The 72,089-nt window shown below is 43.7% G+C and overlaps 2 non-coding genes across 2 annotated transcripts; both read left to right on the top strand.

Annotated features, from left to right (window-relative positions):
* Positions 1-1,275: 1,275 nt before the first annotated feature.
* trnas-uga (transfer RNA serine (anticodon UGA)) lies at positions 1,276-1,357 on the top strand. The gene has a single exon. It is a non-coding gene; the product is annotated as a tRNA-Ser (tRNA).
* Positions 1,358-32,109: 30,752 nt separating this feature from the next.
* Positions 32,110-32,190, top strand: trnas-uga (transfer RNA serine (anticodon UGA)). The gene has a single exon. It is a non-coding gene; the product is annotated as a tRNA-Ser (tRNA).
* The last annotated feature ends 39,899 nt before the right edge of the window (positions 32,191-72,089 follow it).

The following is a 72,089-nucleotide window of genomic DNA, read 5'->3' as shown; positions in this document are numbered from 1 at the left end:
CATCCATGATATCAAGGCTAATCACCATTCATGGTATTCCTCATATGGCATTAATATCTTTCCTAAATTGAGGATTATAATTCCTCATAGTGTACTCCAAGTGCGGTCGAACTGAGCCACCATACATTGGAAATAATGCTTCTTTCTCGTGCCCTGAAACCCTTCTGCAGCTTTCACAACAGATTTCTATAACTGCTACTAGACTTCAATGACTTATTAAAAACGTCTCCAAGGTGCATTTCTAAAATCTGTACATCAGACTTTCTACATCAATCAGATTTCAAACTGTTACCTTCGACAAATAATCTCCACACATTGCCCACCTGACAAATATGATAAAGTCAAATTGTTGCTCTCTATTAAATCATGAGGAACATGGATAGGTTGACTAGTCAAGGTGTTTTCCCGCTGGTGAGGGAGTCAAAATTTAGAAAGCATAAGTTTAAAATTAGAGGGTAAGGATTAAAAGGGACGTCAGGGGCAACTTTTTCAGTCATGTCCAGAATGAGCTGCCGGAGAAATTGATGGAGACTGATGCAACTGTAACATTTAATGAAATTTGGATGGATATATGAGTAACAAGGTTTAGAGGGATGTGGGCTAAACGTTGGCAAATGGGACCTATTATTTTAGGATATCTGTCCACCATGCTCAAGTTGGAGAGAAGGGCCACTTTTCATGCTGTATTGCGCTAGGACTTGATGACTCTAGAACTGACGCAAAAACATTGCAAATGATTCCGTCAAGACGATTTCAAGTTCCAAATCTTTGGTCAATCTTCCTCTCTTGTGCTCACAAGGTCATTACCTGATGTCAGAACTTACGGATTGATTGCTGGATCCATTCCTGTAAATCGGTTCTGCATTCTTTCTAATTCCGATAGCTTTTTTTCCGAATGTAGCCAGTGTTTATGGACTTAGCATCAATATTTCTAATATCGTATTTCGATGAATATTAAAACTCAACATCATATCTACATTGGCACCAGATGCTGAGCAATTGAGTCAAAATCGATCGGACGCAGTGAGACAATGATCCTCTCTTCGTGTGGTGTACATCCGTGACTCTGTACCTCGATGAAGAATCATTCCCACACGTTCAGCTGTGTCAGAATCTAGGCTGCGGTGAAAGCCTGTCAATCTGCTAAGGTAACGTTTGTCTGGGTCTCTGCAAAGGATTTGGCGAAGTCTTGGGTCTTTAGAATTTGTTCTTCCAACAACTTCCGTATTTCATGAATTCAGTTGTTTTACTATGAAAAATGGCAACGTTGCTGCGGCTGTGATGGCCGAGAGGTTAAGGCGTTGGATTTGAAATCTAATGGGGTCTCCCTGCGCAGGTGCGACTCCCGCTCACAGCATGCAGCCTTTCCAAAGTCACTAATTCCTTTGCAGGATTTGGATTTCGTGGAGCTTGAGCTTTACATGCAATTGAAAGCAAATTTTCAACTGTGAAGAATCCGAAGTAATTTCAAGACTGCCCAGTCATCTAACTGAATAAGTTATATGTCGAGACACAAAAAGCCACCAACTTCCAACACCAATAGGTTTCAACACATTTGTCGAACTATCGTGAAATTTGGATTTTCGGGGCGGATGGGGGGAGAATTAAGCAATTAAGCAAAGCAGGAAGCAAAGCAATACATTTACCTGCAGGTGATGATTTTTTTTTTAGGATCAGTTGGAAGTAAAGCTGAGATAATGTTTCAGACACACAATTTGTGATTATTCTAGATTATAGAGTCACAGAATCAAACAGATGTAGAGCGAAGGAAACAGACCACTCAGTCCAATTCGCCAGGCAGACAGATACCCTAGCCTGTTCTCTTCCCGTTTGTCAGCACTCAGTCGATATCCCGCTGAATACTCCTTACTCTTTGAAACGTCCAGGAGGCTCTTAAATGCTTAATTGTTCCAGTTTCCACCACTTCCTCTGCCAGCTCATTGCATGCAATTAACACCCTCTGCGTGAAAGTGTTATCACTTAGGATCCTTGTAGAGCTTTCAAATCTAATCATAGACCGATGCCTTCTAGTTTTGTACGCCACTACCAGAGGGGAAATACCTGTTCTATTTATCTTATTCGTGTCCGTCATCATTTCATAAACCTCTATAAAGGCACCCCTCAGCCTTCAATGCATACAGGCATATTCAGACTCTCCCTATAGCTCAAATCTTCCAACCCTGGGAAAATCCCTGGCAATCTTTTGTGAACCTGGTCAAGTTTCACAACATCCTTCTGATAGGAAGGAGACCAGAATTGCACACAATATTCCAAAAGTGGCCTACGCAATGTCCTGTATTGTCGCAACATGACATGATCTCCCATCTCCTACATTCAATGTTTTGACCAATAAAGGAAAGAATACCAAGGAGCGTCTTCACTATCCTATCTACATGCGGCTCTACTTCCAAGGAATTATGAATCTGCACTCCAAGGTCTCTTTGTTCAGCAGCACTTCCCAGAAATTTGCCATGAAGTCTCGACTGTAAAAAGCAGAGTAGACCATAGATGTTCCCAGAAATGTCTCTCTGATCCACGAACAACGATGCAGTAAGTCAGGTTCGAGGAAATCCAGGTAAATATTTCGTGCATTGTAACAATTCTTTGAGACCTTGCACGGTGACAAGAGAGAGTAGAGTAGAGTAGAGAGAGCGTATAGTAGCTTTATTTGTCATTTCTACCACATACAACTGGTGCAATAAAAATCGAAACAGCTTTGCTCCAGGACCAAGGTGCTATTTGAACACACAGAATACGCAACAGTACAGTCATACACAAGGCAGCATAAAATGTATAAAAAGTGCATATTCTGTAAGGTTGAGCAGTAATTCCTCACAAGGCAAGATAATACACACAATGGTGGACAAAGAACAACGCAACAGTGAATGATCATGAATAAAACATTGTTTTTTGCAGCCATTCAAAAAGTTGCCCAAAAATTGCAAATGGAAGCGAATGTGATCATACAGTGTAGAGACGCTTGAAAGCTTGGGGGAAGAAACAATTATACAGACTGGCTGTGGGAGACTAAAGTTTCTTGTATTTTCTGCCAGATGACAAAAGTGTCAAGAATTTGAATCAAAGATGTGTGTGGTCATCCAAAATGCTGTTACCTTAGGGATGCAGTTTGGGTTGTAAATTTATTTGATGGAAGGAAAAAGACCCCGATGATCATCTTAGCTATTTTCACTATCTCTTGTAGGTTCTTACGATCCGAACTGCTGCAATTCCGAAACCATGCAGTGATGCAGCTGTTCAGGATATTCTCAATGAACTCTCTCGAGAGTGTCTGGAGGACAGCATGTGTGAGATGGGCTTTCCTCAACCTACTCAGAAAATAGAGACGCTGCTGGGCTTTCTTGACAATATAGCTGGCGTTGTGGGACCAAGTGAGACTACCCACCTGATGCACTCAAAGAAATCTGTGGCTCTTCACAATCTCCATTGGGGAGCCATCAATGTCCAGCAATGCATGATGGCTCTGTGACGTCTTTAAGTCAACAGCGATCTCTTTCGTTTTCTCCACGATTCGAGGCAGGATGTTGGCTCAGCAGCAGTCCTTTAGCTGTTGCACGTCCTCTCTGTATGCTGACTCATCAGTCCTGCTAATGAGATCCACTACCGTCATGTTAACAGCGAACTTAGTTATATAATATGAACTGGACATTGTTGCACAGCCGCTTGAAAGCAGGGGAAACAGCAGTGGACGAAGCACACATCCCTGGAGAGCACCGTGCAGAGTGTGATGCTGTTGGAGATGCTATTTACAATCTGGACTAACTGTGGGATCCAAGTCAGTAAGTTCAGGATCCAGTTAAAGAGGGAGGCATTGAAGCCCAACAGACCCGGCTTTGCAGTCAGAGGATGAGCAATGACAGTATTAAATGTAGAAATGAATTTAATGAACAGTAATCTGACGAAGGTGTTCTTCTCCAGGTGGATGAGGCCAGATGGAGAGTTGGAGAGACAGCATCACCTGTTCAGCCATTGGGGTGATAGACAAACTCCAGAGCATCTTTAAGGGGGGAGGGGAGTGCAACAAGGTCATAATATGTCACATCAAGAGCCTCTCGGAACAATTCATGATGGTGAGTGATAACGCAACGGGGCAGCAGTCATTGAGGGCAGTGAAGACGTCTTCGGCACAGGGACAATCATAGTGACTTGGAGCTCGTTGGAGCGATGGCGCAACTCAGGGATATGTTAAAGGTGTCCGTGAGAACATCAGAGGACATCAGTTCGTCAGAGGATCCTCTGAGCAGTCTGCCACGAATGTATGTGGTCCAGAAGTCTGCCGTGGATTAACTCTGCATTACGTTTTCCCCATGTCCGTCGTGGTAAGAGACAACACCTGGTTCTTGGACTGGTCTTGATCACTGCAACATCTTTTCATGGCGCAAACATGCATAGATTTGTTAAACTCATCCGGGATGGAGGAATCACCAACACCAGCAGGCGATGCCGTGCTGTGTTTGATGATGGCTTTAATAGTCTTGCATATGGTCTCCATCTCACTGTCCTGAAAAAGGCTGCATATTCTTTGCACGTGTGCGTGCTTTGCCTCTTCGATGGCCTGGCACAGATTGGTCCTCGCTGTTGTTAATGCCACCTTGTCACGTGCTCAGAATTTGGAATCACGGGTCCTCAGCAGTGCACGCACTTTTGTGGTCATCGAGGCTCCTGGTTGAAGAGAGCCTTAGACAGAGTGACGTCTTCAGTGCACTTGTGAATGAAGCAAATCACTGATATTGTGTACTCCTCTAATTTGATGGAGTCACAATCGGTCGCTGCCTCATCAAACAGGTATCAGTTAGTGTGATCAAAGCAATCTTGAAGAGCAGAAACTGCTCGTGCTGGCCAGGTTTTCATCTGCTTCAGAACATGTTTGACGCGGCCGTATGATAGAATTAGCATAACAGTGATGTCGTCTGAGGAGCCAAAGTGCAGGCAGGCTCTGCCCTGTTTGCATTGTGGAATTTTGCACAAACAATATACGGCATGCTCCCCGCTCCCAACACAATGTCCATTTGCTGATAGAATTTAAATGAAATTAGATTCCCTCTGGTGTGTAAATAGGCTCTTCGGCCACACCAAAAGTCCGAAGAGCAACGCACCCCATCCCATTCATCCCTGACAAATGCACCTAACACTACAGGTAATTTCGCATGGCCAATTTACCTAACCTGCACATCTTTGTAACGTGTGAGGAAACCGGAGGAGCTCGAGGAAACCCACGCCGAAACAACGAACGTGCAAATGCCCGAGGCGGGAATTGAAGCTAGGTCTTTAGCGCTGTGAGGCAGTAGTACTAACCACTGAACCACGGAGCCACCCAGGAAGCACAGCTTTGAGATTTGCATGGTTAAAATCTTCAGTAACAATAAAGAGTCACATCAGGGTGTGCACTATGCAGTCTGCTAATACCTTCATGCAGTTGACAGAATGCCTCCTGAGCATTAACACTGCAAGTAATATAGAGGTGCACCCCAACTATAAGGACAGCAGTGAATTCTCATGACAAATAAAATGGTCTACATCCAATAATCACCAACTGCACCAGTGATGAGCAGTAACTGTAGACTTGCACAGAATCTTTGCACCATTTCGTGTTGATGTAGACACGCAGACTCCCACCTCGAGCCTTCCTGCACAGAGCTGCATTATGGACGGCAAGAAACAAGGCAAGACGATCTAGCTGGATGTAAATGTCTGGACCTCTGTCGCGAAGCTATATTTCCATGAAAGCAAAGACGCAGCAGTCTCTGCCACAGTAGGATGAAGTCCAACTTTTTGTCCAGGGAGGAGACATTGCAGAGTCCAATGGTCGAGACAGCTGACTAGCTTGGGTTTGTTTTTAGTCCAGCACAAACTCCTGGTCAGGTTCGTTTTCGGCCAGAACCTGGACTGCAGCAGTGTTTGCATAATGTAACAGAACTTGTAAATACTGGGTTTCCTGTTTCCCCCATGCCTAACAAAACTGAAATTAAGTCGGCCTAGGTCAGGTAAGGCCACTGCAAGGTGAGCTGTGGCAGTAGGTGTTGCACCCTGAAAGGCCGAGCACAACTTGGTGACTGTTTCAGAAGCATCCATGTTATGCGCGCCCATACCAATTCAAATACCCGGTTGCCAGCCATGACAAATGCCTTTCCCACACCCCCAATGGCGGATTTAACCTGGAACTCCTCCTCTGTCAAAATAAGGCCACACCTCAACTGTAGGTAAAAACACCTCGTTTTCCGCCAGAAACTTACAAACTTAAGGTTTCAACATAGAAATCACCAGGTTACCAATCTCCCCCTCCGCCCTATCTCCTGGAACTGACCTAACGTGTCAATCTTCTTTCCAACTGACACGTTCCACAGCCCCCACTGTCCAATCTTATGCTCCTCCTACATGCACCCACTAAAAACCATCCTACCTACCTGTCCGCGAAGCCGAACCCTATTCTGTAATTATTTCTCAGCTCCCTTCCCGCTTTCCAGTGCTGACGATGGGTCCTGTTCGAAACGTCGACTCTACCGCTGTTCAGATACTGCATGAACTGCTGTGGATTTTCTTTCCAGCTCTAACTGTTTTTTTTGTCGATTATGACTTTCCAGTATCTTCTGTCCTCATTTTCTTCAATTTGTGTTCCTAATCCTTTTCAGGAGTTGAAGCCCCCTCGTCTCCAGAATCTACAAGCATGTTTTCTTGTTGCTTTCAAAATATAGATATATTTCACTACATGAAATCACTAAGCAAAATGGTCAAAAGTATTCATTTAGAAATAACAATAAATTGGTGACTGCCCTCCGAGAAGATTAGATGTAACATTATTCGTGGAATAGTGGTTGCTTGCGTCCAGAAATTCTACATCTACTGGGACCACTTGAACGGTAGTTCATACATTGTTCAGCGAAAATGTCATTCTAAGCCGATCAGATAAACTGTCAGATAGCCACGACAAAACCAAAAGACAAGAATTATTCGACAGCTCTGACAACACGGGAGAAGGGATAAACAGGATAGAACCTGTTGACGATTTCGAAACCAAGAAGATTTGAAACACTGTTTCATTCAGAGGCTGGTCTACAAAAGAGCTCAAGAGAAGAGTGAATGTAAGTTTTAAATCAGAGAATGTTTAGCGAGTACAATCATAACAGTTGTTTTCTCCTGTCAATCCGAGCTGCCTGGAAGAATAATGGCTCCGCGGAGTAGAATTTTCTGGAATATTAGCAATGGAATGTTAACGGTCTTCTGCTGTCCACATTCGTAAGAAACTGTGCATTAAGAACTAAAATTGAAAATAAACGATGAAAAGCAGACTTAGCCCTCTGCTTTGTGGTGTAGCATTGTTCAGAACAATAGGTTGTTGCTGAGGCTAAAATTGACCAAAATAATCGATGGGGACGTTATCCACGGCCTTCGTTGGAGCAGTTGGTGTGGAAAGGTCAGGTTGAAGAACCAAATGCCAATTATTCATCTTGGCTGTCTGAATTGCTTAGTAAAACATACTCCCAGTTTAATGAAAACACCTTTGCTATCAGAGCTGGATGTTTTCATGTCAGCATGTTCAAATATGAGAAGACACTCCATGGAGTAGATGTGACTTAAATATTGACTCTAGCGTCATAGATATTAACACGTTTCTGCACCAAAACAGCACTACCATTGGTATCAAATCAAACTGAACAGTCACTTAGACATTTCCTGTCTGTAGACTCTGCCAATGGACCGCTTTAGGCTCGATGTAGGAATGGGGCGTGGTGACATCTGTTCGCCAGTGGTCACTTTATTCTTGCTCACGATCCATAAACCGTAATTCATTTTGAAATTCTTAGCCATCAGCATGATAAGTTTTACATAATGCATAGGTTTGCTTCTCGAAAGAAAGAGCGAAATCTTATTCAATGCAGACGCAAATTCAAGTTCTCCCTGGTTGAACAGAAGACAGATACCATGAAACAAAGCGAATATAGAAAACAATCAATGTTTTCTGGGAGTCAAAAAGATGTACTGGAAGAACGGAAACATATATTTGGAACTAAGGTCACATACCACTTCCACAGACTAAATGTTCTTGAACCGTTGTCTTAATTTGACCTTCTTGTCCACCAGTGCTGCAAAAATTATCTTAACAACCCAGTACTTTGTGTTCTTTGATATTCTCTCTTTCATGTTTCTCTTGATTTTGAAACTAAAATCGAGCAATAGTAATGCACCCTATTTCACTTGCAAAGATCAGAAGAAGTTCAATTTATAAGAGAACAGAAATAAACCTACGTCTGTCTTTCGAGAGAAAACACAGTTACCATTTCGACTCCAAGAAGTCTTCTTCAGAAGTCTTCACAATGAACTCGAAGTAGTAGATCGAAAATGAAAAAAAGAAGCCAAAATGCCACAAATACACAACCCTCAAGCGCAGCAAGTCCTACTCGAATATGTCGTATTACAACTATCAACATCAATGGAGAACGTAACAAAGCTCATTCTGCAGTTGTCAACCTGTTATGACGTAGTTTGTAAAGTCAGAAATATGATCAGGTAAAAAGGCGGGATGAAAGCGGAATGTGGGAATTTTGAAAACAGAAAGTGCGTGATTTGATTTGAAGAAGGTTAGCAGTGATGGAAATTAACTACAGTAAGGCAGGGGCTTAATTAATACTCAATATAGTTGCAACACACAGGGACGCTATTCTTTTTGCTAGGTTTCTGTTCATCCATTTTATAATCACGACTGGTTTCGGGTTTGGTTTCCATTCCAGGCTTAGGTGACTGCCTGATGGAATTTTGCACATTCGCCCAATTTCTTTGTGGTTGCTCTGGTTTGATGCCACATTCTAAACAATTGCAGGTTATTTGGAATCTCCAATGAACGCACACGGTTACAGAGACAGGGATATGGAGAGTGTCTGGATAGGACGTACTTCAGAGGAGTTTTGTGAACTTAAATAGACAGAGTGGGGTTAGTCTGCTGTTTCCTTGGTGAGCTACATGGACAGAGAGGGGTCAGGGTATTCTTCCCTGAGGGAGATACATTAACAGAGTTGGGTTAGTTGCTCTTACCTGTGTCAGTCACGCAGATACAGTAGGGTCGGTCTGCCCATCCCTGGGCGAATTTCTTTCACAGAGTAATGACAGTCTGCTCTTCCCTGCCTGAGTGAAACAGAAAGAGCGGGGTGAGTATTCTCTTCCCTCGATAATTTATGTTGACAGTCTGGCTTCCGTCTGCTCTTCCCTGGCAAGTTACTTTGGTAGAGTGGGGTTAGTGTTCCTTCATTGGTTGAGTGACACAGACAAAATGGGATCAGTCTGCTCTTTGCTGAGTGAATTTCATTTATAGAGTGGGGTCAGACTGTTCTGCAGTGAACGACTTATATTGACTATGTGGGATCAGTCTGCTGAGTTACACTGAGAGTGTGGGGTCAGTCTGCTCTTCCCTGGGTGAGTAACACTGACTGAGTGGCGTCTGTCTGCTCTTCCCTCAGTGAGTTACATTGACAGGGTGGCGTCAGTATACTCTTTCCTGTACGAATTACATTGACAGAGTGGCGTCAGTCTGCTATTCACGGATTGAGTTATTTGGACAATGTGGGATCAGTCTGCTCTTCCTTGGGTGAGATGCATTGACAGAGTGGCGTCAGTCCACTCTTTCCTGGGTGAATTTCATTGACAGAATGTGGTCAGTCTGCAATTTCCTAGTTGTGTTAAAGTGATGGCGTGAAGTCAGAGTGCTCTTCCCTGGTAGATTCACATTGACAGATTGGGCTTCATCTGCTCTTCCCTGGGAGAGTCATATTAACAGAATGGGGTCAGTCTGCTCCTTTCTGAGTGAGTAATATCACAGAGTGCACTCAGTCTGTTCTTCCCTGGGTGAGCTACGTTAAGAGAGTGGTGTCAGTCTGCTCCTCCACGAGCGTGTTACTTTCTCAGAGACGTGGCAGCATGCTCTTCTCTGTCTGAGTTTAACAGAAAGTATGGTTTCATTACTGTCTTCGCTGGATGATTCAGATAGACAGAATGGAATAAGTCTGCTCTTCTCTGAGTGTGTTACGTTGAGAGAGTGGCATCTGTCTGTTCTTTCTTGGGTAAATTATACTGACTGAGTGGTGTCCGTCTGCCATTTGCTGTGTGAGTTACATATGAAGTGTTGGGTCAGTCTGCTCTTCCCTGGATGACTAACATTGACAGAGTGGCGTCAGTCTACTCTTCCCTGGTGAGTTACATGAACAGAGTGCTGTCAGGCCATAATTCCGTGGTTGAGTTACATTGATCGAGTGATGTCAGACTTCTCTTCCTGGTTGTGTTACATTGACAGAGTGGGGTCCATCTGCTCTTCCCTGGGTGAGTTACGTTAGCAGATTGGAATCGGTCTAGATAACGCGTCTGACTTCAGATCCGCAGATTCGAGTCCTACCTGGCCGTGGGAAATGTCTCGCTTTTACGCTGGTCCACGTTGGCGCTCCCTTGTGAAATCCTGTCGGGACGTCGCCTCTGTGATTTCGCATTTAAAACTTGCGTTTGTTCTATTGTCCATTTCAAAATCCAGCTCACCACATCTGGCACCTTTGCCAGTTTGAGGGTATCTTCCTGTGTGTCTCCCTCTGTGGGTGGAAATGAGCATGATTTTCTCAAAAGAGTTCCAATTCGTTGAGAAAGTGTTATACTTCTGCCCCGTTATTGTGCCATTTAAGAACACAGGATAACCTCATTGACATTTGCCTTGGAAACATTAGAACACGCAAGACTTTGTGGCAAAGTTGGAAACTGCGACTAGAATAGATGGCTCTCTGATTAACCGCAATGCACAATGGGCAGAATGGCCTTTTCCCACTTTGTAAATCTTCGAAGACAAGTTCAAAATAATCTGCAACGAAAATGTTCAGAAAGGGTGTTTTATTTACAACAAGTACGATGTTATCTATCACCTTATCTTGTTTTTTTACTTGTGAGGATTCGGTACTCTCAGCACCGTGGCCCGAATCCTATTCCCGCTCATGGAATGATTGTATTGTTCAGCAAACATATCGGTGTACTAGTACATCTGCGGATTTTCCGATACTAGCAGGTCATTGGTTTTGTCCAAAACATTATGAAGGTTAACATAATACAAATAGCTGCAGTTGCTGGAAATCTGAGCCAAAAACGAAAATTGTTTGCGGAACGCAGCAAGCCTGGCAACAGAAACGTCGACTTTCCTGCTCCTCGGATGCTGCCTGACTGCTGTGCTTTTCCAGCATCACTCTGATCTAAAATCTGGTTTCCAGCATCTGCAGTCCTCACTTTTGCCTAGTTCCTTCAGTGTCGCTGGTTCCCAATTCAAGAACTCCATCTCTAGATGTTTCATGTCTGTACCTCCATGCTGAGGAGTTGAAGAGTGAAGAAAAGTAACTCACCCCCTCCATCTCTGAGGTAATGAGGGACTGAAAGTGAATCCTATCACATTGAAATATATCTACATGCGACTTAATCTCTGTTTTTTATTGGGAACCATCTCTTTTATTGTAACCATCAGGAAAGACCATTTCGTTCGCCAGAAAAAGAAATGAATATGTCACTAACATTTGTTTGTTTCATGTCCAAGAACACTCAGATCAATAGCGACCTTGATTAGCTCTGCTGGTCATGTTCGTAAAGAGATCTAGCAAATTGTCAAGTGTGATTTTCCTTTCAATAAATAATTTTGAATCAGTTTGGCTGCAAATATCTTTTTCTAACTTTGTGCTTTTCTTCTTTTACATTGGTGTCTCGCACCTTACAAATGACATCAAATGAATGAAAGGAGATGGAAGCATTTCGGCCGTCAAGTCAGCGACAGCTTTCAATGAGATCACGGCTGATTTGGTCAATGCTCAAATGGGCAGCTCAGTCGGTAGTCATGGCCGTATGGTTAAGGCGATGGATTAAAAATCCATTGCAGTTCCCCACATCGGTTCGAGTCCAGCTGACTACGTTCTGCATGCTTTCTGGCTGGAATACGTTTCGTTCATAAAACCTCTTTTGCAAACCTAGCCAGAAATTTGATTAGACTTGGGAAACTCGAGTTCTTCATCATAAATGTTCCATATTTAAAACATTATCACTGTTTCTCTTTCCAGATACACTGCTCGACACATCGGGTTTCTGCAGTTGTTATTGAACGTCCTGAGCGGAAGTGCTGCTTTTCATTAGATTCCTTTAATCCCTGTGCTCTGTTCTTTGACTCTGGTCAGTGGCAACACGTCCTCCTGCTCGTCAAAGTTCTCATTCCCCACTGCTCTCTCTCCCATCATTACAAACAACCGCAGGAAATTGCCACTTAACCATCTTTGTTTCAAAGTGAAACTCACCAGCCTCGAGAATCTCTCCACCAAACGGGACTTCTCGTCACTGGGCATGTTGCAAGCCAGAAGATTGTGAAGAGATACTGCGAAAATGTTGTCAGTTGGCGTTGGAACAAATGTTTAGGTCGCAAACCATATAATCTAGGCTCCAGCTTTGGAAATCTTGAGAAACTCTTTGGGAAATGGAATCAGAGGAGAATGAAGAAGTGTGAACTGTCGGACCGAGTAGAGGACGGGACATTGACTCTGATGTTCTCCGGTCCGGAACTGATCTGAGACATTGAAAGAATTCTCGCTCCGGTACGTGAGGAATACAAACTTCATCTGGCCTCTGGGACAATGAAAAGCTCTGGAAAACTCTGGATCTCTGTATTCCTGATGAAGGGATTTTGCCTGAAACGTCGATTTTACTGTTCCTCGGATGCTGCCTGAACTGCTGTGTTCTTCCAGCACCAATAATCCAGAGAGGTCTAATGTGTTGCGTTTAAAGTCCAGTCTCTATTGCGTCGTGGGTTTGAAACCAAACTTTGCAGGCAGCTTTTTATGACAGAACTACACAGGTCCTGATATTGCTTTATGGGTGTGTTTGTTACTCCTCGGGTCTCTCACCCTCTCTGCGATAAACACGGGAACATGGGAAACTGATTCTGAAAATAATGAGAATTACTGCTGTCCACATCCTCTCGAGCATTGTGCGTTTGGATGTGTACATGCACAATTTTGGTGCCAGTTGCTGTGTCTCAAATGGTTAGCGCATTTGGCTGAAATGTTGGTTGTCCTATCCCAAAAAGAGCACAGAGCCTCAAATATTTCACATCAAGTATTGAGACCGTATATGGACTGACAATACAACTACGAGAACTCATTCATGATTGACCCTGAGTCTGCAGTGAGTGAGACGGTCACGTGCAGCAGAATGTGACACCACTCTCTACAAGCCCCGCTGCCAACAGGAAGGGGCCACTGCAACTTCAATCAGCGGCTTCCTGCCCAGCCTTGGGACACAGCTCATGGAAACTCTTTCCTCAGGAACGGCTGTTACTGTGTGAAAGGGTAAAAAATTCTAATTCAAATTGGAAATGGCTTCAGAAGATTGAATCCTGTCTCGATTATTAGAGGTGGTCAGCCTTTTAGGCAGATAGAACAAATGAAGTGTTGATTGTGAGGACTCTGTCTCTTCAGCAGATGGGATTCCCTACACGCTAATCAGAAATGATTTCGTTTCCTGAGGTATTTTCCCGATTGATTTGCAGTCTGCCAGAGTGTCTGGGAATCACTTCGGCGACCTAAGGATCAGGGTCAAAATATGAAAATATTAACAGAGAATCGTAAATCCCGGGGCATTGCCTAAATGGATTGTAATGGTCTGAAGGAATAAATCTGAGAATGGAAAGACTTGAATAATGTTATTTACAATGGGGAGGAATGAACGAGATTTTTGAAAATTGCCGTATCAGCTGAATTAAACTCAGTATGAAATGATAAATTAAACAACGACAATCCTGTCCTGGATCCCTCAGTCGGTATAGCTTGAGACCTTTAATCTCAATGGTGTGGGATCGAGACCCACGCAGTGCGCTGTTGTTTGTTAATAGGTTGGCCGCTCTCCATTAATGTTCCAAGAGCGAATTTGCTCGCTGAGGCAGGCTTTGTTGACACATTTTTTCCACCGTTTTTGATTATCTCTTGGTTTCTGAGTGAAAACTGTCTCCACTGTACTGCAGGTGCAAGAGACAAGGTTATGAGTTCAGCCGAATATGCTATAAACGATGTCCCTTCCAAAACGTAAGGTTCCATTCCAAACGTGCCACAACCAAAGTGTCCAGAGACTTCGAATGCGAATGGCCACTTCCTGGGGGGACTGGCAGTGACAGCTGCATGTCAAATGGTGCTGAAATAGAATTAACTGAATGAGAATGCGATGGAAACCGAATGGAACTCTTCTTGGAATTTTCCCAATTCACTCTTTAAATGGTGCTGTTGTGTACCCATATGGGTTTACGTAATGAACAACTTATTGTTCGTAACAGAGGTGGGGGTGATACAGGATAGTGAGGTTTCCGTGTGGGTCAGAAATCATCAGGTCGAACAGGGAATTCAAACGTCAACAGAGCAGACAAAGCTGATTGGTCCAGGATCACACTTCTCCCTTCTGTTTCACTACCAACAAAAGAAATTGCGGGAAAATCTCAGCAGGTCTGGTAGAATCTTGGAATGAAAAACCGAGTTAAGTCTTCAAGACCAGTGACATTTATTTCTCCATGTCCATCTCCATCTACCTTACCGCACCCTTTCTTTTTATTGAATATCTCCTGACTCTCAACTTTATACTCAGTTTGTCTTTTATTACTTATAGAGTCAGAGATGTACTGGATGAAAACAGACCCTTCGGTCAAGCCTGTCCACGCTGACCGGAAATCCCAACCCAATTTGTTCCCTCTTGCCAGCACACGGCCCATATCCCTCCAAAACCTTCCTATTCATATTCCATTTCTGATGCCTCTTAAATGTTGCAATTGTACGAGCCTCCACCACATCCCCCGGCAGCCATGGCAGCCCGTACACGAATAAATTGTCACTGCAAATCCCCTCTAAGGATCTCGCCTTTCTGAGCTGAAACTATTTCGCTGTTCATTCAATGTCGCTGGGTCTATTTCTTCGAACTCCCTCCCTATCGACATCATGGCTGTATCACTGTGTTGAGTACTTCGAGGAAGAAGTAAAGTAACTTACCATCTCAATCTCTGGAGTAATTATGGTTGGGCAGTGAAGCCTATCCCAAAGAGTGACGTGCATTCTCCATAATTTCGTTTGGAGAAGATGTAGTTTCCAAGTGGACACCCGAAAGTGGTCAAGAACAAGTGTAAAGTTTCGAAGGGAAAGTAGGATAAACTGACAGTCTATGATGACTGGGATGAATGAGGCAGGAAGTGAGTGAGGAGCTGTTGCTACAAGGATCAATGTCAGTGCTAATGGTTTAGCCCTTACTGCCCACTGTTAACACCGACTCACACACCTCTCATGGTAAATTCACCACAATTACCCTGGTCTCTTGGTATGAGTTTCCCCTGTGCATATTCACGCGGTAAACCGGCCCCGAGAGGATGAACGCATACTGTTTATCCTGTCAGATTAAAGAGTTTAAAGTATCAGTTTGAAATCAAAGCAAGAAGAGATTGCCTCTTTCTGTGCATTTTCAATGGAGAGTCACCAGCTGTGAACCTCTTTCCTGCACAAGCGGAGGTTGATATAAATTCTCATCGAGCAGCTTTATTACAGAAAGTGGTCCGAGTAACTGTGATCAAATAAGTCATTAAATGCCCTTATTGATTTGAAGAACATTGTCTGTGATTTCGTCATTTAAAGCATGTGGTCATAACCAGGCGATAATGGTGTCAAATGCTGTCAATTGAAAGTTCATTGTTTAAACTTCATGTAAAGCCATATTGTTTAACCAATCGCGAAAGTGACGGCTTAGCATGCTTCTTGTGTTTGACCACAAACCGTTGTTATTTCGTGCTACCAAGCCCTACCGCCTGCTGTGGACCCATTAATCTATGTTCTATCCTGCTAATTCAACGCAGAGTTCTTTTTACTCTGTTCGACAAGGATTTGTCCACCTCTTCTACTTTTATTATCAATTCTGTCATTTCATGTTTTTTGGGAATAATGAAGAGACGCAGGAGACACTGCAGACTTGCAGGACAATGTTATGGTAATAACGCATCCATTGCGAGATAATGGCTCTCATTGTCTGCTGTCACCATTCATTGATTTTAGGCAAACGGCAATGGCGTCATAGAAATCCTATAATTGGAGTGAAACTGCTTTTTTTTTGGTCGATTATGAATTCTATTTAGAATTGTAAAAGCTCATAACGTTTTGAGTGATGAAATGTCATAAGACCTCAGATCTGTAAGCCCAGTTCCACACGCTCCGGCCGGGGGTGGCGGGGGGGGGGGGGGGGGGGGGGGGGGTTGGCGGAGAAAGCCACGGAACAGCCTCCGATTTTAAGACTTTTCCAAGAGTGGAAACGAAAAAGAGGGATATTGACAGACAGAGAATGGGAGAATGTAAAATAGAGTGAGATGGTACAGAGAGACAAAGGGAAATTATCCAATCACTATGGGTGCTCATCGACATAAAGGAGAAGAAAAAGGTAATTAGATTAGATTAGATTACATTACAGTGTGGAAACAGGTCCTTCGGCCCAACAAGTCCACACCGACCCACCAATACCCCTACATTGACCCCTTACCTAACACTACGGACAATTTAGCATGGCCAATTCACCCGACCTGCACATCTTTGGACTGTGGGAGGAAACCGGAGCACCTGGAGAAAACCCACGCAGACACGGGGAGAATGTGCAAACTCCACACAGTCATTCGCCTGAGGCGGGAATTGAACCCGGATCTTCGGCGCTGTGAGGCAGCAGTGCTAACCACTGTGCCACCGTGCCGCCCACCGTGATAAAGGCCAGCCTTTCACCAACTCAGGGCAATAGCAACAGCAACAGCATTACAGTCGTTAAAGGCATTTTACATTTTTACAGATGACGTCCGTCAGCTAATGACAGATTCTGGTAAGTATTCTGTTTCGTGAAGTGAAATTGACAATTACCCAGCCAATAAAACAATAAAATGCATAAGTAGCCTGATTCTGTAATATGAAATATTAAATCTCTTGGTCTCCACAAGATGCTGTCAGGCCCGCTGAGTTTCTCTGTCAATTCCTGTTGTTGATTCAGATTTCCAGGATTCGCACTTCTTTGTTTTATGCTAGTCTGAATCCTGTTTGTGATAATACTCGATTAATTGCCAGCTCCATACAACATTCCCTGCTTTGGGAAGGTTGTCAACAACTTAGACAGTCAGTGGAAATCCCCCATTGCTGCAGCAGTGAGAGCACTGAATCCTTAACAGTAGACTTGCAGGGAAAGTGAAATATGGCGCTGTAACTTTTCTCAATGAATTCCCTTTCACTTATTACATTTGTGATCATTTTAACTGCACATCAGTTTCTTTCTTTCTTCCATTTCTGTCAGCTTGGAAAGGGTCTTCCCGCCCATCTGCACTGTGGGTCATCGGATATTCATCTGTTCGAGTCCAGAAGCTACTATTTCCTGGAGGACCTTCTCCACTGCATCTCGGGTGGGGTGGAGGCGAGGCTGGACCACTATATTCACCTGTCTATCGATATCGGAGAAGGGTCTATCTATTCCACACGACCAGGCTTCCTCATCGCTCTTCTGAATCTTGGTTATTATTACCCTTGCCATAGCACCTCCTTCCTTGATAACAGGAAATCGATATCCCGTGTCAGGTGTACCTGTAACGGTGGTAGATACATCTAAGTGCCAGTAACTGGGTAGGCAAGGATCTCTGCGTAAATATTTATTGTCTTATTTATAATCGTCCTGGTTACTAAACGGGCAGGGGTCGCATGTAAAGGTCAACTTAACATCCTCGGTTAAGATTACCGTCTGCGGTTGTATCCCAGACACCCCTGCCTTCACGAATCGTCCAGCCGTGCAGCCCCATATTTCTATGAATATTCTAATCACTACTTGCACATATTTGGATCCGGTGTTGTCCGATGTCTCATCAAGGTCAGCTACACGTTTGCAATGGCTGGCGTGTATTAAAGTGGTTCTTTCAGCTATCGTAACAGCTGTCTGTGTTGTAGGGAGCCCTTGGAACGGCCTCAGCCACCTCATCGCCTTCCTTCTTTTGCTCCTGAAGTCTTTCACCACTATCCAGTCCTCAGGTTCTAGATTGTGCATCTTCCCTTCTGCTGATTGGGGTAGTGCTGCCCTTCGTTTGATTCTGTATTTGAGACAGAAGTGTGGAGAGTTTTATAACGTAACATAACATCTCGTCCGCACAGTGGTCTGTTATCTGTCTTACCTTCGGTCTTGGGCCAATTCCTGTACTGGGTGGCCTACCAAACAAAATCTCAAACATTCGAAGATTTGCTCTTCGTCTCATTCATATACATTAGCACAACTGGAAATGCCGTTGTCCATGTCACCTCTAGTTCCTCACAACATTTTGTCAATTTATTTTTGAGAGTAGATTCTCTCTTTCCACTGCCCCAACGCTCGCTGGGTGGTAGGCACAGTGTTGCCTCATCTTTATTCCCAAGTAATCACTGATCTGCTGTAGGGCAGGATGTATAAATGGTTTTCCATTGTCGCTGCTTGGCCTTTCAGAGATGCCCCATCTCGGAATTATTTCAGTTAGCAAATCCTTGGCTACTGCACTGGCATCCTGTTTAGACAGTGGGAGCACTTCCACCCCTTGGGAAAACATCAACTATTACCAGACAATGTCTTTTCCCACGCTGGGCGTTAGTTCAATAAAATCCATCTGTAAATGTTCAAAGGGTCTTTGGGATTGGGGGTGTTCTGCATGATTCATCTGTATTCCCCTTACCACATTATTAGTGGCACAGATAACACATTATTCACATTATTTTTATGAGTAATAAGTACATCCCTTTCTGTACCAGCGTGCTGAAATATTGTCGTACATCCCCACTTTTGACACATGGTCCTTACTGTGTGTTATTTTGGCAAAGAATGGGAACAAAGATCGCGGTAGACAGTGTTTAACATTGGGGCCACACCACACCCATTTCCTCATTCTGCACCCTGCCCTTGTCCATTCACGCTTCTCCTTCGGTGTGGCCTGCGACTGTAACACCCATAAGTCTGCTTTGGGTTGCAAATATTTGACATACACATGTCAAACTGCTTGGCTGGTGTCCTTGCCGCTGAGTCTGCATTTCCGAGCAAAAGACAGCAAGGATGTCGGCAGGACTTTTGTTCAGATATTATATTGTGTTATTGGAGATGTGTAACATAACAATAAAGCGATATAACGTCCTTAACCCTGCTTGCCTTCTCCACACGGAAGGAGATGGAGACCCACATGACTGTGTCGCTGTAACTTATAAACTTTTCAGCCCCACACCATTCTTGCAGGATTCACCACTTCAGAATCCGGATATGGGGTTTTCCTTAAATGGAACAGCATTCGGAAGCAAGGAGGCAGGCCAGAATTGTGTTGGGTATGTTGTAGGAACTACCTCCGAGATAGTCAAAGCGGAATCACTCCCGTCTCATCTGTCAGCGCAAGCAGCGGATTTGATTTTCTTGAGTGAGGCATGCAAATTGGCTAAGGGAAGGACAGTGAATATGTGCACCGTTTGCAGATATGTATTCAGGCTTGTACATGAGTTTGGAATCCTGTGAAAACACAGGAGCTTCTTAACCTTAACTGGAGAGCTCATCACACACCATGCCCTGATTTCTGACTTCCTGGAGGTGGTCCTATTGCCTAAATCAACCGCTTTGTGTAAATGTGAAGCCCACACAAAAATAACGATTCAATTTCTCAAGGCAGTGAGAAGGCAGACTCAGCGGCAAGGACGGCAGCCCAGCAGACACCAAGTGATCAGATTGTCATGTGTATGACAAAAATGTGTACCCCGAAAGCTGACGTACAGGGGTTACAGTCGCAGGTCACGCCGGACGAGAAGCATGAATGGACAACGGCAGGGTGCAGCATGAGGAAAGGGGTCTGGTGTGGCCCCAATTGTGAACTATGTCTACTGTGATCATTATTCCTGTTCTATGCCAAACTGAGACACAGTAAGGACTATGTGTCAAAAGGGGGAATGTACGACAGTATTTTGGCACACTGGTACACTATGGGATTTAGTCACTACTCCCAGATATATTGTGAACGATGTGTTATCTATTCCACTAATAATGTGGGGAGGGGAATACAGATGAATCAGGCAGCACATACCGAAACCCAAATACCCTTTGAACATTTACAGATGTATTTTATTGAACTAACACCCAACGAAGAGAAAAGGTATTGCCTGGTAATGTTTGATATGTTTTCCAAATGAGTAGAAGCGCTCCCCACGTCTAAAGAAGATACCAGTGCAGTAGCCAAGGCTTTACGAACTTAAATAATTCCGAGGTGGGGCATCCCTGAAAATTGGCAGCGACAATTGGACATCATTTTTCGATATTTCCCTTTCGCAGCTCAGTGATTTCTTGGGAGTAAATTTTAGACAATACTGTGCCTCCCACCCAGCGAGCGATGGGGCAGTAGAAACTGAGAAGGCTACCCTAAAAAAAAGTAAATTGACAAAATGTTGTGAGGAACTGGAGGTGACATGGACAAAGGCACTTCCAATTGTGCTAATGTTTATGAGATCTCGAAGGAGAGCAATGGCCAATCTTAGCCCGTTTGGAATTTTGTTTGGTAGAGTGCCCAACACAGGAATTGGCCCTATACCTAAGGTAAGACAGCTAACACACCACTGTGAGGATGAGATGATATGTTACTGAATAAAACTCTCTACACTTTTGTCTCAAATACAGAATCAAGTGAAGGCAGCACTATCCAAATCCGCAGAAGGGAAAATGCACGATGTGGAAACTCCAGACTGGATAATGGTGAAAGACTTCTGGAGGAAAAGGCAAAGAGGTGGCTGGGACTTCCTTACAAAACATCTGATAGCTGTTAAGATCGGCGAAAGTGCAACGTGGATACACGCCGGTCATTGCAAACGTGTAGATGGACTTGAGGAAACATCGGATAATACCGGAAACAAATCAGTGCAAGTAGTGATTCGAAGCCTCATACAAATATGGAGCTGCCCTGGCAGGACGATTCGTGAAAGCAGGGGCGTCTGGGATACAGTCGCAGGTGGTAATCTTAACCGAGGATGCAAAAGGGATCTTTACATCCGACACATGGCTGGACAGTAACCAGGATGTCTATAAATGGGACGACAAATATTTAAGCACGGATCATTGTGGTCCGAGTGACTGGCACTTAGTAGTAGCCACCGCGGGTACAGGGACACCAGACGCGGGAAATAGGTATTCTATTATTAAGGAAAGAGATGCCATGGAACTGGTAATAATAACGAAGCCTCAGAAGAGCGATGAGGGAGCCTGGTGGTGTGGAATAGATAGACCCTTCTCCGACATCTATACATAGGTGAATATAGAGGCCCAACGTCCCACCCCCCGAGACGGAATGCAGAAGATCCTACAGGAAATAGTAGCACCAGGGCACGGCAACCCCCCAAACCAATTCATGGACCTATCCCCAAGCAGGATCGAGAGAATTACTGTCCCGCCAGGACCAGAAGGGAGTTAGTCGGGGCTCTTGAGCGAGTCTAACTTGATAGTGGATTTGTCCCTTCATGAGATAAATGGCGTAAATGCGATACCAGTAGGTTGTGAGGTGCGATGGGCCATCGCTAGATGTAAAAGGAACAGAGCGTGTGCCTTGGTACTAATAAAACACTCGAGATTAGAAGTTGGCTACCCTTGTTGGATATTTTTGCACACAGCCCGAAGTGGACTGACGAGCAAATTACAGAGAGCCTGGCAAGAAATGGTAGCTGCCTGCTTCCGTGGGCGGCGACTGCACATTCCCAGATAGGGGGAGCAATGAGGGCAAATCTCATGCCACCACTCGAACTCAAGGCTAACTGCAGTCCCAATGCTGACACGCTACCAAAAACAGCCATCCAAATAGTTGAAGGCAGGGGAATAACGTGCATTTGCATAAATCGGGGGAGACATCATTTGGGGATCTACCAGTAAACTGAGGCACTGTACTTGAACAATGAGTCTTGCTCTGCAACCTACGCAAATGGTATGAACATTAATATAAATTGTTCCTTTATCAATAATCTGACCATGATGGCAGTTAGAAAATGGTCTTGTGGAGAGAGAGGGTGCCACCACCATCCCCTGGGATGGATGGGGTGCTGCTACCCCGAGGTACTGTCTCGTGGTAGGATAGTGCTCTTCCCAAAGACCAGGAACGGATGACATCCCTCGGCATTGGAATACGTACACAGTCACAGACCCCTGGACTACACTAGGAGCGAACATTGGGTCGTCAATTCATTTGAAAGATTGGACAACGGTGGCAATAAACAAGATGAATGGCCTCACAAATGGTATATTACTGTTAGCAAATGAAACGGAGGAAGGTCTAACACTGATTAATGCTGAGTTAACGGCAGTAAGCGAAGCAGCAATACAAAATCGATTAGTAATGGACATACTGACGGCCAAGAGAAGTGGCGATTGTAAAATATTTGGTACCTCATGCTGCTTTAATATTCCTAATGTGTTCCAAAATATCACCAGTGTAATAAATCCTGTGAAGGTGGCAACAGGACCGCCTCACCAGCAGATGACTCCTTGTTCCATTGGGGGAGGATGGGGGTATTGGATCCTACATGCTCTGCTAATTGTGGGATTGGTCTTACAAATAATGCTTTGTATAGGCCCCTGCTTGTGTACCTGCCTACGACATTTGCTTATGAGTGCAGCGGGATACCAAATGGTAAAATAATCAGAGGCCCCACAGCAGGAATATCCGATTACATGGATCCCACCATACCTTGACGTTGAAGTGTGTGACGTGTGAAAAATGGACCATGTACAGGGCACACCAGAGCATGTGTAGATACCACGAGAAAGCTGTGTTACAGGTAGCTAGTGTCCAAGGAAAGGTGTTGTGCTCCCTAAGCAGTTTGATGTATAGCTGTGTGCCTTTTTATTTTTTAAGGGTGGAAATGCAATAGAAAATTAATGTTTATACTGAAATCTAATAAAACAAAGGGAAAACCAAGAACGACCTGACTGAAACGAGTGGCAAGTATTGCAGACAAAAAAAAAACTGAAGGCAAACCGACCTAACAGCTGACTTACATGGTCAGTTAAACCAACCTAACAGCAGACTTACAAGGCCAGTTAAACTACCATATCAACAGTCAAGGAATGAAAAAAAGAACTCCATATCTGGATACGATCTCGAATGTTCCAGGCTCCTAGCCATGAGGTGTTGACAAGGAGAAGCATTGTGAACCTATTCTAAACCAAATTGCTATTGGTAATCTTTACTTTGGAGTATCATTGGATAAAAGGAATATGTGAAAGCTATCAGGCGCCCCTCATATGTGGCGGCTTGCCAATGTATCTGGTCCCTTTGCTCTTGCTAGCATTTGAGTCGAGTTGATTTAATATCAACGACAGTATAACTGAGACGCTTCAGTGGCGAGCACCAGTCTGAAAAGTTTGTTGGCAGGAGCAGACGGCGCTTGTCCCTCAGCCAGCACATTCTGTTAGTTTTTTGAAGGTTTTCCGGACTTTTGCTGCCAATGACCATTCTTCTTGACACATTCCCAAGTTCTCCGTCAAAGATTTTTGGTGCAGGAAATACGTCACAAAATCGTGTTACCCCTCAGCTCTCCAGCGAATCCAAAAACTGCCAGCTATCAACATGGAACAGAAAAACAACTGACCAAGATAACCTATTTCTTGGCACAACGAAGCATTAACACTCTCTGTGAGGCAGCGTGAGTCATCTGGGTCACGAATTGGAGCACAAATGGCAGCGAGGCAATTCCAAACGGGCCTTACAAACTCATAGGAGCCTTAGTGCTCCACCATTATCCGGAAAGTGCTGAAGTAACACAAAACAGAATAGACTGACAGTGAACCACGAAAAGTGAATATTAGCAATTGCAATCTGTATTAGATTAGGTTCACAATGCGCTGTTGCCTCCACCGGATCAAGAGGGTCGATCACCAGCCTCCCTCATGAGGACAGAAATGCTGGAAATGTGAGAAATGTCACTAAGTTTCACATTACGATTGCCGTCCTTTTCGCCACAAAATCAAAAAAATGGGGAGCGGATTCAGTGCAGGATCTGGTTTCACAACAGGGGTGAAATACCGATCTGTATTCACTTTCAGAGAAAACTCTGAACGACACAAATAATCTGGAATATGACGTGGGTATCTGGGTCCCATAATATGTGACTAATGTAATAACCACAGCAGCAGGGGAACACAGCGTGGACATTTATATTTTGGAGACTCTGTGCTGTGCCACATCGCAGCATGGTTTAGAAGAAATGATTTCGTTTTATTCTGTTCAAGACAACTCATCTCTGCCAAACGTTATCAGCCTGATCCATTAGCATAAGTGGCAACACTCGGATTCAAACCTAAGCCTTCTTAAGGACGGGAATTTGAAAGACAGCGTCTTAACTTGCTCTGCCACCCTACCAGACAGGCAAAAACCGGCAAGCAAAGACCGTGTACCTGATGATACCCTGTCGCATGCTCACAGCGAGTGCACCTGTTCTGAAGAATAAGAACCTGAAAATCTACGCTAGCTCTGGAATCCGAGAATGGCAGACCATGTAGCGAGGTTATTCGGAACGCGTGCCATAACGAGTAGCAACTTACCTTGTCTTTCTCTTTAACCATGTATTTTCCAGCAGAACCATGAGCAACTGCCATCTGGCTACCGGCTGAGTTGGAAACCTCTGTGGGAATCGAGAAGATGCGACTCACTTCCTGTTCGTAAATCAAACAGTTCTTACTTAAAGTACAAAAATCACATTCTGTACGTATTGAGGGAAGGTCAAAGGCGATCTAAGTTGTGAAAGAAGTGTTAACTGTACATGGTTTTTATTTATTCGATGTGCGAAATGCTCTCCCTCTTTAGTCTCATTCAAGTCTCTTGTTGATGACTGAATCAGACAGAAGGCGTTTGAGAGGAGTTGCATTTGACTTGTATTCCTCTCTCTCCCTCGTCATACTTTCCTACAAATCTGTGATATCAAGAAAACAAAATGGATACAATGACATTCGGCACCCTGTCCTTAGTTTCCTCAATTTCAGTGGATTGATTTCAGACTACATGGTAATATTAGTGACTGTATGAGGGTGTGAGTCAACAAGTTCATCTGAGTCTGTCAAACCTTTCATTCCTGTTGATGACTGAATGAGGTGTAAGCATGCCCAGAGCTAAGAAACACGAATGTGTGAACTGCTACAAAACATGATTGAGGATTTCTGGTTTCGTTTCATACAGATTGAGTTACACCAGAGAGAGTTCAGATGAGGCGTTTCAAAGCCTACTTTGGGATGCGTTTGATTGAGACTGTACATCAGGAATCGAGTGTTCGCTGTGACTGAAGCAAATGAGTGTTCTCCTTGACCCTGAACCAGGCCGCCTTCACTTGTTAAGCAAATGCCTTAAGACAGGTACAGAAAGAATCAATATCCGAAACTGTGGCCTTCAAGTGGACGCCCGTCGGAGTATACAATTCGAAGCATATCGGCAACCAGGAAGGAAAGAACTTTAGTTGAGAGTGTGGTACTGGAAAAGCAGAGCAGGTCAGGCAGCACCCGAGAATCAGGAGAAACTGCATTTCTGGCAGGAGCGCTTCATCATCTCCAGTCTTCAAAGTATCTGAGGAGAGAAGCTGAACAAAGTTTCACACAACAATAAATTGGAACGGTAATTCTTTTCAGCGCAGCGGCAGATGCGGGCGAACAACGTCAAAGCAGGTTTGTTAATGAGAACAAGCACGAATGCTCCGTTCCCAACCGTTCAAACGCGACAGCAGGTAACAAGGGAACAAACGGAAACGCCTGTTTGATTTTGAAACGGGGACGTTTAGGGTGTGACGGGACGGAAAAGCGTCTTCACAATAATGCAACCGTGCCTACTGACAAACGTACAGCCCTGAAATTGGCAGCTGCTCAATGCACTAGCATGCTGTTTCGAGTAGATCGATGTTGTACGCGTTTATTAGCATGATTGAAAATGTTTGGAGAGGAAATAACAAAAGAGAAGCAGAGTATAAAGGTGGAAGTCAGGAGATATTCAATGAAAATAAGTCTGCGGAAAGGCATAGGGAAATGGAAATGGAGCAAGAAGTGTCATTTGTCCTGGTTCGAACTCTGTTTCCCTTTCCAATATACTCCCAGACCTGCTGAGATTTTTCAGCAATTTATTTTGCTGGTACAGAGACAGAAGATGGGAGAGTTATCCTGGACCAATCCACCCTCTCTGCTTTGTGGATATTTGATTTTCCTGTTCAGCCGGATCCCTTCTGTCCCACAGTGAAACCTCACAATCCTGCCCCACCACCACTCCAGTTGCTGACAATAAACTGTTCATTACGTAAACCCACATGAACACACCACGTGATCATTTTCCTTGTGAATCGGGTAACATTCTGGGAGAGTTCCATTCGCTTTCCATCAAAACATTCTGAATGAGTTAATTTTGGTGCAGAACCAACTGAGATGGAGCCGTCATTGTCAGTACCTCCGACAAGTGGCCATTCCCATTCAATGTTTCTGACCACTTTGGATGATGCACAGCTGGAGTGGTACATCACGTTTTGAAAGGGTCGCTGATGGACTTGTCTCTGGCACTTGAAGTAAAGTGGAGACAGCTGTCACTCAGAAAGTGGCGTGTGATCAAAAACAGGGGAACCGACGTGTCAACAGAAGCAACACTGTGTTATCATACTGCAAGAGGAATGGAGAGCCAGGATTATATTTATGAGGAAAGGCCACATCGTTGGGCGTGACCCCACGATCCTGAGACCAAGCGTCTTCTGCTTTACTGACTGAGCTAGCCAACCCAGGTGCCCATTGGCTTAATTGGCATTTGATTCTGAGCATAATTCACGTCGCACTGCAATTTGCAAGGATTCATTCATTCCACCCAATCAAAAATAACATCATTCACAACTTTCATATCCAATTGTTATTCCTTCGGAACATTACAGTTTATTTAGCACTTGTAGCGGGATTTAATGTTCAATATTAATACTTTAATATTTTTTTACCTCATGTTGAGGTCGCCGATGTGATTCCCAGTCGCTCTGGCAGACGGCAAATCATTCGGAAAATTACCTAAGGAAACACAATAATTTCTGGTTCGATTGTAGGAAACCCCGTCTGCCTGAGGAGACACAGTCCTCACAATCAACTTTTTTTTGTTTTTCCTACCGACAACTTTTACCACTTCTCAGTTCCGAGGCAAAAGATTTGATTTAAAACTTTTCCATAAATGGGAACAAACTCCCAATCTTCTGAAGCTGTTTCCAAATTAAAGTGGATATTTTGCCCCTTGTACACGGGAAGAGCTCTTGCTGAGGAAGTGGTTTACCTGAGCTGAGTCCCAGGGCTGAGCAGGAAGTCGCTGATTGAGCTGCAGTGGCCGCTTTCTGCTGGTAGCGGAGGTTTGCAGGGAGTGGGGTCTCATTCTGCTCCGTGTTCCCGTCTCACTCCATGCGGATTCGGGGTGAATTTCTGGTGATTACAATGTCGGTACCTGATCGGTCTCAATGATTGATCTGAAATAATTGAGGCGCTGTGCTTGGGTGGGCTCGAGCCACCAACATATTAGCCAAATGCGCTGACCATTTCAGACACACAACGTGGCACCAAAATCAGCCCTCCATGTATCCAAAAGCTGGCTGGTCCAGGGGATTTGAGGAGATTTTGGACTGTTCTCAGAGTCAGTCACTAATTTTCCCGCTCTGAAAGACAAAATATCTTCCTCATCTGAGTCTTATATGTTTGACACCTCTGTTCCCGCATCTTCCCAGATCTATGTCAGAGCAGAATAAATACCTAAAGTTCGGTCTGCACTCAGCAGAGCCAGCTGTGAGTATTTGAAACATTTTCATATTTTACCTCTGATTAAACAAATAGACATGATTTGCACATTGGATTTGCCAATAGTGAATCTACTTCAAGAGCACTGCAATTCAATTGGCGGTGAAAGCGCCAGGCAAATACAAGGACAGTTTTTTCTTTCTCGATCCAATGTTATGTTTACTAATCTCCCGGCGCATGAAAATGGATACTCCCCATCCACTTGGTTTGATAGGATCCCTTCGGGCCAACCAGTCCACACCAACTATCTGAAGAGTAGCCCAGCCAGACCCATTTCCTTTTGACTAATGCACCTAATATTATGGGGAATTTACCATGGCCAACTCAGGTGACCTGCACATCTTTGGACTGTTGGAGGAAACCCACGCAGACAGGGGAAGGATGTGTAAACTGCACACAGACAGTCGCCCGATGTTGGAAGTAAACCTGGGACCTTGGTGCTGTGAGGCAGCTGTGCCACAATTATCTCTCATCAATGCGTGTAATTCAACTTGGTCTCCCAGCATCCTACTGCTTTCTGAACCAAGAGAGGGGTCAGCGAATACTGGGGTCATGCTGCGGACAGGACAAGCAAAATACTTTTTCATGTTGTCAACCTCCATTCCATAAGATGTGTTAATCGCCGACGGCAAAGATATCGTTGTATCCTTGTGGTTACCGTGATGGGTAAGAAATTCAATGGGGTTTCTCCACGCAAGTGTGAATCTTGTCGAATACGTTTTTCAATGACTTTCTGTGGGAAGAATTCGCGCTCCAACTTGAAAAAACCCCTCTCAAAAATCCCGGCCGATTATTCAATTACACTTCATGAACTCAAGTTCTTAATCAGAAATGTACCACTATTAAAACTTTGGCTCTGTTTCTCTTTCCACAGATTCTGCTGGTCTCGTCGAGTTTCTGCAGTATTCTTTGAATTTACTGTGCAAATTGCTACTTTACATTACATTCCTTTAATCCCAGTCCTCTGTTTACTGACCCTGGTCAGTGACAAGTTTTCCTCCTGCTCGTCAAAGTGCCCATCCCCACCGTTCCCTCCCACATCATGATAAACAATCGCAGAGAATCTCCGGTTAACCTTCTTCGCTCCAAAGTGAAAGTTACCAGTCTCTGGACTCTCTCCTCATAAAGGGAATTCTCATCCCCAGACATGGTGCGAGACACAGGATTGTGAAGAGATTTTGGGAAAATATTGTTATGTGACAGCTGACAAATGTTAAGGAGGCAAAATATAGAAACCAATCTCCAGTTTTGTGAATCGTCAGAAACTCATTGGGAAGAGGAATCGGAGGGAAATGAGCAAGGGTGAACTGTCGGACTGAACAGAAACAGTCAAAACAGCTTCCCCTTCTTTCAGAGGACGGGACATTTATCTGTTGTTCTCAGGACACGAGCGGATCTTAGACATTGAAAGATTTTTTGTTCTTGTACCGAAGGATTTCCAACCTCATCCGTACTCCAGGACAATGAAAAAGCTTGGGACAAGACAAACACTGAGAAGCTCGAACCCAGACTGTCCTGGTTGTAGGAGAATTGGTTCCCAGTGACATGGGCATGTCTACAGTGGGTGGGATCAGATTCTTCCCTTGCCTCCATAATGAATGTCGCAGGCTTTAGTTTGGAAAAGTACAACGGAGTTGTACGGAGGAGAGTTGTCATTCTGGGAATGGCAGACTGAAGTTGAGATTCAGCAACAGCCTTCTTTCGAGGATAGTGCGAGGTGCTGGATCGCAAGTGTCAGTGCATTAGGCTGCTGAATGAAAGAGCCCCCAGGGCGACAGTGATACATGCACTTGCTGCATCTGTTTGCTTTCTTGCACAGTTTTGTTTTCTAATGAGGTCAGAAAGATATTCTCCAAATGGAAACACTATCGTGTGACGAACCACAAAGACATTTCGCATTGCTTTCACGATTAATGTCAAGAACTGTGACTGTTGGGAATCTGAAACCAAAGAGAAAAAGCTGTAGAAAGTAGCCGATTTGGGAGTACCTGTGGGAGAAAACACAGTGCTAATAAATTTCTGAAACATTCCCACTGATTGTCTCTCTACACATGCTGCCAGACCTGTTGGGTTTCTCCTGCAAATACTGTTTTGTATGTTAACTGAATGCCCACTCCACCTGTCAGGATGATGCACCCAGACTCACCATGCACCGACATTTTACGCATTTGTAAACTGTGAAATGATTGCATTCAAACACACCCAAATATGATTTACTCTTCCTCACCTCCACAAAGTGAGAGACCTGGAAAGTGAAGTGGCCAGTGTCGTCCTGACGTCGTGGATGAGTGGTTAAGGCAATGGAATTGAATTTCATTTGGCTTTCACCAGGCAGCTCCATAGTTCCCTTTATTCAACAGAAATATTGCCACTTCCGATTGCACCCTCTCCCTCTCAAATTGCAGATTGAAGCTTATTGTATTATGGTCACTACTTCCCAATGGCTCCTTCACTTCAATCTCGCTGATCAATTCTGGTTCGTTGCACCAGATTCAGATTTGCCTTCTCCCTGGGAGGCTCCAGCACCAACTTTTCTAAGAATCCATCTCGGAGGAACTCCACAAAGTCTCTTTCTTGACGTCCAATACTATGCTGATTCTCCCAGTCTACTTGCATTTTGATATCCTCCATAACACATGTAGTAACATCTTTGCGACATGTCAACAACAGCTCCTGATTCAACTTCCATCCGACATCCAATCTACTGTTTGGGGGCCTGTAGATAACTCCCAAGAGTGTCTTTTTACCCTTAGAATTTCTCATCTCTATCCACACTGACTCTACATCCCTGATTCTAGGTCCCCTCGCGCAAGGGACTGAATATTATCCCTTACCAATATGGCCACCTCACCCCCTCTGCCAGTCAGTCTGTCCTTACGATAGCACGTGTAGCCTTGAATATTCATTTCCAGGCCCTGTCCACTTGAAGCTACGTCTCAGTTATCCCCACAATATCGTATTTGCCAATTTCCAAAAGAGCCTCTAGCTCATCCATCTTATTTCTTAATCTATGCTGTCAAGGCCAGTTCGTGGTATTTCTCATACGGCAATAGTAACTTTCCTAAATTGTGGATTATAATTCCTCATACTGTACTCCAAGTGCTGTCTAACCGAGCTATCGTACATTGGAAATAAGACTTCTATCTCGTGCCCTAAAGTCCTTCAACTGGAAAGTTTGCCATTCTACAGCTTTCACAACTGATTTCTGGAACTGCTGCTATACTTCAATGACTTATTAAAACGACGCCAAGATGCATTTCTACAATTCTGTGCGTCAGAATTTCTACAACAATCAGTTTTTAAATTGTTACCTTGGAAGAAAAATCTACAGACCTTTCCCATCTGACAAGTATGATAAAGTCAATTCGTTTTTCTGTATTAAATCATGAGGGACATTGATGGGGTGACTAGACACGGTGCTTTCCCGCTGGTGAGGGAGTGCAAAATTAGAAAGATTATGTTTAAAATGAGAGGTTAAAGATTTAAAAAGGACCAAATGGGCAACGTTTTCAGGCGTGACTAGAATGTGTTGCCAGAGAACGTTTTGGAGACTGGTACAACTACAAATTTTAATGGCATCTGGATGGGAATATGAGTAACAAGCGTTTAGAGGGATGTGGGCCAAATGTTGGAAAATGGGACCAGATTAATTTAGGATATCTGTCCAGCATGGTCATATTGGAGCAGAGGGTCAGTTTCCGTCCAAAAAGAATGCAAATGCTTCAGTCAAAACGGTTTCCAGTTCCAAAACTTTGGTCAATCTTCCTCTCTTGTGCTCACAAGTTCTGTACCTGATGTCAGAACTTAAGAGTTTCATTCCTGGAACCATTACTATCAATCGTTTCCGAATTCGTTCTAATTCGGATATTTTTTTTCGAATGTGAGCCAGTGTTCAGGTATTTAGTATGAATATTTCTGGTACCAAATTGCGTTGAATATTAAAACTTATGAGCATATCCACTTCGGAACCAGGTGCTGGACAATTGAGTCCAAATCGCTCATATGCAAGGAGGCAAATGACTCCTTTGTGGTGTAAATACCGTGACTCTATAACTCCACGAAGAATCATTCTCACAAGTTCATCTGTGTCAGAATCCAGGCTGCGGTGAAAGCTGGTCAACCTACATATGTAACATTCACCTGGGTCACTGCAAAGGTTTTGGCGAAATCTTTGTGTCTTCATAAATTGTTCTTTCAACATCTGATGTATTTCATGGTTTCAGGTGTTTTACGATGGAAACAAAAAGGCTTCGTGCATCTGTGATGGCCGAGTGGTTAAGGCGTTGGATTTGAAATCCAACGGGGTTCCTCACGCAGGTTTGAATCCTGCTCGCAGCGTTATACTCGTTAAAAGCCTCTAATCTCTTAGTGGTCTTTTGCATATCATGAAGCTTGAGCGAGACTTTCAATTAAAAGTCGATTTTCGACCCAGTCAGTTAAAAGAATAAACTATGTGTCGAGACTGAAGAAAGCCACCAACGTCAATAAGGGTCAACACACTTGATGAGATATTGTGAAATTTAGATGCTCGGGCGCGAATGAAGCAAAGTATGATGCAATACAAAACATGTAACTGCAGACCTCATTTTCTCGGATCTGTTGAAAGACAAGCTGAGATAATAGGTCAGACCCACAATTTGTGATGATTCCAGACTAATGGAGTCACAGAGTCATACAGATGCAGAGCAAGGAAACAGACCCCTCAGTCACATCGTCCTGCAGACGAGATATCATAACATAATCTATTCCCATTTGCCAGCACTCAGCTAATATCCCGCTAAACCCTTCTTATTCATAGAATCATCCAGATGGCTCACAGACTCCACCACTTCCACTGGCAGCACATATCATGCACATGCCCCCTCTGCGTGTACATGTTATCCTTTAGGTTCCTTGTACAGCTTTCAAGTCTAACCATTAACTTATGCCATCTCGTTCTGGACTCCACCATCCGAGAGAAAAGACCTGGTCTATTTATCCTATCTCTGCCAATTATGATTTTATCAACCTTTATAAAGGTACTCCTCAGCCTTCGATACTCCATGGAAAACAACCTCAGCGTATTCAATCTCTCCCCATAGCTCAAATCCTCAAACCCTGGGAACACCCTTGCCAATCTTATGGGAACCTGTGCAAGTTTCACAACATCCTTCTGAGAAGAGTGAGACCAGAATTGCACACAATATTCCAAACGTGGTCTAGCATTGCCCTAAATACTCGCAAAATAATCTCCCCTCTTCTTTACTCAATGATTTGACCAATGATGAAAGGTATACCAAGGAGCTTCTTCACGGTCGTACCGACGTGCGACTCTACTTTTAATGAATTGTGAACCTGCACTCCAAATTCACTTTGTTCAGCAACACTTCCCAGAACCTTGCCATTACGTATAGACTGGAAAAGCTAGGGAGACCAAAGATATTCCCTGAAACGGTCTGCAATTTGGCGCTAGGTCTCTCTGATGTAGACAAGAACATACCAGGAGCAATGGATGCGATAAATCCACGTAAATCTCTCGTGAATTGCAACAATTTTTGAGGCCTGAGACGTAGATAAAGGAGAGTAGAGTAATGTAGAGAGAGCGTAGAGTAGCTTTATTTGTCATTTCTACCATATACAACTGGGACAACAAAAACGCGACAGTGTTGCTCCAGGACCAGTGTACCATTTGAATACACAGACTACACGACAGTACAATGACACACAGGGCAGCATAAAATGCACAAAAAGTGCGATACCTGTAACACTGTGCAGTAATTCCTGACAACAAAAGACAACAGAGGAAATGGTGGACAATTCACAATTTAACAATGAATGATCATTAACAAAATATTGTTTGATCTGCCATTCAAAAAAGTCGTCCAGAAATTGAAAATGGAAGAGAGTGTGATCATACAGTGTTGAGAAGCTTGAAGACTTGGGGGACGAAGCAATTGAACAGTCTGGGCGTAAGAGGCTGAATTTTCTTGTATTTTCTGATAGATTGCAGGAGTACAAAGAATTTGAATCAAAGATGTGTAGGGTCGTCCAAAATGCTGTTTGCCTTGCGGATGCAGTTTGAGATGCAAATTTCTTTGATGGAGGGAAAAAGATACCGATGATCATCTCAGCTATCATTACTATCTCTTGTCGGTTCTTACGATCCGAGCTGGTGGAATTCCGAAACCAGGCATTGATGCAACTGCACAGGATATTCTCAATTGACTCTCGCTAGAACGTGGTGAGGACAGCATGTGGGAGATCGGCTTTCCTCAACATACTCAGGAAATGGATACGCTGTTGTGCTTTCTTGGATATATAGCTGGTGTTGTGGGACAAGGTGAGACTACCCACCAGATAGACGCAAGGAGACTTGTTGCTCTTCTCCATCTCCATGGGGGAGCCATTGATGTTAAGCAAAGTGTGATGTTTCTCTGCCGTCTTTAAGTCAACAGCCACATCTTTCGTTTTATACACGTTTAGAGACAGGATGTTGTCTCAGCAGCAGTACTTTCACTGCTGCACCACCTCTCTGTATTCTGACTCATCCGTTCTGCTGATGAAATCCACTACCGTCATGTTAACAGCGAATTAGTTTTGTAATATGAGCTGGACATCGTTGCACAGCCACGTGAAAGCAGGATGAACAGTCGTGTACCAAGCAACAGCCCTGGGAGGTCCCGTGTTAAGTGTGATCCTGTTGGAGATGCTGTTCCCAATCCGGACTGACACTGATCTCCCAGTCAGTAAGTCCAGGATCCAGTCAAAGAGGGAGATATTCAAGCCCAGCAGACACGTCTTTCCAATCGGTTGCTGAGGAATAACAGTGTTAAATGTGGAGCTGATTTCCATGAACAGCAATCTGACGTAGGCGTCCTTCTTGCCAGGTGGATGAGGGCCAGTTGGAGGGTTGCAGAGATGGTGTCATTTGTTCAGCGATTGGGACGATACACAAACTGCAGAGTTTCCAGTAAGGGAGGAGGGGAGTGCAGCAGGGCCTTGATCCATCTCATCAAGAGCCTCTCGAAACAATTCTTGATGATGAGTGTTAACACAACGGGGCAGCAGTCATTAATGCAGGACACTGAAGACGTCTTCGGCACAGGGATGGTAATAGTGACCTGAAGCACGTTGGAACTATGGCACAACTCACGGAGATCTTAAAGTTGTCCGTGAAAATATCCATCTGCACGTCAGAACATCCTCTCAGCATTCTGCCAGTGATGTTATGTAGTCCAGCAGCCTTTCGTGGGTTAACTCTACATTGAGTTTTCCTCATGTCAGGCGTGGTAAGAGACAGCACCAGGTTATTGGAATGGTCTTCCTTGCTGCAACATCATTTCATGGTCCAAATCATGCATAGATTTGTTCAACGCATCCGGGAGGGAAGCATCACTAACCAGAAGGCGATGCTATGCTGTGTTTGGTGATGGCTTTAATACTCTTGAACATGCTCTGAATCTCACTGTCCTGAAAGAGGTTGTATATTCTCTGCACGTGTGCACGCTTTGCCTCTTTGATGGCCCGGTAAAGATTGGTTCTTGCTGTTGTCAATGCCATGTTGTCACGTGCTCTCAAGGTGGAATCACGGGTCCTCAGCAGTGCACGCACCTTTGTCGTCATCCACGGCTTCTGGTTGTGGACAGAGGTGACTGTCTTAGACATAGTGACGTCTTCAATGCACTTATTAATGCAGCAAATCACTGATATCGTGTACTCCTCTAAGTTGATGGAGTCATCATCGGTACTACCTCATTCAATACGTATCAGTCAGTGTGCTCAAAGCATTCTTGAGGAGCAGAATGGCTCCGCCTGGCCAGGATTTCACCTGCTTCAGAATCGGGTTGACACTTCTGACCAGCGGTTTGTATGTTAGAATTAGCATAGCAGTGATGTCGCCTGAGGAGCCAAAGTGCAGGCAGGCTCTGCCCTGTTTGCATTGAAGGTGTTTGCACAAACAAGATACAGCGTGCTCTACCCTCTCAAATTAAAGTCCATATGCTGAAAGAATTTAGGGAAGACAGACTTGAGATTCACATGGTTAAAATCTCCAGCAAAAGCAAACATTCCAACAGGCTGTGCACTACATAGTCCGCTAATACCCTTATACAGTTCACATAATTCGTCTTGAGCCTTTAGCACTGCAAGGAATATAGAGGTACACCCCGACTATAAGGACAGCACTGAATTCCCATGGCAAATAAAATGGTCTGCATCCAAAAATCACCAACTGCATCAGTGATACGCAGTAACTGGAGTCTAGCACAGAATCTTTGCAACTTTTCATGTTGATGTGGACACATAGACTCTCACCTCGAGCCTTCCTGTGCTGAACTGCATTACTGTCAGCGGGAAAAAATGCACGACAATCTAGCTGTATGTAAGTGTCTGGAACTCTGTCACTAAGCTATGTATCCATGAAAACAAAGAGGCAGCAGTCCCTGCACTCACGCTGAGAAGTCTGCCGCAGTGGAATGCAATCCAATTGTTGTCCACGGAGCTGACATTACAGAGTATAATGGATGGGAGAGCTGACCAGCTTTGGTTTGCTTTTAGCCGAGTACGAACCACTGGTTTTCGGCCGTTCCTGGGCAGTAGCATTGTTTGTAGACTGTAACAGTACTCGTAAACACTGGGTTTCCTGTTTCCCCTGTGCCTAAGAAAACTGACATTCGGTCGCCCTCGGTCAGGAGAGGACACTGCGAGGTGAGGTATGGCAGCAGCTCTTGCACCCTGAAAGACCAAGAGCAACTCGGGGACTGTTTCAGAAGCATCCGTGGTACGCACCCCCAAATCAAGTCAAACTTCCGGTTGCCAGCCATTTAAAATGCGCCTCCCACTCCCCCAACGACGGATCTAATCTGGAACACGTCCTCTGTCAAATTAAGGCCACACTTAAACTGGCGGAAGAACACTTCACCTTCCGACTCAGAAACTTACAAACTTAAAGCATCGACATAGAAATCACCAGGTTCGAAATCTCCACACCACGCACCTCATCGCAGATCCAGCCCTCCCTCTCTGCCCTATCCCCTGGAAGTGACCTAACTTGTCCATCTTTCTTCCCACCAATATGTTCCACAGCCGCTAGTGCCCAATCTCATGCTCGTCCTTCCTGCACCCATTTAAACACCATCCTCCTTACCTGTCCCCCAAGACCTACCCTTCCCTGTAATTATGTGTCAGCATCGATCCCCCTTCCCAGTTATAGCTAAAGTCCTGCTCGAAACGTCGACTCTCCTGCTGTTCTGATGCTGCATGAACTGCTGTGGTTTTCGTTTCTAGCTCTTCTTTTATTTTAATCGACTCTGACTTTCCATCATTTCTGTCCTCATTATCTCCATTTGGTGATTTTCCTAATTCTTGATAAAAGTTGCAGCCTCCACTTATAGTTCGTTCTCCAGAATTTACAAGCATGTTTTCTTGTTGCTTTCAAATTATAAATAAATTCAGTCCATGAAATCATGCAGCAAAAGTGTTCAATTCGATTTAACAAGAAATTGTTGACTGTGCTCCAAACGGATTAGATGCAGAATTGTTCGTGGAACCGTGGTTGATCTCGTCCAGAAATTCTATATCTCCTGGGGTCACTTGAATGGATAGTTCATACGTTGTTCAGCAAAAACTGCCATTCAAAGCGGATCAGGTAAACTGTCAGATACCACGCCAAAACTAAAAGACAAGAATTAATCGACAGCTCTGGCAACATATGAGAAGAGATAAACAGGATCAAACTGATTAACGAATTCGAAAACAAGACGATTTGAAACATTCTTTCATTCAGAAGACACTCCACGGAGTAAATGCGACTTAAATATTGGCTCTAGCGTCAAAGATGTTGACACACTTCCGCACCAAAACAGCTCTACCATTGGTGTCAAATCAAAACTAACAAAGCACGAGTCACTTCGACATTTCCTGTCGGTAGACTCTGTCAAAAGACCGCTTCAGGCCCGATATAAGAATGAGGCGTGGGGTGACATCTATTCGCCAGCGGATTATTTCATTATTGCTCTCGATCCACAACCGTAATTCCTTTTGAAATTCTTATCCATCAGCACGAATAGAGTTGCATTATGCACAGGTTTGCTCCTCGAAAGAAACAGCGAAAACTTATCAATGCAGACGCAAATTCAAGTTGTTTCTGACCGACCAGAAGACGGATATGGCGATACAAAGTGAATACAGAACACAATCACTGTTTTCTGGGAGTGAGATAAATGTACTGGGAGAATGGAAAGATATATTTCGAAGAAAGGTCACATACCACTGACACAAACGAAATGTTCTTGAGCCGTTACCTTAATCTGCCCTTCATGTCCGTCAGTGCTACAAACATTCTCTTAGCAAATCAGTGATTTGTGTGCTTTGACATTCTCTCCGTCTTGTTTCTCTTGATTTTGAAACTGAAACTGAATAAGAGTAATGCACCCTATTTCATTGCAAAGATCAGGAGATCAATTTATAAGAAAACAGAGGTAAAGCTACGTCTGTCTTTAGACAGAACACACAGTTACCATTTCGACTTCAAAAAGTCTTCTTCAGAAGACTTCACAATGAAGTCGAAAGGACGAAACTGAAAGAGTAAACACAAAATGAAATGAAAAGCCAAAATCCCGCGAATACACCATCCGCAAGTGCAGCAAGTCTTACTCAAATATTTTGTATTATAACTATCAACATCAGTGGATTACGTAAAAAAGCTCATTCTTCAGCTCCCAACCTGTTATGACGTAGTTGGTAAAGTCAGAAATATGATTAGGTTAAGGTGCATTTAAGCGGGATGTATGAATTCTGAAAAAAGAACAAGTGCGTGATCTGCTTTGAAGAAGTTTTGCAGTGATGAAAATGGAATGTAGTTACAGTAAGAGGGCCGTAATTAATACTCAAAATCATTGCCGCACACAGGGACGCTATTCTTTTTGCGATGTTTCTATTCAAACATTTTCTAATCATGACTGCTGTCAAGTTTGGAATCCATTGCAAGTTCGGGTGACTGCCTGAGTGGAGTTTGCACATTCGTCCAGGTTTTGCGCCGGCGCCTTGGTTTGCTACCAAGTTGTAAGCGTTTGCCGGTTATTTGGAATAGCAATGGAACATACACGGTTATACAGATAGGGAAGTGGAGAGGGTCTAGATAGGATGTACTTCAGAGGATTGTTATGGAATTTTATAGACAGATTGCTCAGTCTGTTCGTTCCTGGTAGTTTACATGGACAGAGAGGTGTCAGGTTACCCTTCCCTGAGCGAGATACATTGACAGAATAGCGTTAGTTGCTCTTCCCTGGTTCAGTTACATGGATAGAGTAAGGTCAGTTTGCACTTCCCTGAGCGAGTTGCTTTAATAGAGTGGTGACAGTCTGCTCTTCACTGCGTGAGTTAAACTGAAAGACCGGGGTCAGTTTTCTCATCGCTCGATAATTTATGCTGACAGTGTGGGTTCAGTCTGCTCTTCCCTGGGCGAGTTGCATTAGCAGAGAGGAGTCTGTGTGCCCTTCACTGGGCGAATGACATAGAAAGAATAGGATCAGTCTGATCTTCCCTGTGTGAATTACATTGACAGAGTAGTGTCAGACTGTCCTTCAGTGAACGACTTATATTGACCATGTGGGATCAGTCTGCTCAGTTACACTGAGAGGGTGGAGGTCAGTCTGCTCTTCCCTGAGTGAGTTACATTGACAGAGTGGCGTTAGTCTACCTTTCACGGAGTGAGTTATTTGGACAGTGGGGGTCAGCCTGCTCTTCCCTGGGTGAGTTACCTTGACAGAGTGGTGTCAGTTTGCTCTTTCCAGGGTAAATTTCTTTGATAGCGTGGTGTCAGTATGCTCTTTACTGGTCGAGTTGCATTGACAGAGGTGAGTTTGTTCATCCCTCGGTGAGTTACTTTCCCAGACAGTCAGCTGTTCCCTGGGTGAGTTCAACAGAATGTGTGGGTACAGTACTGTCGTCGCTCAGTAAGTTATATTGACAGTGCATGTTCAGTCTGCTCTTCCCTGTGTGAATGACATAGATAGAATGGGATCAGTTTGCTTTTCCCTCGCTGAGTTATTTTGACAGAATGAGGTCAGTCTCGTCTTCATTCACGCGTTTCAATGACAGAATCGGATCAGTCTGCTCTTTCTTGGCTGAGTGACATAGACAGAATGAGGTCAGCCAGCTCTTCCCTGTGTGAGTTTCATTGATAGCGTGGTGTCAGTCTGCTCTTTCCTGGTTGACTTAGATTGACAGAGTGCCATCAGTCTGCAATTTCCTCTTTGAGTTACTTCAACAGCGTGAGGTCAGTCTGTTCTCCCCGGTTGAGTCACACTGACAGAGTGGGGTCCGTATGCTCTTCCTTGGGCTAGTTGCCTTAACAGAATGGGGTCAGTCTGCTCTTTTCTGGGTGAATTACATTCACAGAGTGCGGTCAGTGTGCTCTTCCGTTTGTGAGTTATGTTAACAGAGTCGAGTCAGTCTCCTCAACCCTGGATGAGTTACACTGACAGGGTGGGGTCAGCCTACTCTTCCCTCGGTAAGTTAAGTTGACAGAGTGGCGCCATTCTGCAATTTCCTGGTTGAGTAACATTGACACCGTGAGTTCAGTCTGCTCTTACCTGGGCTAGTTACCTTAGCAGAACGGGGTCCGTCTGCTATTACCTAGATGATTTATATTCACAGAATGGAGTCAGTCTGATCTTTTCTGTGAGAGTTAGATTCAGTGCCTGCTGTTTGTCTATTATTCAATGGGTTAGTTCCTGTAACAGTTTGGAGCCAGTCTGCTCTTCCCTTGGCGAGTTACTTTCACAGAGTCGTGACAGTCTACTCTTCCCTGGGTGAGATAACCAGAAAGAATGCATCAGTACTCTCTTCGTTGTATCCGTTACCAAGATTGTGTGGGTTCAGTCTGCCTTTCCCTGGGCGAGTTACATTGAGAGTGGGATCAGTTTGCTCTTCCCTGGGTGATTAACATAGACAGAATGGGATCAGCCTGCTCATCTCTGGGTGAGTTACATTGACAGTGTGAGGTCAGGCTAATCTTCCCTGCGAGTGTTTCATTGGCAGAATCGGATCAGTCTGCTCTTCCCTTAGTGAGTTTCATTGACAGAGTGGCGTCAGTCTGCTCTTTCTTGGGTCAGTTTCATTGATAGCGTGGGGTCATCCTTCTCTGTCCGGGTGGAGTTACATTGACAGTGTGGGGTCTGTCTGCTCTCCCTTGAGTGAGTTAAATTGACAGAGTGGTGTCAGTCTGCTTTTCCCTGGATGGCTTACAATGACAGAATATGGTCTGTCTGCAATTTCCTGGTTGAGTTACATTGACAGATTGAGTTCAGACCGCTATTCCCTGGGTCACTTGCATTGACAGAGTGGGTCGATCTGTTCTTCTCTGGGTGAGTTACATTTTAAAAGTGGAGTCAAACTGCCCTTCTCTGACAGAGTTACATTGACAGTGTGCGGTAAGTCTGCTTTTCCATGGATGTGTTATACTTACAGTGTGTGGTTAGCTTGCTCTTTCCTGGGTGAGTTTCATCGACAGGTGGATGTCAGTCTGCTCTTTCGTGGGTTAGTTACATTAACAGTGTAGTTTACGTCTGCTCAATACTGAGTGAGTTATCGTAGTGGACTGGCATCAGTCTGCTCTTTCCCGAGTGAGTTTCATTGACCGAGTGGGTCAACCTGCCTTCCCTGGATGACGTTGTAGACAGTATGTGGTCAGTCCCTGATTGAGTTACATTGAAAGATTAGCATCAGTCTTTTCTTTCCTGAATGAGTAATATTGACAGAGTCGCGTCAGTCTGTTCTTTCCTGGTTGAGTTACATTGACAGAGTGGTTCAATCTGCTCTTCCTTGGTCAAGTGACAGAGACAGAGTGGGTTCAGTCTGTTTTCCCCTGGTTGATGGACAAAGGCAGCATGTGGTCAGTCTATTCTTCCCTGGATGAGTTGAGTTGACAGAGTTGCATCAGTATGCTCTTCCCTTGGTGATTTGCACTGAGCGTGTGGGGTCAATCTGCTTTTCCCTGGCTGAGGTACTTGTAGAGACTGGGGTTTGTCAGAGTGAGTTCAGTCTGCTCTTCCCTGAGTGAGTTACATTGACAGAATGGGATAAGTCTGCTTTTTCCTAGGTGAGTTAAACTAACAGACTGGGTACAATCTGCTCTTAACTGGGTCAGTTGCATTGACAGAGTGGCGTCAGACTGCTCCTTCCTGAGTTCATGACATTGATGGAATAAGCTCGGTCTGCTCTTCCCTCATTGAGATACATTGGCAGAGTGGGCTCCCCACCTCTTCCCTGGGAGACTTACTTTGACTGAGTTGTGTCAGGATTCTCATTCGTGGAAGAGTCAATATTCTCTTCGACGGAGTATTTGTCAGTCTGCAATTTCCTGGTTGAATTGCATTGACAGGCAGTGTTCAGAACGCCATTCCCTGGGTGAGTGGCATTGACGGAGCGGGCCAGTCTCCAATTCTCTGGATGAGTTCCGTTGTCAGAGTGGAGTCAGTCTGCTCTTCTCAGGTTGAGTTACCTTACCAGAGTGGGATCAGTCTGCTCTTCCCTGGGCGAGTTACATTGACACAGTGGAGTCAGTCTGCTCTTCCTTGAGACCGTTTCTTTGACAGATTGGCGTCAGTCTGCTCTTTCCTAGATGAATTAAATAGACAGAGTGTTGTCAGTCTCTTCTTCCCTGGGTGAATTACATTGACAGAATGGAGTCAGTCTGCTCTTCCTTGTGTGTGTTACATTGACAGAGTGAGGATAGCCTGCTCTTCTCTCAGTGAATTGGATTGACAGAATGAGACAAGTCTGCACTTCCCTCAGTGAGTTTCATTGACAATGTGGCGTCAGTCTGCTCTTCTCTGGGTGGGTTACATTGAACGAGTTGTGTCACTCTGATTTTCCCTGGAGAGTTACGTGGACTGATTTGGGTCAGTTGGCTGTTCACTGGATGAAGTACAAAGGCAGAGTGGGGTCATTCTGCTCTTCCCCGGGCGAGTTACGTATACATAGTGGAGTCAGTCTGTTCTTTCCTGAGTTAGTTGCATTGACAGTATATGGTCAGTCTGCTCTTCGCTGGGTGAGGTGTATTGAAAGAATGGCGTCAGTCTGCTCTTCCCTGGATGTGTAGCATTGAACAAGTTGAGTCGGTCTGCGCTTCCCAGGGTGAATTTTATTGACAAAGTGGGGTCAGCTTTCTCCGCCCTGTGTGAGTTTAATTGACAGAGTGGTGTTGGTCTGCTGTTCAGCAGATGAGTTATTTTGACAGTGTGGGGACAGTCTGCTCCTTTCTGGGTGAGTTACACTGACAGGGTTAGGTCACTCTGTTCTTCACTGGATGAGTTGCACTGAATATGTGGTGACAGTCTGCTATTCCCTGTATGTCTTACAGTGACAGAGCGCGGCCAGTCAGCACTTTCCTGGTTGAGTTACATTTATAGACTGCGTTCAGACCGCTCTTCCATGGGTGAATTACATTGTCAAAGTGGAGTCAGTCTGCCCTTCTCTGGGCGAGTTGCATTGACAGAGTGGGGTATATCTGTTCTTCCCAGGGTGGGTTACACTGACATAATTGGGTCAGTCTGCTCTTTCCAAGGTGAGTTTACATTAATAGAGTATCAGTGGTTACTGATTTTTACTGACTGTAAAATTTTCCAAGGATCAGTGGTTACTGATTTACTTTGGAACGAGTAACAGGAATAAAAAGTAATGGGTAATGGTAAATTATTGGCAATGTAGATCAGTGGAGAGATCTTGATGTCCATCACATACATCCCATAAAGTTGCCGCACAGATTGATAATGCTGTTAGAGGCATACAGTGCGCTCACCTTTATTGGTAGTGGGATTGATTTTCTCATGTCGTGTGGTCATGCTGCAAACGTACAATATTCTGGTGTGGTCGCACTTGTCGCTTTTCATATTGTTCAGGTCCACGCTTTATAGGAAGGAGGTGGAAGCATTGGAAAGGCTCTTAGCAGAAATTTACCAGCATTTTTCCTGGTATGGAGGGAAGGTCTGATGAGGAAAGGCTGAGGGACTTGAGGATCTTTGTCACTGAACTGAAGAAGGTTGAGAGATATCTTATTACACATATGCAAGATGATCCGAGAATTGATAGGGTAGGCAGTAAGTGTAAATTTCCTCGGATGGAGATGGCTTGGAGGAGGAGACATAGCTTTAAATTGAAGAGTGATAAGAGACCACATCTGCGCACAACACTGCACAATGTTCGAGATGAAGTCTTACTAAGACCTCTCAGCTGCAATAAGCTATCTTTACACCTGTCATAGTTGTTCTCAATAAAACAGCTTTTGCCTTTCAGTTTCTGATCATTTTCGATGCAGATTACTTTCTACTTGTCTTCGAAGTTTTACAGAGTGGGATAAGGCCCTTCTGCCCATTGTGCATTGCGGCTTATCGGAAAGCCACCTATTGTCGTTCCAGTTTCCAGCTTTGTCCCAAAGTCTTAAGTGCTTTGATGTTTCCAGGACAAATGTCAGTGAGGTTGTCCTGTGATCGTCAATGACGCAATAATGGGAATGAAGTTTGACAGTGTCACAATGCATTGTAATCCCCTGAGGAACGCATCCTCATTTTCCCGCAAACAGGGAGATACACAGGCAAATACTACGAGAGTGACAGAGGTCTCGGGACTTTACTGGCTCCATTTGCTCCAGGAACGCTCTCGGCTCCATTCATAATTTCTTCTGACAATAGGCAGCTTTTGGAGAAACACATGCCAGTTCGACAGCAATGAGAGCCATTGTGGTGAGCTGGAATTTAAAATACAATAATCACTGGACTGATTGTGGCTGGATCTGGGTGTATGTACTGTGTCTGACGAGGAACGTGTTTTTATTCGGATTAAATGAAATAAGTCTTCCTTTCCTGTCTGGGATTGCATTCAGGTCTGGGCGATACAACCTCGGACTTCTTCGCAGACACCCCCCCAATAATGCTGACAATACCCCTGGCGACCTGACGTGTACACACTCTCGTTCCTGTTCTTCAGATCATAACCTACTTTTCCAGCAATAGTTCTCTCTCAAATTTCCAAACAGTTCATAGTATCGCCTTGGGTTTCAAATTGAAAACAAAAGCTATCATAATTTGATATTGTTCAGCAAATGCACTGCAAAAAGATACAAAACAGGCTGATGCGAACAACGGCTCGTTGTGAGGCGCTAGTTCGCAGTCAAGGGGCGGCTTCAATAAAAATAGTCGCTCACCTCGTCTAATTTTACATCCCAGGTAGAAATGACCAGTGGTCTCTCGATCAGTTTGTCCTCGGTCTTGACAAGAAGAGACCATGACTGTTTCATGAGAGTGAATCATGGAATCACGTCGTGACTGTGAATAAAATGATGAAAACTCCCAGCAGAGAAGGAGAGGAAACTGAAGAAGGCACCTAAGGACAAATGTGTTTCCTTTGCCAGTAAAAGGCACTACTTCACGAATTTGAATCCTCGAAGTGAAGTATTGACGGTGATTGTTTTGGCTGCATTTTCACCTTGTTAAATCTGATTCTGTGAATGTCCATTATATTATTCATCGACAAGCTGTCAGCATTGCAAATGTTCTTTGGGCCTGTGGCGTAATGGTCAACGCGTCCAACTTCGGATGAGAAGAGTGCACACCCGGGTCCTTCCTACTTCGAGTACAATTGCTTCTTTTAACGTGGTCCATGGTGACGCTCCTCTGTATGGTGCAGCAAGGATGACTTGTTTCCGCTTCCGAAATTGAAATTTGCAACGTTGATACAGAAAACACATTTTCGAATTCCTGTGATCAAATGGTTAAGGAATTGCACATGATGGCGAGAAAACTCGTTTTTTTTGCGTGGCGCCGTGACTAAGCTGGTTAAAGCACCTCCCATCACAGTGGTGCCTTCTGATTGTATTGAAAGCTCATTCTTTCTCACAAGTGTTATGTAGCTGATCGACCAACTAAACGTTCTTTTCGAATTCCAGTCTATTCTGATTTGGCATTCCTGCTTCTTTTTCCTGGTTTATTTCCAGTAGTGTATGTTGTTCTTTCTCACTGCAATTTTAACCTGGAAATTCTTCTTGCGGTTCCATAAGCACTTCTGCTTCTCCTCCTCTTATTCCACTTCCTTCATTCCCAGTATGGTGGAAATTAATAGGTGAGGCAGGATACACCGCAGAATTACCGGGGAATGTTGTGGTAATGGCACAGACAAGACGAGCTGATCACCCTCATTCTCTGCTGGTCCCATTCATTCGTTGTTTACCAACACATCGTTGTTCTCCTGTAGCTGTCATGTAATAAGTTTAACTTCGAAAGAGTCATAATATTTTGAGTTAGAAATGTCTCCTTGCCTCAGTTTGAAGTGACAAACGGATTATCCGCAGAATGTGAACCTACTTCGACCGAATCCAGCCAGGTGCCAGAAAGCCTCTCAGCAGCTCCACTCCCAAGCTGTCTCTGAATGCCAGCCTTTTAAAAGAGCAGAAATAGGAAATGAGGGATATGGACAGACACGAAACCGACAGAGTTAGAGAATGTGAAAGAGGCTCAGGAGGAGACACAGAGACAAATAGAGAAAAACAGAGACACATATTGAGGTAAACACGGAAAGAAACAATACTCCATTCGACGTGACTGCTAACTGACAGAAAGGAAAAGGAAAATGTCACCATTTAAACGCAGCCTTTCACCAGTTCAGGTAAATGGAAGCAGCATGGCAGCCGATGAAGTCCTTTTAGACTTGTAATTTCGATGGTTTTAAGCTCAAGATAAATTTTGATAAGAATCCTCTTTCGACAGTTAAAACTGATCATTTTCCCAAAAGTATAATGTAGAAATATATATCTAACGGTTCTGTCCATCTGAAAAAAAGATATATTTCTCTCCACAGATGTTGCCAGGCGTACCGAATTTCTCTACCAATTCTCGTTTTAAGTTCAGATTTCCAAAGCCTGCATCTTTTTGATTTTTGTTAACCTGAATAACATTTTGCACAAAACCAATCACCTGCCAGGTTCGGAAAAGCGGTCAAAGATACTGGTAGCATGGTACATTTGCATAACATATCATCCATTCCCTGATCGAGAATAGAACGAATGCCGCGGCAGTGATAGCTGCAAATTCTAACTACTAGATTACAAGGGTCGAAGACAGACGCTCTTGTAATTATTGTCAATGAAACAGCTTTTGCCTTTTCGTTTCTGATCAGTGTCGCTGCAGATTGGTTTCTGCTGGTCTTCAAGCTTTGCAGAATAGAAAAGCCCATTTGGCCCATGGTGCAGTGCGCTTCAAAGACATTCATCTCTTCTATTCAGAGTTTCCTGCTTTGTTCCATAACTTTACATATTCTGATGATTCCAGTGCAAATGTCAATGAGAGTCTCGCTTTGATGTTAAATGGCACAACAATGGGACTGAATGTGACATTGACTCACTGTGTTGTAATCTCCATGAGGAACCCAACTCGTTTTCTCTCATTGAGGGAGAGACACAGACACATACCCCGAGAGTAGCAGACGTCTCAGGATAAGACCAACTCTTTGTGCTTCACTGGTGCTGTCCGCTCCCACACACAATTTATGTGCCACAAGGCAGCTTTTGGTGAAATGCAAGCCAGATCTCCAGACAATTAGAGACGTTGCTGTGAGCTAGAGTTTAAAGTGGAAGAAAGACGAAAATGTAAATTCGAAAACCCAACCCCTTCCGTCCCTGACAGACAACAGATAACGGGAACGAACTAGCACGCTGCATCCTTGCGATGTTCGATTCAAACCAACAATCCCCTAAATCGACGTCAGACGCGAGACCACTTGATCCCTTGTCCAATCACCTTCAAAAATTCGTGAATGTCTCTTGTATTACTGTAAACCACTCAGTGTTCACACTTTTATTATTGTTCCTCCCCAAATTCATTATCATCCACTTCACTGGATTGAATTCCTTTCAGCACATTTTCTTGCCATTTTTTCCAATCTCCCTGCAGTCTATGGCTTTCTTCCTCATGGTTAACTACATGACTAATTGTTACATGATTTGCAAACTGCTGAATGATGGCCATGACAATTAAGTATAAATCATTGACCCAGATGAGAAAACAATGGAACTCATAGAAGCCATGGTTCATAAGCTTGCAGAGGAGAGCAGAATTGGAGACTGTAAAGAAGGTGATCTGAGATTCCACAAGGATCTTAATCCAACTCGTCTTTGGGCTGAAAAATGTCACATGGAGTTCAATCTGGATAAATGGAAGGTATTGCATTTTGCTACATCAAATAAGAGTAGGGCTTATACAATTAGTGATTGGGCGTTGCATCGTGTTGTGGAACACGGAGGCCAGGAATGCAAGTTCATAATTCTTTTTAATTTGCTTCATATATAGACAGAATGGTCAAAAAATCTCATCTTGCCTTCGTTGTTCAGATCTTTGAGCGTAGGAGTTAGTACGTTATGTTGAAGTTGAATAGGACATTGGGTGAGGCATCTTCTGGAATACTGTGTCCAGTTTTTGTCGCCGGTAATAGCAAGGAAATTATTCAGCTGGAATAGGTTTTAAACAGCGTATGGCTACTGGGGAAGGTTTGTGTTACAACGAAAGGCTGGATAGGCTGAGAATATTTTCACTCGAACACTGGAGTTTGAATGTCGACCTGATAGAAATTTATAAATTGTTGAGAGTCCGGCTAGAGTTAACTGTAACTGTCTTTTCCCAAAGGAGGGACACTTCATGACGAGAGAGCAAATGTTTAAAGTGAAAAGAGGGATTTAAAATAAGACATGAGAGGCTTCTTTTTAACAGAGGATGGTTGATGTGTGCAATTAACTTCCTGAGGTAGTGATGAATGAAAGTACATTTACAATATTTAAATCGATAAATGAATTGGAAAGTTTCAGTGGGATTAACAGAAGCTATTCATTCACGATTAGTCCATTATTTATTGCGCAGAGGGAAGTTCAGAATCAACCACGATATTATTGGATCTGGAGTCACATGCCAGCCAGACCAGATAGGTGTGACAGTTTCCTTTCTTATCAGGCATTAGTGAATCAGATCGACAACAACTGATTCAACATCATCATTAGACTCTAGGTATTTATTGAAATAAAATTCCAGCATGTCCCTTGCCAGGATTTGAACACGTGTCCACAGAATTTTATCTGGAAATTCATATAAACAATGCAGTAATAATATCACAAGGGCATTATTAACCCTCGGCGGTTACAGAAGCCGTCAGATGCGACTCGTTTAGTTTGGCATTATGTTCAGTATGAGCTGGTAGGACTGAAAGGCCTGTTTTAATGCTGTGTGAGTCTATGACTTTGACGCTATGAAACTGGCAGCTGGTTGGGATTAACAGCAGCGTTGACAGTTTAATTGATTTCCTTCTGGGATATGTCATCTTGCTGGTTACTCTGTTTTCATGCTGTGTGAGTCTATAACTTTGACGCTGTGAAACTGGCAGTTGGTTGGGATTAACAGCAGCGTTGACAGTTTAATTGATTTCCATCTGGGATATGTAATCTTGCTGGTCACTCTGGAGGTTCTTTTGCTCATTAAGCCCGTCCCACACATCGGATTATTGAATAGTCTGTCCCCAGTTTGACTGAGTAAATGAGTTTCCACTTCAGCAGGTAATTGAATCCCGCAATGCGCTGGTTTCTCTGTGATATTGGTGTTCTTGTATCTACCCAGGATGAACGATTGGTTCAAATCATATCCACGCAGACGTAAGTCCCGTTGTCCGTGTTGTGAATGTGTTTTTCTTCTTCCTGATATAACCACAGGGTGTGGATGTCGCTGTTCAGGATGGCGTTTGTTGTTCTTCCTGATTCGCTGCTGTCTCGCTGCACGAGAGATATGGATTCGCTCCCAATCTCGTGTGACTGTGTGCAGTTTGCACATTCTTTCTTTACTTGGTTTCTCCCACAGTCTGAAGGTGTGCAGGTTACTGGGATCAGCCATGGGAAATGAAGGGGAATGGAATACGCATGGAGTGTGGGTCTGATAAGAGGTGCTTCGGAGGGATGGTGTCGACTGGAAGGGCCAAATGGCCTGCTTTCCCACACGGCCGTCATTCTCGCATTAAGGGTCAGCTATGTTGTTCAGGTCCTGGAGTCACAAGTAGGCAGGATTGGGTAAAAATAGTAGCATCCCCTGCAAAAGGGACATGCATGAATGGGATTGCAGAAAATTAAAGTCATGTTCTCTGTTCCTGATGTGAGGCTTCCATTCCAGGTTTTATTCGTCGAACTTTAACATTACAAGTTCTGTGTGTGAGTCCCCAAAGATGACTAGTTGATGATAAAACCACAACACCACTTTCTCCAGGTTGCAGTATTTATTGGGAACGAGAAGCTGATTCTGAGCTGATGCGAGTAAAAGCAGATGCTACTGCCAATTTCAAAAACACTGATCCAAACAGGAAAATGAAATTTCGAACCTTGCCACCCCAAAGTTAAAGTCTCCACACGCTTTAGATGCGCCAATCGGCTGTCTCAGCAACATGTACTGTTTATGGTTATAATATTATAAATGGGGGAAAGTATTCCCTTCCGCCCCTCTTTTGACCAGGAGCTGTCCCAAACTCGGAAATGCATGCACCTCTCTCTCGTCATTCCATCCCAATTTCCGGTTGGATCTTCGTTGCTGCTTCACAGTTTCTCTGATTCTGGGTCTGGAACTGGGATTATGTGTGATTGCATGCAACAGTTGGTACTGCCTTGTGTGGGCAAAGTGATAAAGTAGCCGATGTTAAATTATAATGCTATTGAAGCATACGTTTCAGCAATATTCTGCACTCTCCCATGGGTTTGTCGGGATTCATTAATCCCATTCTCCAGTACTCTCATTCATGGAATCTCCACAGTCTCTGGGGACGCTAAAGTTAAATATTCGGTTCATTCTGCGTTCCCACATGCCTGTCGCTAAGTCCTGATATTGTACATTCTTCCTGACATTTCCTCTGCTACCAGACTGGTCTGTGGAAGGCTGTAACCGTTTAGTAGTTCGCATTCTGCGTTGTGATTGCAGCGACCTGGTCCCGAATCCACATCATAGCGGTCAGTTCTCTCAAAGTTTTACTTTTGGTGAAACACGGTAAGAAATTAATCATTTTTACATGATAATATTCTCAGAGGTGATGATCTGTTTTCCATCGAATTTTGTTGTCTGATATTTCTGCGTTTCATGTATCAGGATTTAAACCCAAAAGTTCTCGAAGATATCTCTCCCTCTCACTCTCCCTAACTCTCTTTTCCTTCCCTCGTCCCATTTGACTGATGCATTGCACAATCTAACATACACTTTCACATTGATACCATCCAGTCTGTGCCGTTGCACTCACTGTTGCTGGTTGACCATGCCCCAATCTCTTCATTGGCACCCTCAAACCATTCGATCCGTTTGGATATCGTGGCTGTGAGATCAATTCTCTGTTAGCAGCTTTTACTGACATGGGCCAGAGATTACTGGAGCATGAGGCTCAATAAAAGGTCATAGGGAATAATTGGGGGAAAGAGACTCTATTGGAAAAGATCGGCCATGAGGGCTTTCTGCGATAACCAGGTGGTATTATCGCTGGATTGTTAACACAGCAAAGCCAGGTGATATTCTGGGGAGATCGGTTCGATTCCCACCACACCACGACAATGGTAGAATGTAAATGCAATAAATACCTAGAATTCAGAATATGTTAAATCCGTTGTCTGAAAAACACACCTGTTTCACTGACGCCCTTGAGGGAAGGAAACTACCGTCCTTATCTGGCCTGGCCTCCACGTGACTCCAGACCGCAAGGCAATAAATGCTGCAAAGCCACCCCCAATACTGTTAGAGAAAGTAAAAAGGTTCATTCGGCTCATGGCTAGAATTGCCTGCAATTCACATGAGTCCAGGGATGTGATCACACATGGGAAAGTTGCAGGAAAGATTCACTCGGATAGTGTCTGGGCTGAAGAGTTTCAGTCATGAAGGTAGACAGGACAGACTGGTGTTGTTTGTCACCGTGCAGAGGAGTTTGTGAGGGGTATGGACATGGTAGACTGAAAGAAGCGTTTCACATCGATGCAAAGATCGATCACAGGGGGCCCGAAATCTAATGAGAAAGACAGAAAGGTTTAAGTAGATGTGTAGAAAAGGGATATAGGCCGGCGGGTGTTCGAATTTGGAACACACTGTCTGTAAGGGTCAGAGTGGCAGCAACCCTTACAATCTGAAGAAATATTCAGATGTGAATATGTTCTGCCAATACCTGTAAGACTATGGGCTAAACGATTCAGGTCGTTCAGCAGTTGTTTTTGACAACTCCTTTGAAACTGTTGTCCTCGGTAGTATAGCGGTTAGTGTCGCCGTATGTTATGCGGGAGATAGGAGCTCAATTCCCCGCTGGGGCCCTGTAAATGTTTTAAAACTGTAGCTCTGTTTCCAAGTGCGGGTTATTAATGCCTGTCCTTTCATTCTCCATGGGACATGTCACAAGGACAGTGCTGTCTGAATTAGTGTGGGGAAGGACTGCAGCTCCCGGCGAGATAGTGTCAGTGAAAGTGCAAACACGTGACTTCCGCAAACTGCACCTCGTGTCTGGATTGGAATCTAAACCATTTAATAGAAAGAAGGAAGCTGAAGAAGAAACAGGGTAGACCAATTCAGATGTGAGCGCAGAAACATTTTCCGCAGCATCATGAGGAAAACTGACAAACAGCTCTGCAAAAGAGTTTGTCTTTCAGAACTGTTAGCTCACAGAGATGTTTTTGTTGCATTTCAGGCCTTAGAATATTGAATAACAATTTAGCTGAAGACTTGAAATGTTAGAACACACCAGGCGATGAGTCACGTGCTGGAAAATGTGTATACAAGCCAGATGTTTGATGACTGATACTGATGCAATAGGCTGAAGGGCCATTCGCCATGCTTTTAAAAACTCAATGACTGTCATTTTTCAACTGAACAAAATAGGCAAAAACAAAGTCTCCAAGAAAAGTTCCAAGCATTGCATATGTCTTCCTTGGTGCGCAAGTGCTGGAATTCAGCTCTCTCACTGCTATTTCCCAATGTTGATTTCCAATCAGGGAAAAATATTTGTTGTTCCTTATGAAAATCTTAAATTGAACATGACTCCACACACAACTTCCCACTATTATTCTTGATTGACTCTACTTTAACTCTCGTCATTCTTTTATTCCGGACATACCTATGGAAAACCTTGGGGTTAACACTGATCCTCTCTGCTAACAACTTCTCATGTCTCCTCCTTGCTCTTCTGAGCTCTCTTTTTAGGTCATGCAGGGAAACGATTCTGTCTGCTGCACAACATCATTCTGCTTCGAAATATCAGGCAGTATTTCATATTGATTACTGTAAACGTTACCCTTTAACAAGCCATGACAGTGAAAGCATTGAATGCTCATCATTATACTAACAAGGAAGATTTCTGTTATCACCACCCTGGACACCATGAGATTCATCATTCTATTCTCCCATCCTTCTGTGCATGATCCCCTCGGCCCTATTCCAATCTTGTTGGTTGGTTTACAATACTGAGGCTATCCAATCAACTGTTGCATTTCAGTTTCTAATGTATGAGACCTTCTCTCTGAGCTGGCAATGTGCTTGCTCACTGGTGATAACACTGCCCTAGAAAAGTGCTTGAAATAGGCCATTCCTATTTTTTTATTCCAAGAATTTGAGGAAACCCGTTCGGCAGGACAGGAAATAGCGGGCGTGAGCAATGATCAAGATTGGCAGCAAGAACGAGGTGAGGCAGTACAGATTGAAGGGGAAACAATGGGCAAGGAACACTGAGACGGGAGGGGCTGAATGCTTCCTTTCTTTGCTGTAACCAGACACTGGTGTTGTAATCTGAAATGGGACAATATCATCCAAGTGGGTGAAATCTTACTTTCTGCTTGTTTTCTCCCAAGGCCTGTGTCACTCTTGGGGAAATGTGTCTGCGTGCTTCAGTGTGTGTGTAAAAATGGGGTTCAGTTCCCCGAATGAGTGTGAACGCATTTTTCCCATCTCAAACTTCACTCCCATTTATTGTGTCTTACGAGATTAAAACTTTCAAGGGAAATTAGCATTAAGATGAACACGTGAAATGTCAGAGCTTACAAGGTTACAGACCAAGTGCTGGGAAAGAGATGATGGGACCCATTTCTATGCTGTAAACATTCGATAATTCAATCATTTTGAGGGGAAACATATCTGTAGTGACACAATTCCAAAAAACTGTGTTATGAAGAAACGGTGCAACTGCTTCTGCTCTCATCCCTGGTGGTCTAGTGGTTAGTATTCAGCGCTTTCACTGAGTGGCCTGGGTTTCATTACCGTTCAGGAAATCAGGACTTCTTGTTCCTGACGCAGAGAGCGCAGCTCTACCAGTAATCCGTTTAATGCCTTAGATCAGACAATACCCCAGATCTTCAAAGAAGGGAAAATTGCCTTCTCTCTCTCTGCATAGTCGGACAGTTAATCCTTCATTCTCCTCTGATTCCACTTCCCAAAGAGTTTCAAAATGTTGTAAAAACTGAGTCTCAGCTATTTTTTTCTATGATTTTCATACACAGGATCTGCAGCGATTGAGTGCGTTGGTTTCTGTAAACGAAACGTACCTATGAACAATGTGTGGGGTTATTCCAGGATTGCCTTCTCTGACAACGTTGGGACATGACTGATGTTGTCTATGACATAGAAGTGGCAGTGTTTGAGTTGAGTAGACAAAGTTAAAAATTACACAATATCAGGGCATAGTCCAGAAGGTTTATTTGGAAGCACTAGCTTTCAGAGAGTCGCTCCTTCCTCTGATTGATGTTTTTCTGCAGAAACCTGGTGTGTGTGTCAATATGCGCGATCTTTTGGAAGATCATCTGGACTTTAACAGACCGTTCGTGGTGTCGATGGTACCCATGATTTGGAGGTGTTGGGGTTGGACTGGGGTGGACAAATTTAAAAATGACACAAAGCCATTTTAGTTTCCAACAATTCAAAAAAGCCTGATGAAGAAGCAGTGCATGGAACACTGGTACTTCCAAATACGCCTGTTCGATGCAATCTGGTGCTGTGTGATAGTTCTGGGTAATGTTTAACTGCTCGAAGACAGTGAAAGAATTTTCGTTCGTGGAGATGAAAAATTCAAATATTATCCACCTCAGCATAACAAAAATGATTAGTTTGGATGTGCGATGAATCTCCACAATGCACTTGCGCCATGTAGAAGTCGAACTTACAACCGCCGGATCCGTAGCCAGCAATACGAATGGTTGCACCACTGGCCAGATGCACAGCTGAGATTTTACACGCTACAGAGCTGTCGTGTTAACAAGGACATGAGCAATAACAGTAACTGTCACAAGGTGAACAAAGAACAAAGATAATCACCATCATTGATTCACTTCAAATTGTCCTCAAAAAAGAAACGACCATTCACAATCTGATCAGCCAACCAATGAGGTCACTGCTGATCAAGGAAATTGCAACTTTCTTTGCTGCGTTTTCACCATAATTTGAGGTAAACTCCAGCCTAAATATAAAATCACATATTCCCATTAATTTTCAGTTTTAGATTACGTTAATGACCTGTCCGTATTTGCAGGAAACTGAACAACACGAAATGAGTGAAAACGTCCTTCCGGTGATGTAGTCCAGTGCAGAGTCAGCCAGAAAAGAAAAGACAAAGACATGAAAATCACTCCCATTTCTCACTGTACCAATGCGTTTTCCAGAGTTGAATATTTGCAGGACTTGTCTTTAATATCTAAAGAATTAATTATTTTCCCGGGAAAGATTCTTCATGAATCAATTGACATCCGAGTCGTTGAAACATATTTTACTTCAAATTAAAATGGTTGAATATCCTTTCCCCCAGCCTAATGTCCCAATCCTCCCTCCTCTTCCAGGTAAATACAAGCTGCTCCAGGTGAGGTTGGAGCTCCCAACCTGACGTTCCAATGCTCCTTGCTGCTCCATATCAACACAAGCTGTTCTACTTGAAGTTGGAGCTCCCAGTCTGATGTCCCAATTCTCCCTGCTCCATGTTAATAGAAGAGGTCCAGTTGGAGTTGGATCTATCACTCTGATGTCCCAATGCTCCCTGCTGCTACATGTCATTAAAAGCTGTTCCAGGTGAGAGTGGAGTTCCCAGACGGATCTCGCAAAGCCCCCTGCTCCATGTCAACTGAAGAAACTCCAAATGAGGTTAGATCTCGCCGTCTGATGTCCCAATGCTCCCTGCTGCTCCATGTCAATAGAAGCTGCTCCAGTTGTGGTTGGAACTCCCAGCCTGATGTCCCAATTCTCCCTGCTTCTCCATGTCAATAAAAGCTGGTCCAGGTGTGTTTGGAACTCCCAGATGGATTTCACAATGCTCCCTGGTCCATGTCAACAGACTCTGCTCCAGATGAAGTGGGAGCTGCCATCCCTGGCAGATCCCATACCTCTATACCATCATAGAAATACTGCAAACTGAACATTTCCACCACTGGAGCCATGGTGGAATATCCGCATCATGAGAACCTAATATTAATTTTAGTCACCACCGAATCATTATTTCCAAAAGACATTCTTTCTAAAACCTTATTTAGCATGTGCATATTGCAGTCAATCCGAAGTTATATAATGGTGCTAATTGATGTATTCTCAATAAAAATTACATCCTATTTTTCATGTTGAGTAACTGCAACATAGCAAGGACAATGTTTGTAATGAAATCACTCTTTTATTCCAGGTGAGGGAATGTGGTTTGCATTATTTAAGATAAACTTGTTCACTGTGTAAAATGATCAAATAGATCCTAATTTCAAAACAAATTTGGTTACGTTGTCATCCATCTTGAAATGTGGTGTCTCATTTTTTCTACCACACGAGTATTAGAACGAAACGTCTGGTAATGACATAAGTATAAAGACACTTTAAACCATTTTTCATGTTTATGCTGCATGAATCTGCAGTTATTGATCCACAGTTTAGGTTCAGTCCCTACAGTTAACATGCTGACTTCTCCAGATGTTCATATTTCAATGTGATGCACCCAGTGTGTGCATAACGAGAGGGAGCTCGCTTCCAACATCTTGTGTTTGTGCCTTATGTCCAGCATTTATTAAAGGCGAGAACAAGTGGCGAGGGCGAGACCAATGTGTAAGTCTCTCCGTACCCATGCACGGCACCCACATTGGCAATTCTCTACTGTGAATTTACAGACAGTTCTCGGTGTCCCTACACCCATGTCCTGCTCCTTTTGAAATATCTCCCTTATTTTGTGCTGTCTCTCTGTGCTCTTCTCACCAAGATGAATCACTTCTACTCAACATGCTCCAGATTTCAACCTGCTCTGACAAAACACTCATTAAGAATCCCACTGCATAAACATACCCTTCGCATCTCTTGTTATTTGGTTTTCCAGGATCTCTTTCATACGATAAAAGGTCATACGATAAAAGGAAAAAGAAAATCGCGTTCCTTTTCAATATCCCAATGAAATCTACATTTCAATGCAGTTTAGGCAACAGGACCAAATTATTCTTTGAGATTTTATGATAGCGTTGATGCATACAAACTGACATTGGAGTTACAATTTCAATAAGACAGCTGTGATCACCCAACAGTAGCACGTTTGAAGACCGCTGATAACACAACGCGAGTGGGACTCGAAGCCACGAGTGCAGAGCACAATAGATAAACAATCCATCGCCTTAACCTCTCAGCCACCTCTTTACAGAGGCCTATAACCTTATGAATAAGCGAGTTGCATAAATTATGCAGAGAAGTGGATTTCTCGCTTGTATTGGTGAAATGATAAATAGCACAGTACGGTTCCAAGACTATGGTCTGATTTCTGGGTTGTGGGGCAAGCGCATTCCCACTGTGACACTCTGCTCACAGTGATCTGAACAAAAATGAGGAAACGACTATGTAACAAGGTCTGTTGAATTCTCTGAAGATTTGAAGTCAATGGAATGAAGAACCCGAGACAGCAGGAGGTGTTATTTTAAGAAAGAGTTGCATATAGCTCTGAAGGATAGTGGAATCAAGGGTTATGGGGATAAGGCAGGAACAGAATACTGGATCAGGATGATCAGCCATGATCATAATGAATGGTGGTGCTGGCTCGAAGGGCAGAATGACCTATTCCTGCACCTATTGTCTATTGTCTATTAAATTGTCTGTGAGGAATTGTTTCCCAGACTGGAGGAGAGTGCATAGTGCTCAATGTCATTATTCGGAACACCTTTCTTCCACTCAGATATTTTTGACACGCACTTGTGTACAGTACAGATAATTTCAAAATCCTAAATAAGGCTAAACTGACAATTGATTTCAACAATGCAAAAACTTTGATCTGTATCATTTTCCTGGGCCGTGCGACACCAAGTCACTGTATGATCACAGCAAAACAGTGAGCAAGTGTCAGAAGGAAAATGAGTGCAGTGCGAGAGCGCATGCTGGGCCAGCAGTTGACACACGGGCAAGTGCATTTCCCACAACAGGAACACTTCCCAAACAGCGGACTGCGGTGGTAGAATTCAGAGGGGGTTTACACTTTGGAATTTGATGTCAGAGACACAATGGACTTCTGTCATTTACTCTGTTCAAGATAAAGATTTTAAGATTTCTACAGATGAAAAACAAAATAAAATGCTCATAGTGAAGATAAATGTTGAAATTGTATATTTCAACAATCTACCCATCTTTGCAATGAGTAGCTCACCACTTTCCTCATTCGGGGTCAGAACCGCTGGTGAAGATGATCGTATAATCCCCGTTACTAGCCATGGAATCAAACGTTAACGTAAAACCAGGAATGTGGAGGTAAGTATTAATATGTTGTTCCTGTGCTGCAGGTAACCAGTGCACGGTATCTCTGTTCCAGTATAGTGGGCTGTGCTGTGCCAAAGTTTTAAGTTAGAGCTGAAAGTGTGTTGCTGGAAAAGCGCAGCAGGTCAGGCAGCCTCCAAGGAACAGGAGAATCGACGTTTCGGGCATAAGCCCTTCTTCAAGATTCCTTATTGAATTGAATTTTGGTCTGAGCATATTTTATCTTAAATGGCGTGCTGCGGAGACGTACCGAGGGTTAACAATACAAAAGGACAGAGTCTTCTTGGTGGATTTCTTGGGTGGAGTTAAGAATGTACGAAATGTACATAACATCATGTGAATGTGGTCAAAGTTTTAAAATAGGTGTTACATCACCAAGTGACGGTTCAATTCCTACTCATTAGGATATAACTTCTGTCTGCAGTTATTTTAGGACATCAGCTCTTTTTACAGAGTTTCACCTTGAATAATACGTCACACCTTACCAATTCATGAACTTTTTATACTCAATCTTATTCAGTTGTACGTGTTCATGAAATCTCTTTGTGTCTGAAGTCAACCAAATTCGAAATTATTACGCAATCACACTGACTTTCTCTCAATGGTAAATTCCCTCTTTGTATGTTTGTTCGTGTATCTTTTAATACACTCTGAAATCAGCTTCTACGTTTTATTTCTGGAAAGTCGTTCACGATTTAAATAAATAAGAGTGGAAGAAACTCTCATCCAAACTTTTCTTAATCACTCACTAATGGTTTTGAAGCTCTAACTAAAGTTAATGATTCACTCAAAAGAGGGAATTTCCTTGATTTAGTCGTTTAAAACTCGCGTTATGTGAAAATCACATTTGTTTACTTCAAACTTGTGTGTTTCTGCTCCAGCATTTCCAAATCTCGTGAATAAACTCCTTCATTCTTTCTATCATCCCGAGGAAACCGTTTGTATCCTTTCTGATATTTTTATGTCTCAGTAAACAATGTCACTTGGCTTTCTAATATCTTGCTATCCAGGAAACAGCGTCTGTGCCCTTTCTAACCTCTTCACATGTTTTGGTGGAGAATGAGGACAAGGATTACACATACCATTGAGAGTGACCTAAAGATTTTACAGTTGCACTATGAACTCTTTGCTTTTTAAATATGACGTCTCTATATATAAACTCCAATAAGGTAAATTATTATCTATCCCGTTCATGAACATCTTCTCCATGGAGACAAAAATTATCTATCACTTCCATTATTCTTCCACAGAATGTTTGAAAGGTTTGTAAGGCTAACATCTCTAACTCCCCGTGCCCTGAGTGAGGCTCAGCTATTTCAAAAGGCTACTGACGTTCAAATACTTCATAGTGTGTCTCCAATCATTCCAGTGCAGACTGGTTATGGACAGTAAATGCCATCACCAAATGCCACCGTGGATCTGAAATCAACAGTTTTCACATAGTAATTGTCGTAGCTATTATGTATCGTACATCCGTGTTCTTGTTCAATTTGTTCATCATTTCATGGGTCCCTTTATTGAATTCTACTGAGTGATTAATTTGTGAATGGAGACATTCCCTTCACCACTCATTCGAAACACCGTGGAACATTGAATGATTTGACTCAAATGATTTCAGAGGACAGTCCTGCCATTACTGGGATGAATCAGTGAACTTTCCCCACGTATCCTCGAAGGCAAGGATTTCCATCTTCATTTTATGAGATCATTACAGCACTGAACCCAACGTGTGCGTTCATTAAAACCAAAACAGTTTGCAGCAAGACTTTAAAACTAAGATTTTGCAATCTGCTCGCATTGGTTGTCCCAAACCTTACACTCCACATTGTGGTATGTTTGTGGATGAAAACACTTTCTGAATCTTGAGCAATTACATTTCAATTTTGTCAAAAAAAATTGTCATTCGCCGTTCTCTCTTTCCCTTTCAGTTTCCCGTTTAATATCCCGTATTTTCTCAGTTTATCTTACGTTTTCAACAATTTCAATCAATCTCGCTCCTGATTACCAATCCGAGAGAATGCCACAAATTTGTCAATTTATATGCAGTGCAGCTGTAGGGCGCGGTGACCAAGCGGAAAGGCATTGGTCACGTTTGGGTCACGTGAACCAAATAGAAGTCGCGGGCTGTGGAATCTGGCCGTTCCAACGCAGTCATATTTAAAACATTTAACGTAATCTTTAGCCAAATCATACTGGCAGAAAATACGAAAACAAAAACGAAAAAATTGCCGATGTTGAAAATCAAACAAAAACAGGCGTTGCTGGAAAGTTTCAGGACGTCTGGCAGCATCTGTGGAGAGACGGACCCAGTGGATGTGATATGTTAACTGTGATTCATCTGCACAGATGGTGCCAGCTCACCTGTGATTTTACAGCAAATGCTTTTCTTTTGTTTCAGATTGGCAGATTTTGTCACAGTTCATGAGAACAGTGTTCTCTAGAATCAAACCGACAGCACAGACCTGGTAGTGTGAAATGAGACAATAATAATGAATGAGTTGAGAAAAGCACAGCAGGTCAGGCAACGTCCGAGGAGCAGAAGAATGGACGATTTAGGCATAAGCCATTCATCAGGAATTAGGTCTTTGAGTCGGGATGAGGGACAAAGCTGAAGCCAGGTGCCAACTCGCAGACACCTCCTCCTACTGTCCCCGATCACAATCTCTCCCCGCATCGCCAAAGCATCATCGCCCAGACCATCCACAACCTCATCACCTCTTGGGATCTCCTATCCACAACCTCCAACCTCATTTTCCGTGAACCGCGCACTCCCCGATTCTACGTCCTTCCTAAGATTCACAAACCTGACTGCCCCAGTCGCCCTATTGTTTCAGACTGCGCCGATCCCATCCGAATAATCTCTTCCTACCTCGACATAATCCAATCTCCCTAGTCTAGGAAATGCCCACTTACATTCGTGACACCCCTATGCACTTCACCTCCTCCAAGAATTTCGTTTCCCTGGCCACAACGCGTCATCTTCACCATGGACATCCAGTCCCTGTATAAATCCATCTGCCATGACAAAAGTCTGCAAGACTTCCACTTCTTAATCTCACACCATCCCAAACAGCACCCTTCCACCGACATCCTAATCCACCGGGCTGAACTGGTCCTCACAATCAACAACTTCTATTTCCAATCCTCCCACTTCCTCCATCGAAACGGGTAGCCATGGGCAGCCGCATAGGACCTAACTATGCCTGCCTGTTTGTCAGATACGCGGAACTGTCCATCTTTCGCAGTTACACAGCCACCATCCTCCACCTGTTCCTCTGCTACATTGATAAATGTATTGGCGCCACTTGGTGCTCCAACGAGGAGGTCTAATATCTCACCAATTTTACCAATACCTTCCACCCCGACCTCAAATTTATCCGGATCATCTTGGCAACATCCCTCGCCTTGTTGGACCTCTCCATCACCGGCTCTGGCGACTGACTAATTACAGACATATAGTACAAGCCAACCGACTCCCAAAGGTATCTAGACGACATCTCCTCCAACCCTATCTCATGTAAAAACGACATTCCTTATTCCGAATTCATCCGCCTCCACCACATCTGTTCCCAGGATAACCAATTAAACCTCAGAAAGACCCAGTTGGTCTCCTTCTTCCACGATCACAAATTGCCTTCCCACGTGGTTGACAACGCCCTCCAGTGCATCTCCTCCACTTCACACACCACCACCCTTGAACCCAACGCCTCTCAACGCAACAAGGACAGAACCTCTTGTTGCTCACCTTCCACCCTACCAACCTCCGCATAATTCGGCCACTGATGCCACCTCCAAACAGCTACCACCACCAGAGATATATTTCGCTACCCAGCCCTGCCAGCACTCCAAAAAGACCATTCCCTCCACGGACTCCTCTTCAGGTTCACACTTCCCCCCACCAGCCCACAACCTTCTCCTGGCACCTTTCACTGCCACCAAAGGAAGGGTGAAACTAGCACCCACACCACTCCCCTATCTCCAACCAAGGCCCGAAGGGATAATTCCACATCTGTTAGAAATTCACCTGTACAGCTACCAATGTCATCTACTGCATCCATTGCACCCAGTGTAGTCTCCTCTTCATCAGGGAGACAGGATACCTTCTTACAGATCATTTCAGAGAACATCGGTGGAACACACGCACCCACCAACTTCACCGTCCCGTGGCTGAACACTTCAACTCCCCCTCCTACCCCGTCAAAGACATGCAGGTACTGGACCTCCACCAATGCCAAACCGTTACAACCCAACGCCTGGAGGAGGAACGCCACACATTCCGGCTTGGGACTCAAACACCACACGGGAAACATGTGAATTCGAACAGTTTCCTCATTTCCCGTCCCCAAGCCCAAGCCTTCAACTCGCCATCACCCTTTCCATCACTGCCACATCTGACCTATTATCTTCGCCCTTCTATTCATCCTTCTATTGCTTTCCAGCTATTTACCCTCAACCCAACACCATTTCCATTTATCTCTCAGCCCCGACTCACAAGCCTTATTCCTGATGAAGGGCTTAAGCCTGAAACTTGAATTCTCCTGCTCCTCGGATGCTACGTGATCTGCTGTGATTTTCCAGCATCACACTACGAACTCTGATCTTTAGCATCTGCAGTCCTAATTTTATCCTTGGAATTATCAATGACCTTGGACTGAAGATATCCCTCGATTGCAGTGACTGAGTTTTCCATTTATTTTGGGTGGGGGCAGACTGGAGCTGAGACGAGTGCTTAACACCTAAACAACAGGAATGATATCAGAGAGCGAAGTTAGGGCGGGCTGAAGTGAAGTTCTGTCAGAAGATGGTCAATACAACTGCCCCATACACGCAAATTGTGAAAGACACACAGAAGGAGCAAAGCACCTTAGTGCAGGCACAATGACAGGTAAAGTGGAAAGGAGACAATACAACACACTGAGGTGCAGTGGAATTATTTATGTGGAAGAATTCTATATATAAGCTATTTTACATATTGACTGCCCTCACATTGGAAAAAGGAATTTCCTGCAGTGTAACAGCGATATTTTCCTGTGATATCAAAATGTTGAGAGACACTGACATTGTTTCTTCTGTAGCAGCTCGGCCGAGTGAAAGCATAATCGTCCCATCAACAAGAATTCAATACTTCAAAGCTCTCCTCTGTGCGGTACAACTTATTTGCTGCTCCTGTCGTCAGATCTCAATCGCTTCACAGTGTATCTTCTTCTGCTTCCTGCTTCACGGAAACACTTGAAACATGAACAAATCACCAGTCTTTCCACTTTAACCAATCTTTTGCAACTCGCGAGTTGGCAAAGGCATGAGTGACCTATTGGCCTTCTCGAGCGCTCTCACTCTGGTATGATCTGAATAATAAAGTGCACTGTGTCTGATCTGCAGAATGTCCCCACGCTGGACGGTGCTATTTATCCCATCCACGTGGACTGAGCTGTCTCTATTGGCAGAGTATTCAGCCATTTCCCTCCACTTGCAGGCATTTTGAGGGGATTTAAGTGTGGATATGCTCTGAAGCTTCCTCTCACCGGCACAGTCAGGTGCAAGTGCGCAGCTGGAACTTAGCAACTTTGATTGCGAACTTCCTCCAAATATCATTTATTTGAGAGAGACAGAAATGCGCTGAGCTGGTGGGAAAGAGAGAAATGGGCTGTGGACTCTTTTCCCTCATTAAAATTCAAAAAAGAGCATTTTTGTACTGTCCATTTGATGTTGAGAATCAATCTTCGCAGAACAATCCTGCAGAAAGGCTCTTATATCAGAGGCGTCCGTTTCTTTGCTGCAATCGGGCATCAGTTAACATCTGAGTCCCTACTATGCCAGATGAAGCGAATCTGAATGAAACCCACACTCACTGAGAACCATCCCCACAGCCAGGAGCTGCGGGGCTTCAGGCAGTCCAAAGTGGAAGGGAGGATTACAAACGAGCCATTATTTCTCCCTCAGCCACTCTGTGACAGAGACAGGCAGAGGGATGGCAGAGACGTGTGACGTAATTCACGTGCCGACAGAAGCCGTTCAGCCCATCGAGTCCACGGCAAATCTCTATCGCTGTGCTTCGCACTGAGGTTATTCATCATCAGTGCCGCTTGTCCTAATAATAGAGAACTGTGTCTGTTTCGAAATGTTGTCTCCAACATACTGATCCACATGTCATTCACAGCTGTTCATTTCACTGGAGTACCATGCTGTGTGACACAGCGTGGGGAATAACTGCAAGGCGTCATGTGCATGGTACACGCCGCAACTGATTTCTCTCACTTTCGCCAGTGCATTCCCAGCTCAGGCAAGTGACTTTGCGAATCAGGTCATAACAGACCGACAAAGAACAGCAAAAAAAGTCTTCCATAACTTCAAACGTGTGTTTCGTCAAATGTATAAATTTGGCGGGTGTATCTATTTCAGATACCATTGAGTAGAAGGACGCAGAAGGCTCATCAATTTGTAATGCGAAGAACTCACTTCTCCCAGGAGGCTGTGCTAGCTGCTCTCCCGGAACTGGGCGGTCTTCATTGATAACTGGAAGAACTCATCTTCCATTGTCACGCAGTGTTGGTGGAGAGCAGCTTGAACGTGGTCTTCAGCTCCCTATCAAACACGGGTTCGTGGAGCGGGGTAGGAATCTGGCGGGAGTGGGAACTATAGAAATTCAGGAAAGGTGTAGAAAAGGAGGATCATGCATGCACAAGAAATCATCTTCTTTTGGCAATCCTTGTCCAAATAATGCCATCTGAGACAGATAGAAAATGCAGAAATGCGAGGAAAGAGTGAATCTCTCCCCATTATTTTGGAACAGTGTCTGTGATTGTCGAAGTCACGGGGAGGCTTCTGCTGTCTGAATCAGCATGGGATGTTACTGCAGCGAGTCGCGTTGCTCACGCAGCTGATATGTATGCATTTTTCCACGTTGCCTCCAGTTCAGATCAAAGATTTCACAGCTCACATCATCCCAGAGTGACAGGGTAGAGAAGGAAGCGATTCAGACCATCATCTTAACACAACTTGGGGATAAATTGGATGTGGGAGAGCGGACAGTCTCGACTGGATCCAGCACTTACAATTTTGGTCCATGTGGCAACAAAAGCAGGAACCAGGAACTGTTTATCTTGCTTCTTAAAACAGGTGATTAAATTTTGAAGAGCATAGATATTTCTCCCTGGTGTTCATGAAATGATCAAGAGCAGAATACGGTTCCCTGAGTATGGTCTGACTTCTGGGTTATGGGCCCAGGGCACTCCGACTGTGATATTCTGTTCACAAGATCTGACCACATGGAAAGAAATGACACAGTGACAAGATAAATTGAATCGGATTCCGTGAAAAACAGAAGCCGATGGAATGAATAGAGCCATGAGAGCGGGAATGTATCATTATCCGTGAGGAAATTGTTTTCCAGACTCGAGGAGAGTGAACAGTGCTGTTTCCAGGGGTCAATATCTGGATAAATAGACTGAATCAGCATCGGCTGTTATTGTACTGCATCTTTTGTACAATTTTGCAAAAGCACGGGCATTTTGTATAGAGGGGACAACTTCAAAATCCTCAATGATGCAAAACACACAAATGAGGTGAAGAACAAAGCAACTGCAGAAACTCGTGTTATGTCATGGGGAAAACGATACTGCTGGCAGTCTATCCAAAATGTTCTTATTATGTCAGTAATCACTCGAAAGTAGAATGGTTAACTGTAAATTTATGTGGAGTGCAACTTTTAGTGTCCAGCTGAAATATGAACACATGAAATCCTATGCTGCTAGATTCTCCTTCTGTCAAACTGTCTGCTATTTCAGGTAGGATCCGACCTTTGCAGGAAACGATGTTTAAATAAGTTACACATCTGCATGACCTCGGAGAAAATGAGGTCTGCACATGCTGGAGATCAGAGTTGAAAAGTGTGGATATGGAAAAATGTAGCCTGACCAGCTCGACGTTTCCACCATCATCATCGATATATGTATTGTCAATATGTGAACATGTGCGTATATGTGTGCATATATGCATGCACATATGTACATATATTTGTATTTATTAATATCACACAGTTTCATTACAGTTGCATCGTTCATTCTCTCCTGATGCTCTGCAAATGTACTAGTTGCTGGTTCCAGAGAGAAAGCTGACTTTACTTCACTGGGGGGAATACAAGGCAAGCACAAGGCAATGGTCGGGGTTTCAACGAATTTTGACATTTTAAAAAAGTCAGATGCCATGAAGCCTTCGGCATGAATAAAACTGTTGAGGATCACAGAGTGCGAATATTCCCTTAATTTTAAAAGAGAATGATGATAGTGGGTCTGCAGCAAACAGAATGGAAGCGTGAATGGTCGGATTACTAAGATTACAGGAGAGAAATGAGGAGAGTACCGCTGAAGGATCTCCAAGACACAGTGAAAACCTTTCTTCCTGTGTGTTCTGTTTTGGTTTGATCAATGAAATGTTTGTTCTCTGCAGTGGAGGATTGTGAATTAGCAGTGTGGGACTGTGGGACTGACGTGATCTGGTGATCCAGGAAACTGAGAACAGAAAGACCCGATTTATGCAGAGGGCCTTCTCATCATCTTCCCTGTACTTGTTCCAGTCACATCTCCTTCTGGTTTTATTCTTTCGCTCTTTGATATTGAATCTCTCCTGTCCTCTACTCTGTCACTAAGTTTATTTTTGGTACTTCCCTTCTCCAACAGCCCCCGGCCACTTTCCATGTCTCTGGATTAATTTCAGGCCTGGTCCGTCTCTTACTTTTCTCTGTTTTCATGGTACGTCAATGATCAGAATCCTTCAATTCATTTCTCTGAAAACAGATGTCACTGGAGATGCGGAATGTTCCCAGCATTTTGGAGTGAGTAGAGAGAATTCTTTAAAAAGGACAGCAGTAAAATTCTATGACACAATGTGAGACAGATTTAATTCACGGACACAATGAATAAGGAACAAGGCAGAAGAAGTGCTGATGAGCCAACTTTCACTGGTTGGGTGCTTTAATTTCTTTAATTTCTCGTGGTTAGCACTGAGCCTTCTGTACTGTGACCTTGGTTTAAAATCCAGATGGAGAATGACTCCATGTTGATGCTTTGTGAGGAATTACAATGGGATGGGTTCTTAACAGAACTAGATCTGTTGTTGAGTGGTTCTGGAGAGGGACTGACGGTAGGTTTAACCCTCAATGACCTCTCTCTTCAGTTTTAATAATACGAAATATATCGGAAGAGGAGTGAAAGGCCTGCGCTGAGCCACAAAACATGAACGGGAAAATGACTGAAGAAATAATCAGTCAAAGGTATTAATGTGTCGCAATGTCTTGTTGCATTGTCATTCTTTTTTGGAATGAACCAGACACAACTGCTTTTTCAAAGGAGCACGGTATTTTCTTGTTTTTTAATGATGTCGTAATTCTACTGATGATATCATGCAATGATGGGAATTGAAACCTGCTGAGGAGTTTTCTCATTCTCCACACGGAAGATGCAGTAGGTGTACGAGATCAGATGTCATCCTTTGCTGCTGCCGTGTGACAAGGTGGCCGAGACGTTAAACCGATGGATTGTTAATCTACTGTGCTTTGCACGCGTGAGTTTGAATGTCACTCTCGTCGCTTTGAGGTGGTGGTGACGTTTTGTTTTGCATCATTCACCGTTTACAGATATTGGAGCTGCCGGTTTTGTCATTTTAATTCACCACAGATTCTTGAATACTTGATACTGCAACAAAGTCCTAATCAAGACCTCGTACATTCCTCCTTCTTTTCATTAAAATATTAAATGAGTTTGGATAGTGAAATTGAACACGATTTTCTTGCACTTCATATCTTCCATCTTAACTTTATATGGACTTACATTGAATGGGAGAGAACTGGGAAAATCAAGTAAAACGTGATTGTCCATCAGAATTGTTGATGAGAATTTTAAAGCAGCATTTGGCCCAAGGTCCTGATCATCGTGGGCGGCACTGTGGCACTGTGGTTAGCACTGCTGCCTCACAGAGACCCCGGTTCAATTCCCACCTCAGGCGACTGACTGTGTGGAGTTTGCACATTCTCCCCGTGCCTGCGTGGCTTTCCTCCGGGTGCTCCGGATTCTCCTCACAGTCCAAAAATGTGCAGGTTAGGTGAATTGACCATACTAAATTGCCCGTAGTGTTAGGTGAAGGGATAAATGTAGGGGTCTGGGTGGGTTGGGCTTCAGCGGGTCGGTGTGGACTTGATGGGCTGAAGGGCCTGTTTCCACACCGTAAGTAATCTAATCTAAATATTCCAAACACTGTTTGTTACGTTGGTGGGGAGTTAATCACAAATGGTACAGCAGAGGACTTGTCAGACAAATCACAGAAAATAGGTGTTTTATAGAATTTTCATTCATGCTGTACCCTCCTCTTGTCTGTGAGTCGTGCAATGATTCATCATCCGTATGATCATTGAGGTTTCAACTATATAGGATTCACCAGTTGCTTTGAACTATCACAGATTGTGCACATATCAATACAAAAAATTCTGTCATGTGTGGAGTGCCACTTGTTATCTCCAGGTCACAGCACTTCTGTTTTCAATAACATTATGCGCCTAATTACAGTTCTGCCTTATAAGATAGTGATTATCACTTCTTCAAAATCCATAATAATTTTGATTATATTGAATAAGGCAAGCCATCCGCAATATGAGGTCAGAATGAGTTAGAAGCAGAAATGGGTGATTCGAGTCATCGAGTCTGCTCCAGCATTCAATGAGGTCTTAGTTAATCTGATAATCTTCCGCTCCATGCTACTGCTTTAACTGGCGAAACATGAATTATTTATTAACCGAGTTAACATCTTTTTAGATCACTTTGAAATGCTCAGCCATCAAGCCACAACAGCTCTCTGTGGGAAAAGAATCCACGGAATTACCGCCACCGGACCAATGACATGACAGCTCATTTCCAACTGAAATGGGACGCCTCTTCTTCTTATATTATGTCTTTTCTGATCCTCGAATCTCTTACGAGAAGAAGCCAACTGGTCATATCTACAAGCCCAAGGCTCCTACGATTATGTGATTTTTTAAATGAATGTTATATGACTTTAAATCTTCCCACAGCCTCCTTCGTTCCAAGGACAACAATCCCAGCCTAACCAAGCAATCGCGCAGAGCACGATCTTATAGTCCTGGCAACAACCTCATAAATCTCAGCTGTACCCTGTAGAGGTCTTCAATATTTGTAAGGAAGGTGGAGAGCGATTATATAACCAAACCGTTTAAAATTCTTCATGCAGAGGCGGAAATGTGTTTTAGCGTGGAATCAGATTAGTCTTGAACATGTAGGATGCTGGGACACTGAGAGTCTCTGATTTCGGGACAGGAATTGAGATTATGTGTTTGCCTGCAGCAATGGTTACTCCTTTGTGTGAGGTAACTGCTGCTGTTTAAAATTTTTTCAATTTGATGACAAATTGATACATGCATTGAAGATTGTGATCTGCCAAAAAATGTAACATTGCAAAGCTTCTCCCCATTCTGTGTTGTCTTCTATCTGTCTGCTGCTTAGCAAGTGATCCTCTCCTGAGGAGAGGATGTTGCTCACGACAGTCCCTCTAACAATGCTTGGATATGATTAGTACACTGTGTTGTGGCAGCAGCAACCTCAGCTTGAAAATGAATAACAGCAATGATTGACATCCACAAACTTTCCTCATAACATGTGAGAACAAAGCACAGTAAGGGTACAATTAGTATCACAAGAAGACATATACATACAGGCATGTGAAATGCCAAGGTGGCGAGATCATGCTGCATCCACAGATGCTTTAATGAATGATTTTTGAACATCTGATGCAAGAATATGATAGCAAACGATATTCAGCGAAACAGACACTGTGAAAAACTTCAGTTCTTGTGATTTCTGCAATCTTTCGTGCATCAACATATTTCCAGAAGAGAGGTGATCCTCATATTGCGTCTTTGGAACTGCATTCTTCTCGAGTCTGGATAACAATTACCTGCAGACAATGTTACCCTCCCGCTGTCCCGGGGCTTTTCATTCCGTCGCTTGAGTTCTTCACAGATTCTGATTCAACAGATCTTTTCACTAATTCATCTCATTATTTGTGTTCAGCTCGTGGGAACCGTGTGTCACAGTTCCTGTAACCCAGAGGTTATAACATACGCTGGACACTACGCTCTGTTTATCATTGCACTCACACCAGAGACAAATATCTGCTGCTCTGCTTCTGCTTACAGAAGCAAGGTGAACACGAATTCTACACAAGATCACATGTCTGGCATATCGCTGTTGTGGTAAGGCGATGCGCTCCGTGAATTAGTATTGTCTCTGAACCGTTTGGGGTCGAATTAAATTCTCATCGCCGTTTTCAACGATATTTGACGTTGCAGTTCGTTGTACCTCACCAGCTTCATACAATTTCTAACTGGAATTAAATTCTGTCAATTCATCTCATCATAAATTCCTGAATAGTCACACCGTAGTAAATTATATATCAGGAATTTGAACCCGTCGTCGAAACTGTATTGAAATGATGAATCAATTGTTATAATTTATAGGGCCAACGTTTTTTTTTCATCGTTGCTTACAATTTTCTCAGCCAATAGAAAAGGTTGAGAAGGAGAGTCGTTTATTGTAATCATCAAGCCGTTGAAAGAAATTGAACACGCGCTGTCGGCATCGTATTGCTTTGTAAACCAGCAAAACAGCCAGCAGAGCTAATCCAATTCCTGGGCGAGCAAATGAAGAGACTTCTGAAGCACAGGCTGCCGAATTGGGATTGTTCATGAGTATTTCAAATGAAAAGTCGACACAGACATCTGATCAATATTTAAAACAGTCCTTATTAACCTGGTGGCAAGACAGATAATTGATGAAAGGCATGAACACAATGGACCAAGGGAAACTTTCTATGCTGAAAGTTTCTGATCACAGAACCGGAGTGGGGCACTGTGTCGCAAGAGACAACGCGTTGGACATCTCAGGGGTTGCAAATGCAATGGTTGTAGGCGCGAGTCCACGTTCATTTCCGGTTTCCATGAATCAATGATGTTCTGCCAAAACGACTTCATCAACAATTCCTGTCGTCTGGAATTCCAGTTGGTGATGCTGCCAAGAAGCGGTTCCTCATCATGTTATGCACATTTTCAGAGAAGAAATAGACCAGAAACGACTGCACATTCGCCAAATCTGCATTGTTATGGAGTAACTCAAAATTATTCTTCAGTTAATTATTTTTTTCCCGTTTAATATATTTGTCTTTGCATTTCAGATTCCTATGTTATTCATGTATAGTGAGATTGGGGTGCGGGGGACTCACTGAAATTTTTTAATGAGTCATGACGCTGTAGAACAGTGAGAAGTTGACACTGAATGACCACTTTCTCTTCCCATGGTCCTATCATTCGGTGTTGTTTCAATCAAATAGTTTTCAATATGGCCGTGGAACATTGACCAGTCCTATTCCAAACTAATCCCATTTGCCCACTCATGAATCCTTATCACATTATTTTCTGCCTTTTCATGCGTCTTT

This window comes from Chiloscyllium plagiosum, unplaced genomic scaffold (genome assembly GCF_037043375.1).
Source record: "Chiloscyllium plagiosum isolate Xiang-an unplaced genomic scaffold, Cpla_swu_hap1 HiC_scaffold_37, whole genome shotgun sequence".
Classification (NCBI taxonomy): Eukaryota; Metazoa; Chordata; class Chondrichthyes; order Orectolobiformes; family Hemiscylliidae; genus Chiloscyllium; species Chiloscyllium plagiosum.
Note: the sequence above shows the minus strand (reverse complement) of the source record. Positions and strands in the feature narration are given on the sequence as shown.